Source organism: Pseudorasbora parva, chromosome 2 (assembly GCF_024679245.1).
Source record: "Pseudorasbora parva isolate DD20220531a chromosome 2, ASM2467924v1, whole genome shotgun sequence".
In the NCBI taxonomy this organism is placed as follows: domain Eukaryota; kingdom Metazoa; phylum Chordata; class Actinopteri; order Cypriniformes; family Gobionidae; genus Pseudorasbora; species Pseudorasbora parva.
This window is the reverse complement of record NC_090173.1, coordinates 13885024-13944487: the sequence shown is the minus strand read 5'-3', so window position 1 is coordinate 13944487 and position 59464 is coordinate 13885024. Positions and strand designations below refer to the sequence as shown.

Genomic DNA, 59464 nt, shown 5'->3' with positions numbered 1-59464 from the left:
ATGATATAAGATTTTTGATACCTCACATCCCTAACTCACTCATTCCCTGTGTGACACTTATGGGCATCTAATAAAATATTTTATAAATAAATAAATAAATAAATAAATAAATAAATAAATAAATATATATATATATATATATATATATATATATATATATATATATATATATATATATATATATATATATATATATATATATCTCAAATAAAAGTATGAATACCTTTTTATTTGTTTATTTTTACATTTATTTGTGTGCGTGTACACACAAATAAATGTGTGTGTGTATATATATACACTGTAAAAAATTATTTAGAAAAAAAGTTACCTGGTTGCCTTAAAATTTTGAGTTCATTGAAATTAAAATTTTGAGTTAATACAATGAACATTTTTTTGAGATTTTTGAGACAGCCTTTATTAAAATATTATTAACAGATTTTGTAAGCATATTGGGTAATTATCTGTGTGTTATTTCTGATGACGCAGTAAAACATGCCAAATTGTGCTATTTTCATGATTTATCACATTTTTTATGTGGTTCAGATACAAAAATATTTGGAGTTTCTATTTATTAAACTAATTTCCTTCATTGTATCAACTCACATTTTTAATTTCAATAAACTCAAAATGTTAAGGCAACCAGGTTACTTACTTGTTTAAGTTAAACCAACAAAAACCACCACAATTTTTTTACAGTGTATATATATATATATATATATATATATATATATATATATATGTATATGTGTGTGTGTGTGTGTGTGTGTGTGTGTGTGTGTGTGTGTGTGTGTGTGTGTGTGTGTGTGTGTGTGTGTGTGTGTGTGTGTGCGTGTGTGTGTGTGTGTGTGTGTGTTTTGTTTGACTCTGATCTCAGATTCCTTTAATTTCGAGTAAAGGTTACCCTCTCTTATGGCCCCTCCTATACTTTACCTCCAGAGTACATAAGAGCAAGACTATAGCCAACATAACTTAAAGATCTCTCTGACTATGGCTTTAATAGATGCGTTACTCTCACAGAGCTCCAGCACAGGTGCCATACTTGTCCTGCTGTTGTTTTTGGTTATTTTTCTCTTCTTCATCAACTCCAGCTCCCAGGATGAGGGAAAATATCCTCCAGGACCCAAACCACTGCCTCTGCTGGGAAACCTGCACATGCTCGACCTCAAGAAATCCTACATGAGTTTGTGGGAGGTGAGCAAAAATGTTTAAATCAGATGATTGTACCTACTATTTAAACATGTTCCTATTTCTTTTTTTCTTTTTCTTTTTTTTAGATTAATTGTTTTAATTCTGTTCCCATTTGCCTGTGTTCCCTGAAATTGTAGGTTGACCTAGTGTCCTAGTGAGTGCCAGTTTGTTTCATTATCATCACCTGTGTCTAATTGAGTTATTTTGTTACCTCCTGTGTATTCTGTTCAGTTCTCTGTCTAATCTTGTAAATATATTGTTTGGTTTGCATTCATTCATGCTTTTCTGAGTATGCAAAGTTAATAAAGTCTGTTGAATCTCATTTGTCTTCATGAGTGCTAACCAGCAATCATGGCAATGTTCTAACTTTAGGCTAATAAACAGTCGTGATTTAGATCGAGTTTATGAATGGGTCTCGGGGTTAATGTGTGACTAGGTGAACATGCAAACAAGACATTATCCTAAATCATGGGTCGCAGCCTGCGGGCCTATGATATTTTGTGGCCCCCTACTTTACATCAAAGTTTAGTGTTAGGCCCACGCGTTGTTCTGAAACACATCTTTTAAATGTAGTCTTAGTGCAAGTGCCGCGCTTAATGATTTTATTTTCAGAAATTAAAAAATTCCTCACTTTGTGCGCGTGTGTGTGTTTGTGACCTATCAGGACACAAATTTGTATAATAACATTGGTATGACATAGCTATTACAAGGAGAGGCTGACTAACGAGGACATTACCCATGTCCCCAATTTTTAAAAGGCTTATAAATCATATGGAATTAGTTTTTTTTTTTGAGAAAGTAAACTACAGAATGGTTCCTGTGATGGGTAGGTAGAGGGATAGAAAACATGGTTTGTATGGTATAAAAATCATTATGATAATGGATTGCCCCCTCTGTTCACAAAAACAAACGCCTGTGCGTGTGTGTGTTGGCTCGGACCTTCCTCGTGCAGTATAATTGGATGACACCGTGTAGTATAATTGGATGACCGTGCAGTATAATTGGATGACACCTGTAGCTCAACCGGTAGAGCATGGCGCTAGCAACGCCAAGGTCATGGGTTCGATTCCCAGGGAAAGCAAGAACTGACAATAATGTAAAAATGTGTACCTTGAATGCAATGTAAGTCGCTTTGGATTAAAGCGTCTGCCAAATGCATAAATGACACCGTGTGATTGACATACAGGATGTGAGGCTGATCAGACAGTCAAAATGAATGTAGTCTAACAGTGCTCGTCAATGTCAAAATGATTGAGATCAAATTAACGTAGGCGGGGTTAACGTTCTCTTTTGGCTCGTGCAGTCTTCACACACAGATGAGTGCGTCAATCAATCGCTTAATGCCGTTGCGTAGAGAAACTATTCTTTCCGGTGAAATCACAAAACAAAATGCACACAAACATGTCCATGCTCTTAATATACAATCATTGATGAAGATCTTTGATGTATCTCCAAGTATTGTATAATTGTATAATGTATTCAAAACCCATAACCAAAATCACATATTACTTAACAATTAATTAATAGTGATGTGCCTCAACAAATAAAGTCATAAAATAATTATAACTTTGTAAATCATTAGCTAATGATTCATTAAAGCAGACAACTGGAAGTTGAAGTACATAGCTTTTGCCATTGTGTTAATTAACACATTCATTTACATTATTAGTTATTATGCTATTAAGGAATTAATACATTTATTTAATAGCAATATTATATATTATCTTACCATATAATTAATAAAGTCTGTTGAATCTCCTTTGTCTTTAGTTAGAAAAAGAACATAATTGCCACTATTGCTGGTTAGGCAATTCATGCCATTGGGCAAAAGCACAAAAAGAGGGGGCATAGATAAGCTGATGCCAATACATAGATAGACTGATTATGCATTTAACAAACTAGGTCGCTGTTCACACTAGGTTAATAAGTAATATAGGTAATATGTGACCATTGAGGGAATACTATGGAGGTGTTGTGCTATGTGTCGATAGATAGATAGATAGATAGATAGATAGATAGATAGATAGATAGATAGATAGATAGATAGATAGATAGATAGATAGATAGATAGATAGATAGATAGATAGATAGATAGATAGACAGACAGACAGACAGACAGACAGACATTAATGGCTTTCCTGGATCTTTTCTCTCTTGCAGCTGTCAAAACAATATGGTTCAGTTTACACAGTGCACTTGGGCCCCAAAAAAGTGGTAATATTATCAGGATACAAGACCGTCAAACAGGCACTGGTGAACCTTTCAGAGGAGTTTGGAGACAGAGATATTACACCCATATTCCATGATTTCAACCAGGGATATGGTAAGGTTTTTACATTCACAGCATCACTCGAACACTAGAGAGTAAAAATAAGTCTTTAAAGTGGATTTAAAAGCATCCACTGATAGAGAGGCCCTGCTGTTCAAAGGTACACTGTTCAAGTGTTGAACTTGACCTTTGGTACACTGTTAAAAGCTTTGCAGGCGACTACAGAGAAAGCTCCATCACATCTTGATTTATTTTAACATAATAAAAGAGGCCACACAAGTAGAACTCAATTTAACAAATAACAATTTAATAGAAAATAAGTCAAAATAATAATACAACAACTCAAGAAAAAATAAAGACAAGAAAAACAATCTGGAACTGAAGAGGAAAAGGTGAACGGCCTAAGTCCAACTCCGCCATGTCTCTTGACTGGAGCGCAATCACTGGTAATGCACCACGCCTGTTCCTGATGCTCACTCTAGAACATAGAACAACGCAACCTTGTGGAAAAACATTGTAGGCCATAATGACAAACTTAAAAACATGAAACAACACCAAAACACATTGTGACAAGATATAAACAGACTTGTATACAGTTATAAATCATCTGTTTGTATTTTAGTTTCTGAAATGTGAGGTCCACTTTGGAATAATGGATAAAAAAAATTCTTTTGTAGGGATTGTGTTTTCCAATGGTGAAAACTGGAGAGAAATGAGACGCTTTGCTCTCTCGAACCTGCGAGATTTTGGAATGGGCAAGAAAAGAAGTGAAGAGATTATAATTGAAGAAACACAACATTTAAAAGAGGAATTTGAGAAGTTTGAAGGTAAGATTGTGAACCACAAGGACAAGGTAATAATGTGACTGAAACTGATTTAAGTATTAACATCTTGTTCGCCCATGTGCAGGAAAACCATTTGATACAACTCTATCAGTTGCCATGGCTGTTTCAAACGTCATCTCAGCCATTGTCTTCGGCACCAGATATGAGTACACCAACATTAAGTTACATCACATGATCAAACGAACTTACGAAAATATGAAGATGACTGGATCAGCTTCAGTTCAGGTACCCAGACATTGCTGTACAATCCACCAATAATTCATACAAGGATTTATATATTTTTATTATTCAAGAAATACAATAAATATTTGTTATGTTTTATGTATGATTTTGAGTGATAGTCATGCTGTTTGTACAGTGTTCAATTATTACATTATAATTATTTGCAATTCTCCTTGTTTGCAGCTCTACAACATGTTTCCCTGGCTTCGTCCTTTTGTGGCTAATCAGAAACGTATCGTGAATAACGTCAGAGACACAATCAAACAAAGCGAGGAAATAATAAATGGTCTGAAGAAGACTCTGAACCTTCAGGAGCCCAGAGGAATCGCTGACTGTTTCCTGATACGACAGCAGAAGGACGAGGTACTGTTTATAGCTTTAAATCAAATGGCAATAATCTTTTTAATGTTCTGACATCTTAAATATTTTGAAATCATTGTCATGATTTCTGCAGGAATCTGGCAAAACAGACTCTTTGTACCATTCATTGAATTTACATTGTACAATCAACAACCTGTTTGCTGCTGGCACTGACACTACAGCCACAACACTTCGCTGGAGTCTTCTGCTCATGGCCAAATACCCTGAAATACAAGGTATGGCTGCAAATGCCCATGCATATATTTGAATACTGGGGGAAAAAAGGTATTGAAACAATTGTAACTTAGAAATTGCTTGTGAATTTTTGCAAATAATTACAAAGAAATGACAATTAATACTTATAATTAGTATGAATTTATTAGTATTAATAATTAAGCAACAGCCATATCACCCTGTAGCCCAAGACTGGTTTCCCACTAAAGCTAAGCAGGGCTGAGCCTGGTCAGTACCTGGATGGGAGACCAACTGGGAAAACCAGGTTGCAGCAGCAATATTTTATCATGGGTAGTAGCAAGATCCCCCACAAACGCAGCAAATTCATTAAGAATGTTAGAGTTTTGCTTAGGTGGACGATACAACAAAGCAACAGGGTTTCCCAGCAGTAGTTGAGATAGTTCTCAAAACTGTGATACAAAACAGTGGAAAGAGTTCGGCAAGGAAAGGCGTTTTTAAAATAATCACTAGACCCCCTCCGCGACCTGACACACGTGGGGTGTTAAAAAAATTACATCCTTGTGATACCAGTTCAGCAAGCCCGCATAATTCTCCAGGCTAAATCCATGATTCTGTAATACAGAGGCAGTCCAAGGCTTGCGTGTTGAAAAAGTCGTTTAAAATGAAGGTTTTATTTGCCAGGGAGCATGCATTGATAAGTGCCCTTTTCAGAACAAAAGATGACTCGCTTACCAGCGGTGTTTCCAGCTGTGTTGCTCGACACAGCGGTCGGAGATTGTGAAGATTTGCTCCGCCACAGTGGATATGATTTTTCAAAATTGGTGTATTTAATGTTGTCACTGTCCTCTGTCAGAATGTCAAATTGTTACAACTTTCCTACAAACTATGGGCTGCCATAGACTTCAATGGTGGAAGAATAATAATACAGGAACAGATACAATAGGCGCCTAATAAGCACCTTCGGTGTTTGCCCCTTAATTATTGTTTACAGTCAACATAGAGTCCTCAATTATAGTCAAGTTAAAACCAGGACTATTGCATTATGTTATAATAATTTTAATAAGTCTGAAAATGTAATTATTAACCATGCAAAGTGCCAGCTATTCAGTAATGCTGTTATATACGTTCATACTGTGGTCTTTTTAACTAAGACGAAGTCCAAGATGAGATTGGTCGAGTGATTGGTGGACGTCAGCCAGTGGTGGAAGACAGAAAGAACTTACCATACACAGACGCTGTGATCCATGAAACGCAGAGATTTGCAAACATAGTACCCCTTGGTACCCCCCATCAGACCACCTGTGACGTTCACCTGAACGGATACCTCATCAAGAAGGTCTGGCTCCAATAAGAGCATGCTGTGTTCTTGATTATGCGTTTGCACCATTTATCATTGATCAATTGTGTTGTTTTGTGCAGGGAACCAGTGTGTTCGCACTACTGGTATCTGTATTAAGGGATGAAAATGAGTGGGAAACTCCTGACAGCTTCAACCCAAGACACTTCCTAAATAAGCAGGGACAGTTTGTCAAGAAGGACGCCTTCATGCCCTTCTCTGCAGGTTCAATGGACTTCTAAATCACCAATTATATTATGCCATCAGAGGTGATTTTTGTTAATACTTTGCTTATTGTTTTCTCAGGCCGCAGGGTTTGTCCTGGAGAGAGTTTGGCCAGGATGGAGCTCTTCCTGTTCTTCACTTCCCTCCTTCAGCATTTCCGCTTCACTCCTCCTCCTGGAGTGTCTGAAGATGATCTGGATCTCACTCCAGTCGTGGGCTTCACCCTGAACCCGAACCCATACAAACTGTGTGCAGTAAAGCGGTCATAAAGTTATATATACTGCAAAATATTAACTTGTATTGGACTAACATGGTCATTTAATGTGTGTTTGTGTTGCATTTAGGTTTCATTTGGAAACACGTTCAATGTTTATAAGATTCTTCCTTTAGATGGCATAGTGGCTTTGCTCTTCTTATGTAAGAAGAATATATAAGAATTTTAATATGTAAAAATATTTTTTCACATTAAAGTCATTAGAAACAACTGTTGGTATTAATGCTTAAACCCCCCAAAAAAAGTTAGCATGTAAATTGCACTTATGGAAGCACTTTGGAAATAGCTGCCTACTGATGGGTAAATACGAGAAAGTAGCCTTCAGGAAAATACAGTGAATTAACAGTGCTCAAGGTTCACTCAAAATACAATATTCATTATCTTACATCAAATCACAGCCTATAACTTCATGTAGTTTACAAATATAGTCCATTTGACAGGGTGAATGAAAAGAAGAGAGTGAATTCAGACATTAATTTAATTCACTTAAAAGTGCTATAAGCAATGTCACACGTTTTTTTAGGCCAAAACATTTTTTTTCACATACAGCAAACATCTCCTCACTATCTGGTAGTTGCCTGTCCCCTGAACACGCTATAAAAAATGCAGTCTCCTCTAGTCAGCACAAGTTCCACAAACGGCAACAAAACAAACTTGGGCAGTCTAGACAACAAAACATAATAAAGCCAATAAACGACAAGAATGACTTGGGGTGGAGGTTTGGGATTAGTGAGTGTGCACACGAGGGGGGTGGGGTGGGGGGTATGTAGAAGAAAGAAGCATAAAGAGGGAAGTTCGCTTTATATGATATGGCAGACTGTTTGCTGTGATCCACACACGGCCAAGTTCTGCCTGCAGGATACATGCCATTGTTGACAGTTTCAAGTTAACATTCCACATTCAGGCCAAGATCAAAATTATGAAACTATATTGTGGGCACGAAGTTATAAACTATGGTGCTCTTTAGACACTCACAGACATCCAAAAATCAAATGATACTTAACAATGATGACATACTTCATGCCAGCACACAACTCCTTCATTGCTCCCAGCAAGCATTGTGGCATAAATATATTATGCAGCTAAATTATTTTACTATATATATATATATATATATATATATATATATATATATATATATATATATATATATATATATATATATTATTGTCACTATTGTTGAGGTTTGTACTATATGTGTCACAACCTTTACACAAGAAGTTGTAGTGTTTTTGGAAGATCTCACACAGATCTTTTCATTGTTACAACCCATACACCAAGTTTCATCGGCCAAGATCCGGGCCACATCTGGCACATGTGGATTACACTTGTACCAGATGTGGGATGGATTTGGGCCGACACTATGTTGCTGTCTAAGAAGTGATATTTTGTTTCTTAATGCTTCAACTTCATAACTATTGAAACTAGTCATAAAATTACAGAAGAAGCAGTCATGAAATCAAACATGTCAATCTGTTTTTTCATCAAAATATGGCTTGAGCAATACACAAATAATCATTGAAAACACTTGCAATTGCTGAAAGATAAATTAGTTTATAAAATTCAAGCCCAACTCATGAGCCCAACTAAAGCAAACACTGATCACCATCATGGTGACTTTTCAACCACACATCAACAATTAAACCCCTGTTTATCTTAATAAGAAATGTTGTACAATTGTAAAATAAATAAAGTCAACTAGATATCAATAGGTGAAGCTTTTAATTCAGTTTGTGGAGTTGTTTAATCCTTCTCTGCTAAGATCTTGAGCGATTTAACAACCCATTCTCCCAAGATGTCAAATTTTGAAGCATGGTCAAGTTCCTTCTGCGTCACAATGAAGACGCTAAAGGTACCCTAGTTATCACTATATCGGCACTCAGGGTACTCCATTGATTTCATTTGTTTGCCTAATGCATCAGGTCAAGAGGCATTACATTTTTTGCATTTGTAAAAGCAGACATGATTTTATAGGCTAGTTTAAAATTTTGGAGAAACTAACCCACCTTCTTAAACCTACCCACTTCTCAAAAACATGTAACAGGCAAATAAAAGTACAATAACAGGTAAAACTACACATTGCACAACCTAACAAAAACAGTATTCTGAAGCCATTTGATACCTTCATGTAAAGAACAGAGTTGATCCTAACCTCTTACACTCCAGGGCCATTTTTGGGATTTCTGCCTGGATTTGGCCTACCCAAATTGAAAAGCTTCCCACACACATACATTGGTCTAGGTAAAACATTTTGGTGTCACTTTACAGGAAACCATTTGAAGTTACATAAAACACTGCTAAAAGTGATAAACATGTAAGTATATGTTGTCTAAGCTGTAATAACCCCCCAAAAAAGTAGGCGCTTTTTGATATTTTTTTGAATGCTTTAGGAACCTGTTTCCACTAAATTACAGAAAATAGTGGGGAAAAAAAAGTTTGTCTGTGTCATGTTGTATGCAAGATTTACTCAAATGGGTCTGAAGGGATGACCCCCCTTTTTCCCCTCTTTTCCCCCCTCCCACGACCCTGCTAAAATATTTACACTAAATTACTCTGGTGCCAAATCCAGTCGGAAATGGCACCAGAGTAATTTAGTGTAAATGCATTACTTTGTGTAAAACAAATGCCAAAGTGATGCATATCTCCAGAAAGTAGAGACTCTAAGCTTTCAAATGGTACCACATATGACATCATAGCTCCTCCACAGACATTTAAAATGGAAAGTATATACATGACGATGTCATTCCCATCCCTGTACAGGGTCCTTGGAGTTTAAGTGGTTAATGTTTTAATCGCTGAAATAATGATCCCGCCACTCCGTGAACACACACTATACTCAGTCATATCTCATTCAAATGATACGCACAAATGATACACACAACACACAACTGAGCATGACGGGATCGGTCGCAAGACACACGAGAGCCAATGACATTGTAATTGTTCACCAGACATAAGAGAGCCAATGCAATATCACAATGAAAAATAATTTAACGTTTCATAGGGTAGACATTTTTTTACATTTGTGTGCATGATCTTTGGCAGATATATATGCTGATCGCTTTTGGGTATTTTCTTCACAAACAATCAATTGTTTGGCTTTGGAACACTTGGAATATTTGTACTTTTTGAATAAACTTTACCTCCAATCTGTTACAAACTGGCTGTATTAAGCGCATGACAAAGAAGATGAGGGTAACAAAGAGTCTTGGCCAGCCATGGCGAGAAGAGGACCCGGTAGAATAGACCGGGCGATGGACCAAGGTGACATCGCAGGCCTGGAAGCCTGGCGTTGAGCTGCTGCCTCACGGGACTGAGGTGGCAAAGGGGGACTCAGATGGCCAGAATGACGATGTGGCGAATAAGGCAGACGGGGAGGCTGGAGGAAGGGAGGAGCATGCTGGCTCTCTAGGGGTGCAGGGTGAGGGCACACGCTGTGCGTTGAACGCCGAAAGCCTACCTGGAGTGACGAGGGAGCCCAGTGTTTCCGGGCAGACCGGGAGGTTTTGGAAACATCACACTAACCTTTAAATGGGATTCTACTATTAAGGAAACTGGACATTTGAATTTTTCCATAATCAAAACGGAATGTTTGGAAAATATTTTTTTTAGAACAAATACGTGTTAGCTTTATTTGATATAACAGTTTGAAGTGAGACAGGACATATTTTCAGAATGGAACATGGACATCATGACTCAAGAGACTGAAGGGAACTAAGGGCTGGTTTATTTAAAAAAATATGCAGAAGTGCAGTTTCACATCCTGATGCAAATATTCTCAGAAAACCTTGATATACAGTATCTGATATAATTATGCAATAATAGATGGTTTGAAAGGTCCTGTCAGTGGAAAGAATATATTTAATCACAGAAAATGTATGAAGTTAATTAATAAAAAAAGAAAAGTTTGTCCCCATTATGTCCTAGCGATTATGTACCATAACAAACACATCATTTTTGTTTGTTATGGTACATATGGTCACCTTGGTCCATCGCCCGGTCTATTCTACCGGGTCCTCTTCTCGCCATGGCTGGCCAAGACTCTTTGTTACCCTCATCTTCTTTGTCATGCACTAAACGGTGTGAATCAATCAATGATTCGGGGCGTCAATGTCACGTGATTTCAGCAGTTTGGATCGCGTCAAACCGCCAAACTGCGGAAATCACGTGACATTGGCGACCGGAATCATTGATCGATTCACACCGTTTGAATCTTTTTGGTGGAACACGGAAGAGAAGACAATGCTGAATAAAATAGTTTTTTATATTTTTGGACCAAAATGTATTTTCGATTCTTCAAAATATTCTAATCAACCAACTGATGTCACATATGGACTACTGTCCATATATAGTTCTTATAGTTCATACATAGATCTATTCAAACCTCATCAATAAAAATACTGGAAACTCTAAGCAGCTTTTTTCCTCAGCTAACTCTCTCCTGAAGCCGAAGTCATCTTCATCCATTGAAACCACAGTGGAGTGATGCAACAGCTTTATTGACTTTTTTTTAGATCTAAAGTCAATAACATTCGCTCTTCAATTTCTAGCTCTTCCTCCCTGTCTTCACCATCCTCCAACCACTCACCCAGGAGATTGCCATCCCTTCCTCACTTTACTGAGGTTCAGCAGAGCCACGTTGAAGAAACCATCAAAAAAATGAAGTCGTCCACCTGTACCTTGGATCCCATCCCGACTGTTGTGCTCAAGTCATTCATTTCCATTGTCAGCCCAATCATCACTCAGTTTGTTAATCTCTCTCTTATAACTGGTCATGCCATTAAAACTGCTGTCATCCGTCCTATACTTAAGAAACCAACTCTAGACCCGGAGGTCCTTGCTAATTATAGGCCGATCTGCAACCTCACCTTCCTGTCAAAGGTTCTAGAGAAGGAAGCCGTCTCTCAGCTCCACAACCATCTAAAAAACAACAAATTATTTGAGATATTTCAATCAGGCTTTCGCTCGGCCCACAGCACTGAAACAGTTCTGCTTAGGGTGACAAATGACCTTCTAATGACAGCTGATTCAGGATCACCATCACTGCTTATTCTCCTCGACCTATTAGCGGCATTCGATATCGTGGACCATACCATCCTCCTGGACCGCCTCCATAATACAGTTGGACTATCGGGAGCAGCACTGCAGTGGTTTCAGTCCTACCTTTCTGACAGAACTAAGCGTGTTATATTAGGTGGATGTGAGTCCAGGCTGCACCCTGTTACATGTTGTGTTCCGCAGAGGCCAGTTCTCGGCCAAATCTTATTCATCCTCTACATGCTTCCCCTAGGTCCTGGACTAGCAGACCTGGACTATCTTTTCATTGTTATGCTGATGGCACGCAACTTTATATCAAAACTGCCCCGAGCCCCTCCACAGCTCTGTCACGACTCACCACATGTCTTGAGGAAATTAAGGCATGGATGGGAACTAACTTCCTCCAGCTGAACTCCAGTAAAAGGCATTACTGAGGCACTACTGGTTGGCACCCCTCATCAGATCCACTCCTCTCCTTTATCCCAGCTCATCTTTGATGGCCAGGTCATCACTTTCTCCTCCTCAGTCACAAATCTAGGGGTTTGTTTTTACCCACAGCTGACCTTCAATGACCACATTAAGCACATTTGTAAAACTTCCTTTCACCACCTTCGAAACATCTCCAAACAACGTCCCCTTTTAACCTTTTCAGATGCAGAGAAACTTGTCCATGCCTTTGTCTCCACCAGGCTGTACTACTCCAACGGACTCTTCAGTGGGATTTCTGGCAGAAATATCCAGATGCTTCAATAATGTTACGTGTGGTGTCGTCAGGCAATGAGAGATCCAAGACATCCAAACGAAAATGGGTTTCTTTAATAAATGATAACTCAAATAGATACAATGAACACGCTGGGGCTAAACAGAAACAACACACATCAAACAAACGTTTAGAACCGGCAAGGAGAGAGGGAAGTGAGTCCAAACATAAATGAGTGCTATGGGCGAAGACCAGGTGCAGGGAATCCGGGGAGAGCAGGAGAGATGATGAGGGAGTGAGTTCAGGTGTGAAACAGGGAGGATCCTGGGAAATGGAGTCCGGGAACGGGCGTGAATGTGACATTACCTCCCTCTTCCGGTAGGCGCGTCCTCGCGCCTAAGATGTAACATCGGGGAGGGGGGGTGGGCGCCCTGGAGACCACCACTCAGGTGCGGGGGAGGTGCAGATGGGTATGGCGGTCTCCAGGGCGGGACTAGGACCTCCGGAGCCTGGGATGGTCATGGCGGGTCCGGCGCCTGGGGCGGCCATGGTGGGACAGGAGCCTGGGGCGGCCATGGTGGGACTGGAGCCTGGGGCAGCCATGTGGCTGCGAGGAGTGCCAGGATGGCCAGTATTAGTACTCGGGCTGGGATCCCGGACGAGGCTGGGGTCTTGGCCGGGGCTGGCGCCCTGGGCTGCGCTCGAGGCCCACCCACCCGTTCCCCACCCACGGATATATAGCCCCCCAAAAAAATTTTTTTCTCAAATTTAAGGGCTTGGCTGGGGGGCTTGTCAGCTCTGGGTAGCCGGGAGGCGGCTCTGGGTAGCCGGGTGAAGGCTCTGGGTATCCGGGTGAAGGCTCTGGGAGGCCTGGAAGTGGCTCTTGGAAGCCGGGCGAAGGCTCAGGGAAGCCGAGCGAAGGCTCAGGGAAGCCTGGAAGCGGCTCTTGGAAGCCGGGCGAAGGCTCAGGGAAGCCTGGAAGCGGCTCGTGGAAGCCGGGCGAAGGCTCAGGGAAGTCTGGAAGCGGCTCGTGGAAGCCGGGCGAAGGCTCAGGGAAGCCTGGAAGCGGCTCTGGAAAGCCTGGAAGCGGCTCTTGGAAGCCGGGCGAAGGCTCAGGGAAGCCTGGAAGCGGCTCTTGGAAGCCGAGCGAAGGCTCAGGGAAGCCTGGAAGCGGCTCTGGGAAGCCGGACGAAGGCTCGGGGAAGCCTGGAAGCGGCTCTTGGAAGCCGGGCGAAGGCTCAGGGAATCCTGGAAGCGGCTCTGGGAAGCTGGACGAAGGCTCGGGGAAGCCTGGAAGCGGCTCTGGGAAGCCGGGCGAGGGCTCGTGAAGGGCTTCGGCCCAAAAGTCTATTAGCCAGCCCTCCTCTGCTGGCTCCGGTCCGGCTCTGGCCATAGGGCTGGGAGGCGTGGGCGTGCTGCTGTTCTTTCTTGGCCTCCCTCGCTTCCTTGCCTGCGGGACCTCGTTGGACGGTCCACTGGAGGGGTGAGTGGAGGCACCCGGCTGCTGGCGAACTGGCCCGGCCGCGGATGTCATTGATGGGTCTGGATGAGGCACACACTCTTCAATTTCGTATGGGGAACCATTGAGAAACAAAATGAGATTAATAGTTTCCACTAGGGAATACGAGCAGGGAGCATCCATAAATCAGATGGTGTCCTCATCCAACCCCATCAAAAACACAGCGTTAAGCGGGGCATCGGGCCAGTTCACCAGATAAGCTAGCTCGGAAAATTCCTCCACGTACCTCTCCAGCGGCCGTCCATCCTGCCGGAGGCCCCTCAACCGGTCCTCCGCTGATGAGTCCATGGCTGGGAACGCAGGTGATATGGGCACAACGAAGATACCCATCTTGCCTCAGATGCCTTGTCGGTTAGGCCGGTTCTTCTGTTACGTGTGGTGTCGTCAGGCAATGAGAGATCCAAGACATCCAAACAAAAATGGTTTCCTTTAATAAATGATAACTCAAATAGATACAATGAACACGCTGGGGCTAAACAGGAACAACACACATCAAACAAACGTTTAGAACCGGCAAGGAGTGAGGGAAGTGAGTCCAAACATAAAGGAGTGCTAATAACGAAGACCAGGTGCAGGGAATCCGGGGAGAGCGGGAGAGATGATGAGGGAGTGAGTTCAGGTGTGAGACAGGGAGGATCCTGGGAAATGGAGTCCGGGAACAGGCGTGACTGTGACAAATACATCCAGAACAGTGCTGCCAGAGTCCTTATGAGAGTCAGTAAATGTGATCACATAAATTAAGTTAGCGCAAGTTCTGCCAGGAAGACTCAATCGTTACGTCACTAATTACCTTCTCATCTATCCAATCACATCCTTTACCGGAGCATATAAAGGTTGTACTTACTCATGTTTGAGTTCGCAGATACTACCGCTTCAGCACCACCATCCTCCCAACCACCACCAAGATGGGACCTTTCCTCCATCCCCCCCTACACAACCAGCCAGGCTTTCATATCAACTTCAACACCACCAGACAGGATCTCCCCTCTACCCTGAAGACTTCAGGATATCTCTCCCTCCATCCACCCCACCACCACCAGATGGCCCCCTTTCGTTCTTCGCGGGGGGTGAGCTGCGCCCCTGCCTCTGTATTCAGGCAGGATACGCAGATTCCGTACCCTCGGAATGCGAATTACAAATGGGGCCTACGCCAAAGAACTTGATTGCTTGCTGAGCTCCTAAATAAGTGTTATTGTTACAGCATTAATTCTTCCGAGTCTTTCTGGCAGAACTCCCATCCTACACTTATTGCACTGGCTTCCCGTTTCATCCAGGATCGACCACAAAATACTCCTGCTCACACATACATGCATCACCGGACATGCACCTCCATATCTACAGGAACTCATCACTCTGAAATTCTCCAACTGCACCCTCAGATCTTCAGGCCACCTGCTTCTTCAAGTCCCCATCACCAGGCTTCGTACAATGGGAGATCAAGCTTTCTGCTCAGCTGCACCACAGCTTTGGAGCCACCTTCCCAGTGAGCTGAGAGCAGTACAGAGCCTGGACCAGTTTAAAGCTGAACTGAAGACTTTTTTTTGTTCAAAATGGCTTTTATGTGTTGATTGTTTGTATTTTTATTTATTTTTCTTTTTTATTCATTTTTGTTATTATTATTATTATTATTATTATTATTATTATTATTATTATTATTATTATTATTTCCCTTTTCCATTGTTGCACTGTGAGAGTCATTGGAATGAAAAGTGTGTTATAAATTAAATCTATTATTATTATTATTATTATTATTATTATTATTATTATCACTTTGATTATGTTTGTATTAGCTTTCTGGACATGGACAGTAAAGTAAGCATAGACTGCATTATGCTCTGGGACTAAAATATAAAATATCTTAAACTGTGTCCCGATGATGAACAAAGGTCGTGGAACGACATTAGAATGAGCCATTTATGACATCAATTTTATTTTTGGGTGAACTAACCCTTTAAACTATACTATACTATACTTCTTCTTTTCTTTTCTTTTTTGCTACAAAAAAAGCAAACTTCCTCATCTTTTGGTTTAAATACTGCTGTTGTCGTCTGACTGCATGGATTTTCTGATCTTCGCTCATCAATGTTCTTGAGCTCCTGAAGAACCTCACAAAAAGAACCATATTCTGAGGTAATTTTTAAAAGATTAAAAGGGGTCTTATTCTTTATTGTTATTTAAATTGTTTGCATCAAATGGTTTTCTATCTAGCAGAACATATCAATTACAATAGTGTAAAACTGTATTGTGTAACCATGTATTGGAGTGGTTGGATATTTGGTGAAATACTTTTCTTGTTGTCTTTCATCATCTGTTCTTCACTAGATCTATAGATCATCTGAGGGATTTGACTGAATCAAGATGCTGCTGATCATTGAAGCTCTTCTTCTCATTTTAGCTGCTCTGGGACAGGTAAGCTTGTGTTCTAGTATGAATATTACAGACATGAATACTGATGATGTGATCATTATGATTTCTGTTGCTGCAGGATCAAAGAGCTGCTGCTGCTGCTGCTGTTAAAGGACAGATATTTCCATTGGATATGGCAGTGAAATCTGTTGATAACCAATACATGGGTTGTAAAAAGAGAATGGCGAATCTGGTGAAGAGGCAATATCTAGAGAATGAAATGAATAACTCAGCTGAATTTAAAAAAGCTTGGCAAGAAGCTGAAATGAATGCCACTGCACCAGAAGATAAATTGACAAGGAATAATTCTATCGCCATTTATATGTACACTAACCTTAATTCTAGCATATATAGCAATTTTAATGTGGCTGTTCATAATGGTAAACAACACTACACAAACCAGAAATTCAAGTGGTATTCACTTCACTTTTTGTTAACAGATGCTATACAGATATTGACTAAAACACAAAACAAATGCAAGTCAACATATCGTGGTACAAAAACTGAATTTAATTATAATGTCACGGACAAAGAGGTTCGTTTCGGCTCATTTGTTTCATCCTCTCTTAATCGTAAAGTAGCACAGAGATTTGGAACTAAATCTTGTTTTGAAATCAAAACCTGCAAAGGTGCTGATGTGATCAAATATTCTAAGTATCCTGAACAGAAAGAGGTGCTGATTCCTCCATATGAGAAGTTTAAAGTCACTGCAGTCACGACAAGAAAACACCAGAAAAATCTCTGGTGTGAAACTGTGTACAAGTTGGAAAGCTCTGGAACAAGAAGTGACCTGAAATGTGAAGTGGATTTTAAAAAAATAGCAAGGGTCTCTGAAAAAAAAAGACCATTTAGAACTAAATGCATATGCTCAAACGGTATTTGCACAATGTATGTAAATTAAAGCTACTATAAATCTGTATTGTATAGCGCTATATAAATAAAGGTGACGATATTCCCACTGACATCAAGATGTATCTATAGTGGCTGAATGTATTTGAGCTGCTGGTTGAGAAAATAGCACTGCGATCGGTTCCTGTATTCTGTGGGATTTGCCCCCCTTATCTTGCCATTACTAAAGCCTTGCTGTATCGCTTGAACTAAAATGACATTTTAAAATGCATGCTGAGTGTTCTTAATCTACACGCTTCCTTCACTTCCACACTTAATTAAACAAATAGTTTTAGTTCTATGACAGAAATAATATTTGCTCATGCAATTGTGACATAAATGAAGGATTTAAAGATGTATCGATTTACCTGTTTTTCTATCACTGTAATATTGTGTTGTTTGTTGTATTGTCTTCACAAGTTGGTTAGAAATAAGTGAATTTCAATGTTGTGAAGCAGTAGTTTCCATTGTTTTTGCATTGCTTTATGTTGAATTTGTGCTGGTCAGATGAAGATTATTCAATGATCTCAATAAATGCTCATTTTTATTATAACTTGAATCCTGTCTGCTTCATGGCCAGTTGGTTGGAAAGAGTTAAGCCGGGTTCACGCTGCGTAATTGTCCATGATTTGGCCATCTGAGGCACCTTTTATGAAAACATTCATCTGATTAATGACCAAACAAATTTTCTTTAAATGCAGTTTATTTTTATTTTGATGAAATTCTGGCTATGTCAGAAGATTTGACTCACAGTCCATTAGTGTGATGTGACAAACATCGAATCAAAAGCAAAACGCAATTAGTTAGACAAAAAGAAATCACCACTTGCTCCACACATCCCAGATAGCAAGCAACCATCGTAATAATGTTAATGTGTCAATGTTAACTGCATTGAATCAACATTGAAATTTCCTCTAAAAATCAATGGTAATGGAATTGAATCAATGTTACAGTGTGATGTTGGTTCAACAACTAAGATCTCACAAACTTCAAACATAAATCAAAATCCAAAACATAAAACAAACACTCACCTTGACTAAACACAAAGACTCTCCAAGAGTGGGTTACCACATTCGATATCAGACAAGGACACGTGGCAAACATGAAGGCTTAAATGCACATGGGCTAAAGACAAGACAAGGGACACCTGTGAACAAGGATTAACCTAAAAACGAATGACAACATGACTCAGGAACACATGTCAGGATCACATGAGGACAAGGAGTCGCCTGGCAAACCAAGAAATACATGACAAAACAAAGACTGCGAACATTGCAACTGAGAAACATAACAGTGAACTTGGCCAATTTAAAAACATGAACATAACCCAAACACCTTGTGACAACGTAAATGTTTCTTTGGTAATGTTTGGTCACCATTATGGTGATCACTGTTTTCTTTTAGTTGGGCAGTTTGATCCAGAAAGCCGCATTAATATGTGCTTTATAAGTACTAATAAACAGACAATATCCTAGTAATATGCATGTTAATATTAATAACTGAACCTTAAAATAAAGTGTTACCAAAAAGTTAGTTAAGTTATTAGTTAATGATGAACATCATTAACAAAACATGACTATATATTCAAAAATGATTAGCAAGTTAAATTAACATTTTTATAAATGCTTTTTTAATTCAGTTAAATCGTTCATTAATTATTAGTTTATGATGAACTAATCATTCACAAAACATGACTATAAATTATTAATAGGTTATATGTTAACAATTTACAAATTTGTTGTAAGTTGTCGTAAATTGTAAATCATATCAAACACATCAATAGTAGACAAGTTATTAGTTGATACATTATGTATCATGAATCACTGAAGTATTTATATCAAAAACATTTTTAGTATAATCTCAATAAACAATGGTTAATCATGAACACGTGTTAAACAAACTTCTAGTGGGTTGTGTTAAATAATTTTACTCATCAGCACTTGTGTTCTGTGTGAAGTGAGTAACTTACAGGACATTCTTTTATTACCATAACGTTTTATATATCAAAAGCTCAAGAGAAAGTTGATTTCTCAATTCACCACCCCTTTAATACATCATACACTGTTTTTTAATCGGCTAGAGAATAACTGGCACCCCGACTGAGTCTGGTTTCTCCAAAGGTTTATTTTTCTCCATCATGCCCTGATGGAGTTTTCGTTCCTTGTCACTGTCGCCTTTTACTTGGCTTGCTCAGTTGGGGACACTACATTTTTAACTAAATATCCAAATTAATTTACTTACTAAACTATATCAACTTAACTACTGATCTGCCCACATTGTCGCTATATGATAATTCAAATTAGCTGGGTGACATCACCGTTTTTTCCAGAGCGGCTGTACAGCTGAATCAAATTCTGTTGTATAATTTTTCCTGTTAACACTGTGAAGCTTTGAAAAAGCTCTATATAAAAGAAAAAAAAAAAAACGTTATAATAACTGCATGCTTTGAATACTCAGTAAAGCATTAGCAAATAGTTAATTAATAATTCATAAAGCATTAATATATTATCAGAAAACTATAAATGATTTATAACCATATCTATAATGTGTTTAATAATGTTTTTTCATACTTTTTAATGATCAATTTATCATTTAGAAATTATGCAGTTATTTAGGAGTTGTCAGTGGTTCTTATACGTTCATTTAGAAATGATTAAAAAAATATTGAAATGTACATTTATACATCTTATTATTTAGACATATAGTAATAATTACTCAGTGTTAATAAATACTTTATTAATATGTATCCCTACTGTAATTAAGTGACTCCTTCTTAAGGCTTGATTTTGTGAGAATGATTTATGCCTCATAACACAAATCATTAGCTAATTGTTATGGTAAAAAGGCTACAGAGACAAGATGAGTAGGTGAGTAACTTGACAGAAGTGCAGGTTTGCAACAATGATTCTCTGGGGTGATACTCTGGGTGTATTTGCAGATGGTGGTTGTGAAGCTCAGGCGATTGGCAATGGAGACACGGAACACACACAAGCTGGACACAGGAAGACGCTGAAGACTAGGAAGTAGACGCTGTAGATAGGTAAGAACATCAAAGGAGTTCTTGAAGACAGCAGAAGGGTTAGTACCTTTTACAAACGTTCTGTATTATTACATAAAGTTATTTATAAATTATTAGTTAATATTAGACCCCGAATTGACCCCGAATAGTAGAAGAGTCGATGCATTGATATGCGGAGCCCGATTCGACCACGATCTCACATGTTCACGGCTTTTATGAAATGAGGATCATACCATTTTGGCATTATGGGGGTGCTCAATATTTTATAGACATGGCACAACACTGAGCTTCGCGTCCGGTGTGCGACCCCTTTAAGGGCACCACGAAGCGAAGTGAAGCTTTTATGCCTTTAAAATTCGAACACATTTAATGAGTGCATGGCATAATCAGCTTTAGAACGTGCATGTAAACACACTCAAAGTGTTCTTTTCCTCTCTAGGCAGGTATTTTTTTAATCTTTATTGATCAAAATGTTCTTTTATATATTTGTGTGATGTGCTGTATTTCGATCGTGGCTTTAACATGTTATGAGAAAACGGTTTACGAATGTTTATTCACCACATTACCTTTTATTTAAACCTAAATAATAAAGCCATTGCCAGTTTTTCTGTCAGTTGGCAGGCAGTTTTGGACGCTTTATTAAAAGTTAAAATAAAATAAAAATGAAAATAGTTTTATCCTCCTGCTGACTAGTGTTGTGCTCCTCCCAACCCATTCACACACACATAGATGATTTCGACTATCGGTCTACCATAGAAAGATTGGTACATTTTATATATATATATATATATATATATATATATATATATATATATATATATATATATATGTGTGTGTGTGTGTGTGTGTCTGTGTGTGATGCATTATATACAAGTGTCTTATAACTGAACGTTATTATAAAGTGTTACCTTATTGTAATCTTTAATCAAAATATCTTCCCCTCCTTCTTGTGATGCGTTTACTGGCGTGAGGGCGGGGCAAACTGTCACTCACATGAGATCCACCAATAGCAAACCACAACCATCCAATCATCCAATCAATTCCTAGTGGACAAAATCACGCCGTGCCCCAGTAGCCTTTTCCCTTGGATATGCATCACAATAGGAAAGAATAGACATGCAACTTGCATTTCATGGTGACTTTAAAGTGCACGATCCAACACATTTTTAAAATCTTTTTAACTGCATTTAATCATATCATGTGCCAAGTTACTGCTGCTATGATGCTTCTCCGGAAAGGGAAGGTGGATCAATCACTGTCAGACTTGTCTTCTGATATCTGGAGAGAGTCTCGACTGGCCACATACTGTGTGACATCAGGTAACCCGGATATTATACAGCAGCTCACAGCACTGCGGGAAATGCTCATGTCACTTGCCTCATTCCTGTGCGGAAAGAAACTCACATATAGACTTACGTTTCACTATCCAATCAGTTCTACAGATACAATGAAGTCCCACCAATTCGTTCTCCTTTAACATCCTGTTTGACTCAGAAATACATTACAGAGTTAAGATGGGTTGCATGTGGCATTTCATTGTGACTTTAAATACTTCCTGCTTGAGATGTGTATATGAGGTGATTTATTGTGGCTAAGCAATGCAGCTGCTATAATCCAAAAAGCGTTTATCACATGAATGTGTTTATCAGGATTTTACATTCAACAAGTTGTTTTTATTTACCAAACAATGATTAAAAAATACTGAATAAATGTATTGATCATCGTTAGTTAATATTAGTTATTGCATGAACTAATTAGCCTGGCGTGGTCATACTCAATTCTAGTCAGAGTATGAGTCTGAAAATGCTCCATTGGGCTGTGATTATGGGGCGTGTTTCAACCGAACCAGGAAAGACATCAATTGGATAGACCTACAACCAATCAGAGCAAAGAAGCGACGCATTGTCAAATGTCAACAGAGCTCAACTGCACTGTGTTGCCAAGTCCGCGTTTTTTTCCCCGCGGGTTGTTTTCTATGTCTGCGGGTTGAAGCGACTAATATGTGATATATGGACCCATGAGTGCGAATTTTAAAATAACACACATTTTACCCCCAAACACCATTTTTCCCCCGGAGAACTCCCTGAGAAGCTATTGTTTTGGGCTAGTAGTTGGCGGGTTTTGTTGTAAAAACTTGGCAACCCTGTCTGCACGCACGCTGAAATCAGGCTGGAATACACGATCTTTGCCGGTGTTGTAAAAAAAATTGAATAATTTAATGATACACAGAGTACTTACCCAACATGATCATCATTTCTGAGAGAAACTGTGAAGGTGAATGCATATACAAACAAGCTCTCCGTTTAGGATTCGAAAAAATATAACCCAAGCCCCTTTGATGACGTGCATGATTACGTTACTGTTGATCATCTGTCCATCATCGTCTAAAGCCCGCCCTGATGATTTCATTGGTCCGAACAGTTTCTGTTCGGGGATAATTACTCCTCTATGGAGCAAGGCCAGACCGAACTGCCCGACCTAAAAATGTTGTGGGCGGGGCTAAGTTCGGCTGGCATCCAGGCTATGAACTAATGGGACCTTAGTTTTTTTTTTTTAAATTCCTTTCTATGTAAAGCACTTTGAATTGCCATTGTGTATGAAATGTGCTAAATAAATAAATTTGCCTTGCCTTGCCTTGCCTAAAGTGTTTCTATTTTTTCAGTTTTTGCAAAATTAGGTCACAGTTCCTTTGTAGTCATTACATCATGCAGTTTGAAATGATCAGTGATCTGTATTGTTTGTAAATGTTACCATTCATTTGTCCTCTGGTCGTAATACTCCACATTAGAGCAGGTGCTGAGGCCATTAAATCCACCAACAACAAACAGCCGATCGTCCATAACCTGGAGTTCGGATAATCAAATAACTGTTACTTAAATGAAACATGTTCAGTATGCGACCAGAGAGAATCTTTAAAAACGTTTTGTTTCTGCAGAATCCATATCTCACCTCAATACCGAAGTTGCTGCGTGGGCTGATCATAGATTCAACATCATGCCAGCTGTCAGTGAGAGGGTTGTAGGCCTCTGCGCTTTGCAAACGATTGGCACCATCATAACCACCAACCTTGAAACATAAATGTGCATTGATCTGTTAATATGGCAGCAGCCCCAAAAGGATTTGCACTCATGAATGCACTTCGAGGAGGCCTATCTATTTTTGTACAGTTGATAATACGTCTCATTTAAAAAACGTATTTTATATTGTCATATGTTGCCCTGTACGTGTGTATAATACTCACAGCGTAAACTAGATTCCCATAATTGATCACACCGACACCACTGCGGCGGCTGCTCATGGGAGCGATGAGCGTCCACTGGTTTGTTTCTGGGTTAAATCTCTCAGCTGTGAAGAGATACTCGATCCCAGTAAAACCACCACAGATATAAACCTGCCAGAATCACACAAATGCAAAAGAATTAACACACTGCTAGTGTCCGACATGCTCTTAAAGGTGCAGTGTGTGGTATTTATGAGGATCTATTGACAGAAACGCAATATGATATACCTAACTATGTTTTCAGTGGTGTATAAAGACCTTACACAATGTACCGTTATGTTTTTATTACCTTAGAATGAGCCATTTCTACCTCCGTACACCGTGGGTCCCCTTACATTGAAGACGCCATTTTGCACCGTCATGTTTCTACAGTAGCCCTTAGCGGACAAACTTCTCTACAGAGCGCTAGTCACGATCTGCTCTCTAATGTGCAGATAGTGACTAAATGTTTTTGAAAGCAAAAAAGTTTTTGTCCTGTGTCAGCCACCGTAGCTTCGAAAGGGAGGGGTGACATTTGGGTGATTGCAATTTACAACTTCACCACTAGATGCCACTAAAATCCACACACTGCATCTTTAAACCATCAAGTGTTTGACTTGGGTGAGTGTTCTTACCCTGCCCTGCAGTGAGGTGGCGCTAGCGACACTCCTCAGTTCATTCATGGGCGCCAACATTGTCCACTGGTTGGTGTTTGGATCGTAGCATTCTGTTGTTCTTAGCCGTACGTGTCTATTAATACCACCCATAGCATAAATTAATCCATCCAAAACAGCGACACTAACGTAACATCGCTGTTCATACATGGGGGCCACCTGGTGTGTAATGCACAGACAACACAAAACAAAGCAAGCTTGGTATATGAACAACATTATTGAAATACTGTTGTTGTTTTTTTTGTTGGAAATGTACCATGGTATCACCATACATACCTAAAAGTAAGTACTGTACAGTGTCTTTAAATACTATATAAATATTATAACCAAGTGATACCATAGTATATTTCAAAGTGCCATCTGATAACTTGGGACCATCACAGTAATATTTTGGGCAATATTATGGATGTTTCAAATACAAGTTACATACCCTAACAACATTTCTGATGTTCAAATGTGCATATGATACCCAGAAAAGCGGACTAGGTAGGCCCATACACAGTCAAAAGGCACAATATTTGTTATTAGTAAAAGTAAACAAGTTGATACTCGGATAAGTAACAATGCTCACCTCATGCCAAGTATGCGAGATGGGATCGAACTTCCTCACACTGCTGAAACAGTTCTCGCCATCAAAGCCACCGATACAGTAGACAAACCCATCGAGGAACACTGTACCACTGTAGGCTCTGGGATGCTCATCCTTTTGAGTCACATCGACCCAACAGCCTGCTCTTGCGTCATATGCCTCAATTGCATTGGTGGGATTTCCTATGCTCCACCCTCCAATGGCCAATAGGATCTCAGAGGGCAGGCGTGGGCGTGTCAGTTGGTCTGAAACGGTGGGTCCCTCCATGTGGAGGTCAAAAATGACCCTCATTGCACTAATGAGAATGGCCAAACACGCCTCATTCTCCAACAACAGTGCCTTGTTCCTTACATTACTCATGAAGTACTCTGGTGACATCAACCCCATTCGAACCTGAAGCACAGTGAGAGAAGGGAACCAAATGTGGTCTTTATTATCAATGTCTATGGGGAAATACTTTATGCATAAATTAAAACCCAACTTAGTTTAAGGGGATAGTTTACCCAAAAATGAAAATTCTGGCATTAATTACTTACCCTCATGTCGTCGACACCCGTAAGACCTCCATTCATCTTCGGAACACAAATGAAGATATTTGTGTTTAAATCTGATGGCTCAGACAGGCCTCCATTGACACAAATGTCAGTTCCTCTCTCAAGAGCCATAAAAGGCACTAAAGACGTCATTAAAAGCCCATTTCACTACAGTGGCTCTACAATCATTTTATGAAGCGATGAGAATAGTTTTTGTGTGGAAAAAATAAATAAAAAAATAACGACTTACATAGTGATGGGTCGATTTCAAAACAAAGCTTCGAACCATTATGAATCAGTGTCTCAAATCAGCAGTTCGGGTTGCCAAAGTCACGTGATTTCAGCATTATGGCGGTTTGATACGCGATCCGAATCATAAATCAATAGGTTGATTCATAACCGTTCCAAGGTTTGTTTTGAAATTGGCCCATCACTATATAAGTTGTTATTTATTTATTTTTGCGCACATAAACTATTCTTGTTGTTTCATAAAATGAAGGTATTGTAGAACCACTGTAGTAAGATGGACTTTGTAGCGATGTTTTTAGTGCCTTTATGGGTCTTGAGAGAGGAAATGACTTAATAACGCGTTATCTTTAACGCGTAATTAATTAACGCGTTAAAGTCACGTAATTAATTAATCTTAATTAACGCGTTAAAGTCCCGGCCCTAGTTTATTTATATAGCACATTTCATACACAATGGCAATTCAAAGTGCTTTACATAGAAAGGAATTTAAAAAAAAACCCTAAGGTCCCATTAGTTCATAGCCTGGATGCCAGCCGAACTTAGCCCCGCCCACAACATTTTTAGCTCGGGCGGTTCGGTCTGGCCTCGATCCATAGAGGAGTAATTATCCCCGAACAGAAACTGTTCGGACCAAGGAAATCATCAGGGCGGGCTTTAGACGATGATGGACAGATGATCAACAGTAACGTAATCATGCACGTCATCAAAGGGGCTTGGGTTATATTTGTTCGAATCCTAAACGGAGAACTTGTTTGTATATGCATTCACCATCACAATTTCTCTCAGAAATGATGATCATGTTGGGTAAGTACTCTGTGTATCATTAAATTATTTTATTTTTTTACAACACCGGCAAAGATAGTTCATTCTAGCGTGCGTGCAGACAGGGTTGCCAAGTTTTTACAAAAAAACCCACCAACTACTAGCCCAAAACAATAGCTTCTCGGGGGGGTTGTCCAGAAAAAAAATGGTGTTTGTCGGGTAAAATGTGTTATTTTGGCAAGGTTGCCTGCTAAAATTCGCACTCATAGATCTATATGTCACATAATAGTCGCTTCAACCCGCGGACATAGAAAACAGCCTGCAGAGAAAAACACGGACTTGGCAACACAGTGCAGTTGAGCTCTGTTGACATTTGACAATGCGTCACTTCTTTGCTCTGATTGGTTGTAGGTCTATCCAATTGAGGTCTTTCCTGGTTCGGATGAAACACGCCCCATAATTACAGCCCAATGGATCACTTTCAGACTCATATTCTGACTAGAATTGAGTATAATTACATCAGGCTACCTTTCTTAGCCATCGGATTTTAACTAAAATATCTTCATTTGTGTTCTGAAGATGAATAGAGGTCTTACGGGTGCCAAATGACATGAGGGTAAGTAATCAATGACAGAATTTACACTTTTGGGTGAATTTACCCTTTAAGTTGGAAATTAAACATTATATTGAGTTACTTTTTGGTCTGATAAACAGTAAAGCAAAACTATGATCAATTTGTCTCTATTTTACCTTCGGCAGAAGCTCAGCAATGTGCCCTCTCCTGCTTTCAGGTGAGTGATCAATCCAGCGGAGGACGGCCTCAAAAACCACCTCCTCATTTTTAGCATTCAGCTCATCCTGATCAATCATCTCAACTAGGTGTTCCAGCGAGAGTTTCAGGAACTCCTCAGACTCTTGCTGCACCTCCTCAAAGTGCTGTAGAGCATATCGCTTTGCTTTGCGGTGGAGATTTGAGCAGGAGTAAAACTGCCCTGTGAACATGCAGATGCCAATGCAGTTCTGCAGGCTCAAGTTTGCCTCCAGGAACTTGCAGCAAGCATCCACAAGATCTGAAACTAAAAACTGATCAGCCGCCACCAAGAGCTCTGCCACATTCTCTTCAGAGATGTGGACATTTCCTGCATATGCGTATTTAATGATTAGAGACATGGTGTCTGAGGAGATTCCTTCAATATCATAGGAATGTTTCTCCGCGGAACATTGTGTGGAAAAGAGATCCCTGTGGAACAAATACTATCAATTTCTAAAGATGACACTTCTAAATTAGACATTGTACAATGGTAAAGCATGTTCCCGCATGTCCTTACCTAAAGTAAGGGCTGCAGCCACAAAGGATGATCTTGTGAGCTTTAAACTCTTCGCCATTAACTTTGATAATGACATCTGTGTGCTCGCCCTCTGAACGAACTTCGTCAAAAACATTAAAAGATGTCGCAATGAACTTGTTCTCCATGTTTTCTAGCTTAAAATAAACTTGAACACAAACTAATCAAACACTGATTAAAGTAATGTATTGTTTTAGTGAAATCTCCAAATGCTCAAAAGATTTCTGGAATGGTTGTGACATCATAGTTGAAGTTCAACGTTCTATCTGGTTCAAATCATCACAGCCTTTTAACAGAAAGTTATTATAAATCCAATTAAAATTTAATTAAAACTCATTGGCAATATTGTAAATAAAAATGATGAGCCTTTTATGTTTGAATTTGCTATTAAGGATTTAATCGAATAAAAGCACAAAATGCGTTTTTGACAGAAGAACAGGTGATTCCTACTGTTATTGAGAAAAACTATGCCACTTTCTTTTATTCTCAACATACAATAAACAAAAATAAAAAAATAAAATAGGCCTACCCTTTATGATTTTAAGTTGATATTTCAATAATTTATCAAAACATTTGCTTGTTTATGGTTCTCTGGTGTTGTTTAATAGTCATATGACGTGCCGGTAAGCAAATCAGATATTTCATATTTTTAAAGGGATAGTTCACCCAAAAATGAAAATGTGATGTTTATCTGTTTACCCCCAGGGCATCCAAGATGTAGGTGTGTTAGTTTCTTCACAATTTAATATTTTTAACTCCAACCATTGCACTGTGCCCATCATATGATGCATGTCAATGGGGTGTTATATTTTTATTTTTATGAGAGACAGTTTGAGAGTAAAAACACACCGATATACGAATCCATATTAAACCCGTGGCTCGTGGTGACACATTGATGTCTTAAAGGGTTAGTTCACTCAAAAATGTAATTGATGTCATTAACTCCTCACCCTCATGTTGTTCCACACCTGTAAGACCTCCGTTCATCTTCAGACACAGTTTAAGATATTTTATATTTAGTCCGAGAGCGTATACAAGTGTATGCACACTATACTGATTGTGTTCAATCCTCAAATGAAGATTCAAACGGTCATGAATCAGCGGATTGATTCATGTTTCCTGATCGCATGTCAAACTGCTGAAATCACGTACATTGGCAATCCGAATCATGAATCAATACGTTAATTCATGACCGTTTGAATAAATGGGAGCATTTTGTGCTCAAGCTATGTCTTTCAAACCCTCTGGCGCTAGCAACAGTTCATATTTTTCTTTGCTTTTAGCTAATAATTCTTTTTGAATTAATAGTCTAGAAACCACTTTTAAATAGTGTTGCCCATACTTGTTCAAACTCGTCCATGACCTTTCAAAAGACCAAACCAAATTTGGGTGAGATGTTATTCAGACATTATCAGTCAAAAAGATCTTTGTGAGATAGTCAACCGTTCCCATGGGACACAATGAATGAAAGAATGATGGTGTAGAGTTAATAAAGCAAGTGACGACACATGTTTGAACTGACATGACAAAGTCTATGGTGATTTCATACAGAAAAATGGCATACAGATGGAATTCACCTCAGTTTTTGTCATACAAATTCAAAAGAAAACATAAAATGAATGCTATCACACAATTTATTATAGGTTTGCTATCTTGCTAACTATCTAATTTCAAGGCAAGTTTTCTGGATATCTAAGGTAATAGTAAGATATAATAATAATAATAATAATAATAATAATAATAATAATAATAATAATAATAATAGATTTTATTTATAATGCACTTTTCATTCCGAAGAATCTCAAAGTGCAACAAAGGGGGAAAAAAATAACATGTTCACTGATGGTGAACAGAAACAGAGCTGATGGTGAACAGAAACATAGCTGATGGTGAACAGAAACAGAGCTGATGGTGAACAGAAACATAGCTGATGGTGAACAGAAACAGAGCTGATGGTGAACAGAAACAGAGCTGATGGTGAACAGAAACAGAGCTGATGGTGAACAGAAAACAGAGCTGATGGTGAACAGAAACATAGCTGATGGTGAACAGAAACAGAGCTGATGGTGAACAGAAACAGAGCTGATGGTGAACAGAAAACAGAGCTGATGGTGAACAGAAACAGAGCTGATGGTGAACAGAAACAGAGCTGATGGTGAACAGAAAACAGAGCTGATGGTGAACAGAAACAGAGCTGATGGTGAACAGAAAACAGCTGATGGTGAACAGAAAACAGCTGATGGTGAACAGAAAACAGAGCTGATGGTGAACAGAAAACAGAGCTGATGGTGAACAGAAACAGTGCTGATGGTGAACAGAAAACAGCTGATGGTGAACAGAAAACAGCTGATGGTGAACAGAAAACAGAGCTGATGGTGAACAGAAAACAGAGCTGATGGTGAACAGAAACAGTGCTGATGGTGAACAGAAAACAGCTGATGGTGAACAGAAAACAGCTGATGGTGAACAGAAAACAGAGCTGATGGTGAACAGAAAACAGAGCTGATGGTGAACAGAAACAGTGCTGATGGTGAACAGAAAACAGCTGATGGTGGAAGTCTCTGTTAGCTCCGCAGCACACTGTGGTCCACTCCATGTTTTAAATTTCTCCCAGCGGCAGTGTCCTGATGACATCGCAGAGGCACGACAGCTGAAGACCAGGTGATGGGTCTTCATGACGATTCAAACGTCATGAAGCTATAATATATATGATATAGTTGTTTTAGTGGGAAGAATTTATGTAAAACGAAAAGGAATAATCTAAACATAAGAAGACTATTTTGTTTACTTTAGTTAAATACTTAAACTTCTCCAAATGTTGTCCCAATTTTCCAAAATAAAACAAATTACATTAACAACCTTCATATGAACAAACAATTTTAGACTAAATATCCTAGTTTACACTGTAACAAGATTATGTGGTACTAACATATTTAACTAATATTAAAGTAATATATTCTCAGAGGAAAAACAAAACTTGAAAATCTTGTTTTTGACAGTTTAATGCATTATTTAACACACACACACAAACACACACACACACACGCATGCACGCACGCACACACACACACAGAGAGAACATGGACACGGATGATTTGCGATATACAAAAGCCCCCCTTCTTTACCTAGTTTGAAGAGACATTGTCACCTGGCTGTGAGCGACAGACTTTTCTGATCTCCTCTCGTTTTTGCTCCTAAAAAATAACGAAAAGGAATCGGACCAGAAAAAACAACAGTATTCGGAGGCAAGTTTTTGGTTAAACGTCAATATAACACTTCTAAAAGTGAACATTCCTGGTTCACATGTTCTTATTGCAGTGATAGATTATAGTGTTTATGACACCCTGTTGAGTTTATTAATGTCTTTTATCATTTGTTTCTAACTAGATCTTTAGATCATCTGAGGGATTTGACTGAATCAAGATGCTGCTGATCATTGAAGCTCTTCTCATTTTAGCTGCTCTGGGACAGGTAAGCTTGTGTTCTAGTATGAATATTACAGACATGAATACTGATGATGTGATCATTATGATTTCTGTTGCTGCAGGATCAAAGAGCTGCTGTTAAAGGACAGATATTTCCATTGGATATGGCAGTGAATTCTGTTGATAATCAATATGACGGCTGTAGAGATTACATGGCAGACCTGGTGAAGACAAAATATCTAGAGGAGGAAAAATCTACCTCGGATGAATTTAAAAAGACTTGGCAAGAAGCTGAAGAGAATGCAAAGGAACCAGAGGATAACTTACAGCAGATTCATTCAGTCGCCATTCATGTGTACACTAACAAAGACTCTAAAGTGTACAGTAATTTCACAAGTGCCACTCGTACTGGCAAAGAAAAGTACAAAGACAAGACTTTCAAATGGTATTCACTTCACTTTCTGTTAACAGAGGCATTACAGATTCTGAAGAAAACACAAAACAGATGCTATGTAACTTACCGTGGTACAAATGTTAAGTTTGATGTCCAGAACACAGAGGTCCGTCTGAGCTCATTTTCATCCTCATCGCTTGATCGTAAAGTAATACAGGGTTTTGGAAATGAATCTTGTTTTGAAATCTACACTTGTGAAGGTGCTAATTTGACAAAATATTCAAAGTATCCTGATGAGAAAGAGGTGCTGATTCCTCCATATGAGACGTTTAAAGTCACTGCTGTCAAAAACAGAACAGATCAGCCAGATCTCTGGTGTGAGACTGTGTTTGTGTTGAATAGCACTGGAAAAACAAGTGACCTGAACTGTGTTTTGCTTAACAGTGGAAACCATGCTGCTTACTTTAATGGTTTACTAATTTTGCCATTATTATTTTGCCAAGTGTTTACCTGCTAACCAGTTAAACATTTTTTTCATCATAGTTTGAAGTGCTTGCTGTGCTTAATTGAAGGGACAGTTTGATAAGATTTAGTAGTGATGGTAGAAAATATGTTTTTGAAACGTTTAATTTTAAACTTTTTTTCTCAATGTGTTGATTCAGTTCAAAACATTTTTATTCTCTTCTATTTTACATTCCAGATGTATATGTATGTATGATTACATTTTTTTAAGTTACATGTTACGCCTTACATTTTTACATTTTACAACTTGTCTTGTTTCATGACACACATAGTAATTTTTTTATGAAATGTTACAACCTGCCCTATAGGTGGGGGGACTCAAACAAGAGGCAAGTCAGAAAATGCTTATGTGACAGTTTAATAATAAAAAAAGATAAACTAAAATATTGTTTAAATAAAATGAATTTATTCACTTACTCATTTGGGTACACGAGAACGAACAAACAACAAAACAAAGTCAGCAAAAACCAGATAAATAGTTTAACAAACACACACACATACACACACACACACACACACACACACACACACACACACACATATATATATATATATATATATATATATATATATATATATATATATATATATATAGATATATATATCTGGTTCCCTTATCGAGGGAACTCGCACTGCGTCGGAACGCTGCGAGAGCACCTCTGCGTGACCGTGTCATGAAGCACTCGTGAAATCAGTCCAATGGCATGACGGGACGTCATAGGCGGGTGACGTCATTGACCAGGAAACTATAAAGCACCCCTGACCCAAACAATGTCAGCTTCTGATGTCTTCACAGGCGCTCTGTGTGAAACTGTCTTTGTCTATTTATTGTTGTTTGTCCAAAAAAAAAAAAAATGCATATAGACATATAATGGCGAGCAGACAGCATTTTTGATCGTGTGTTCCTCCCTGCCCTCGCTTCACTACAAGTAGGGATACACGCGATTAATGTGTTGTTTGTTTGGAGTGGTGAATGCTGCACGGTCAGCTCTAGAAAAAAAGGAGCTGACAGTGTTCATTCATAAAATTCCTGATGTGCAATATGCCCTACCGTGAGTATCTTCATCTCGAGGGGAGAAAGTCAACAAAGATTCTTGATTTGATCTCGGATCTCGCGTTTGCCGAGGCAGCGTGTAGTCACGGGGTTGAGTCTGGTGGCTCAGATCGCGCGTTTGCAGAGGTGGCGTGTAGATCACGGGTCTGCATCTATAATAAGAATCTGATTGCTACAGATCGCGGCTCAGATCTCGCATTTGCTGAGGCAATGTGTAGATTATGGGTGTAGATAATGGGCAGCATATGCTTGGGGAATTGAGCAGACGGGAATTTCCCTTTCTCCCTCTCTTATGATCGTGTGCAAACTAAGTAGCCTATGTGTTTGCAGACTATGTCTATGGTAGACCAAGTTTAGTAAATGTTTTCTGATTAAATACTCATCAGTTGATGTCAGTATTAACACTGTATTCAGCGTCTCTTCCAAACCGTTTTTACTTGCCTGTTTGATATGTGGCTGCATTTAATTTTGATGAGTTAATTATAAATACTTTTCGGAAGTTTATCAGTATTAAAACATAATATTCAGCCTCTCATTCAGACCGTTTTTTACTTGTCTGGTTGATATTTGGCTGCGTTTAATTCCTAGGATTTAAATGTTAAATACTTTTCGGAAGTTTATCTATATTAATAGCTATAATAGGCCTATATTCAGCCTTTCATCCAGACCATGTTAACTTGTCTGGTTGATATTTGGCTGCATTTGATTCTGAGGATTTAAATGATAAGTACTTTTCAGAAGATTATCTTTATTAAAACATTATATTCAGCCTTTTATCCATACCGTTTTTACTTGTCTGGTTGATATTTGGCAGCATATAATTCTGAGGAGTTAAATGATAAATACTTTTTAGAAGATTATCTGTCTTAATACTTTATATTCAGCCTTTCATCCAAACCGTTTTTACTTGTCTGGTTGATATTTGGCTGCATTTGATTCTGAGGAATTAAATGATAAATACTATCCACTATATTCAGCCTTTCATACAGACTGTTTTTACTTGTCTTGTTGATATTTGACTGCATTAAAAATCTGATGGCAGTCCCCTTCGGAGTGGGTCGGTGTTCACCGCATTACACGGTGCCCGTCCCCCTTCGGTGCCATCAGGGGGTCGGTCTGCCAAACCTGCCACCTCTGGTGCTTCAGGGCTCAGCGGTCTTCAGCGAGCACACATCGACATTGTCCGCCCGGAAACGTAGCAGCAAGGGGAAGCTCGCGCGGCTCAAAGAGGGTCAGTTCGGTTGCTCCCTGCCGGTGCGCCATTTCAGGATACTGAGCTGACCGCTCAACAAATACCAGAGGCTGGCCTTAACCCTTTAACTGTCACCCCCGTTTTTGAGAATAGTCATGAAAATGCACTATCCAAACTTAAAAGGCTGTAATTCAAGAATGGTTTGGAATATAGACTTAAGTTTGGTCTTGATTTAAAGAAGACAATCAGCAGATTATTGCTGAAGTGAAAGCATTTCAAAATATGAAAGAATGAAAAAGTTATGGAAGTTTAAATTTACTGAAAATGAAAAATACAGTACTAAATATTTTTTATTTTATATAAAATATATATTTTTCAAAAAATGTTTTACTCTAAAATTACTATAAAATCAAAGGCATATGTCTAACCAAGTTGTGTTCCAAATTTGATGTTGATATCACAAAAATTGAAGTCCCCATGAGATTTTGTTTAGGCGCTATACCAAAAATAGCCACCGGGTGTCATTCAATTTCCATTGATTGTTTTTTTGATGCATTTTCCTGTAAATTTCTGTCCAAATATCTCTTCCATCACAAAACAGTCACCACATATGGAACCTTGAGACTCAGACCTTTCCAATGATATGTGTTTTGTCAAGATTAGAAAAGATTTTGATTATAAAGTAGTTAAAATACATTTCGTAATATGAAACATGACACTGCCCACTAGGGGAGGAACCCGCTAGAAGAAATTAGAGTACCGTTTCCATGGTAACGCAACGTCTGATTTCAAAACGGTTTTCACAGGATGAATTTTGAGTTCGTAAGCTTTCGAATGATACCTAATTTATGATAATTACTAAAATATATGATACGAAAAAAAGGCAATCAAAAAAAGAGCGCCGTGAATATCCCCGTATATTCACGAAGTGCGTGGATGCAACTCTGGCTCCTCTGAGACTCCAGGGCATCCGTGTTCTGAACTATAGAGAGAATTGACGATTCAAACTAGCGGTTCAGCATCGAGGTGCTGTTCTCACTCACATGAAAGTGTCGGGTTGAGGCTAAACGACAAGAAAGTGTTTTATCTCCAATACAGAGTACCACATTTCTAGGCGTAGTTTGGGATTCGAAGACCCTGAAGGCTTATCTAATGCCCGCTCGGGTAGAAGCCATTCTCATAGCCATAAATAAGGTAAAGACTAGGCCAGTCACTTACTGTGAAACAGTTTTAGAGACTGTTAGGTCTGATGGCAGCAGCGTCCAATGTGATAACTTTTGGCCTGCTGTACATGAGTCCCTTGCAGTAGTGGCTCAAGACCAAGGGGTTCTCCCCGAGGAGAAATCCTTTTTTTGCATGATCATGGTCACGCTGCAATGCCTCCGTGCCCTGATTATGTGGAAGAAGCATTGGTCTCTGTCCCAAGGATCGGTGTCGCTGATGCTAACGACGGACGCATTCCTCACCGGCTGGGGGGCAATCATGAGTAAATCATGGAGCAGATTTCCTGTCAGGCAGGGATTGACACCTGGGAAGTGGAGACTTATCCAGCCCCTCTGGGGTTGCCATGGTGCAGACTTGGCCGAGGCTGTGTCTGTATACCTTTCCCCTGGTGGTGCTGCTCCCAGGAGTTCTGGATAGAGACACCGGGACGAGGTTTTGTCTCATTCTGGTCGGACATACATTAGAACATAGGTCTCTCCTAGACAGCCCTCCGGGGGATATTCCTGTCAGGAGGGATCTTCTTTTCCAAGGGATGGGGTCAATATTTCAACCCCACCCAGAGTTATGGAAACTGTGGGCTTGGCTTCTGAGGGGGCCCAGCTCATAGATTCAGGTCTTTCCACTGAGGTGTAGGGATTTGTATGCCATTGTAATTGCAGCACATGTATCTTATGTGCATTTAAGAAAACCACTTGCTCACAAATATTGCTCACAAATATTACATACCAGACTAAAAAGCTCCCATAGCTTCCATAGTCGCCTTTGGATTTTTGCTTACTCAGTTGGGGACAGTTAAATTTTAACTATATTGAAAAGAACGATTTTCTTTCTTAAATGCGTCATAAATGGCACTTCAGCCATTTTTTTAAATAATAAAAAAGAGACGCTGCTAGTTGAAATCGAATTTGGATATTGGCACGGAGAAAAACGTAACATTACTACTGGCGTGACGTAACTGAAGTGCATGACAAAATAAATCACATTTAAAATAATTATTGAAGAATTGTTAAATGCTAGAAAATAGTATTTTATATATATATATATATATATATATATATATATATATATATATATATATATATATATATATATATATATATATATATATATATATATCTGGCAGGATGGGTGTCACATGTCTGTCCAGTCTTGTTTTGCACATGGTTTTTTGGTATGTATCTGGGCCATGTGCTCTTATCTTCTGTCTGGGTACCTCCCTTCTTGTTATCACACACACACACACACACACACACACACACACACACACACACACACACACACACACGCACACACACACACACACACACACACACACACACACACACACACACACACACACACACACACACACACACACACACACACACACAGTGACTTTTCTGATCTCCTCTCGTTTTTGCTCCTAAAAAATAACGAAAAGGAATCTGACCAGAACAAACGACAGTATTCGGAGGCAAGTTTTTGGTTAAAGATCAATATAACACTTCTAAAAGTGAACATTCCTGGTTCACATGTTCTTATTGCAGTGATAGATTATAGTGTTTATGACACCCTGTTGAGTTTGTTAATGTCTTTTATCATTTGTTTCTAACTAGATCTTTAGATCATCTGAGGGATTTGACTGAATCAAGATGCTGCTGATCATTGAAGCTCTTCTCATTTTAGCTGCTCTGGGACAGGTAAGCTTGTGTTCTAGTATGAATATTACAGACATGAATACTGATGATGTGATCATTATGATTCCTGTTGCCATGCAGGATCACAGAGCTGCTGCTGCTGTTGGAGTAAGGATATTTCCATTGGATATGGCAGAGAAATCTGTTGATAATCAATATGACGGCTGTAGAGATTACATGGCAGACCTGGTGAAGACAAAATATCTAGAGGAGGAAAAATCTACCTCAGCTGAATTTAAAAAGACTTGGCAAGAAGCTGAAGATAATGCAAAGGAACCAGAGGATAACTTACAGCAGATTCATTCAGTCGCCATTCATGTGTACACTAACAAAGACTCTAAAGTGTACAGTAATTTCACAAGTGCCACTCGTACTGGCAAAGAAAAGTACAAAGACAAGACTTTCAAATGGTATTCACTTCACTTTCTGTTAACAGAGGCATTACAGATTCTGAAGAAAACACAAAACAGATGCTATGTAACTTACCGTGGTACAAATGTTAAGTTTGATGTCCAGAACACAGAGGTCCGTCTGAGCTCATTTTCATCCTCATCGTTTGATCGTAAAGTAATACAGGGTTTCGGAAATGAATCTTGTTTTGAAATCTACACTTGTGAAGGGGCTAATTTGACCAAATTTTCAAAGTATCCTGATGAGAAAGAGGTGCTGATTCCTCCATATGAGACATTTAATGTCACTGCTGTCAAAAACAGAACAGATCAGCCAGATCTCTGGTGTGAGACTGTGTTTGTGTTGAATAGCACTGGAAAAACAAGTGACCTGAACTGTGTTTTGCTTAACAGTGGAAACCATGCTGCTCACTTTAATGGTTTACTAATTTTGCCATTATTATTTTGCCAAGTGTTTACCTGCTAACCAGTTAAACATATATTGTTATCATAGTTTGAAGTGCTTGTTGTGCTTAACTGAAGGGACAGTTTTATAAAATTTAGTAGTGATGGTAGAAAATGTTTTTGAAACGTTTAATAAAAAAAAATCTCAATGTGTTGATTCAGTTCAAAACAATTTTTTTTTCTCCCATTTTACATTCCAGATGTATGATACGTCTGTATGATGTATTATTACATTTTTGATGTTACATGTTACACCTTACATTTTTACATTTTACAACTTGTCTTGTTTCATGACACACATTGTAATTTTTTTATGAAATGTTACAACCTGCCCTATAGGTGGGGGGACTCAAACAAGAGGCAAGTCAGAAAATGCTTATGTGACAGTTTAATAAATAAGAAAAGATAAACTAAAATATATATATATATATATATATATCTGGTTCACTATCTTTGTGGGGACTCTCCATAGACGTAATGGTTTTTATACCGTACAAACTGTACATTCTATCCCCCTACACTGCCCCTAAATCTACCTATCACAGGAAACATTCTGCATTTGTACTTTCAAAAAAATAAAATAAAATAATCATCCTGCATGATTTATAAGCCCTTTGAAAAGTGGGGACCGGTGGCTGGATCCCACAATATAGGTGATCTCAGGTTTTACTATTTTCCATAGGAGTAATGGATTTCATTCTGTACAAACCGTATTTTCTATCCCCCTACACTGCCCCTGCCTAAACTAAACCTACCCATCACAGGAAACATTCTGCATTTTTACTTTCTCAAAAAAACTCATTATGTGTGATTTATAATAAGATATATATTCCTCATGGGGACCTAAAAATGTCCCCACTAGGACAAGGATTTCGGATATTGCCATCTTTGTGGGGACATTTTGTCATTTTGACACTCACTCTTCCCTCCGCACACAAATTAGAAGACATAGATGGAGAAGTAATGTTTCTAATTCAGTTTGGTTAAAAGAACATTAATATTTTCTGTATGTTTGTGGAACTTTTTTGTTTTGTTTTATCAAAAGATTGTGTTCCTGAAACATTCTTTCAATTAATTGATGAAGTTTTTTACAGGAAGTTTCCATATGGGAATTTGATATGGACAATTCCAAAAACAGCATTACCAGCTTCACGTTTTATTGACCGGTTTGACTTTATTTCCAATATATATATATGCACAAGTCCTTTTTCTGTATATGAAATCACAGAGGTTTAGTTGTTGATGTTTTATGGAATGTTTTGTTTAAAGTCACCATTATGGGGATCAGTGTTTGCTTTAGTCGGACTCTTGACCCTTGACTATTTAATGTTAGTTTTTTATTATGTAACTGTGTGTTTATAAAACACAGTTGTTATGTTGAAAAAGCCAAGCAAAAAATACTGTCAGGAATCAGTCTGATCGCATCCAGCATCTGAACTTTGATTGTATGGGTGATTTGTAATTGATTTATGTTTATGATTACTATTTTGATTTGTGATTTTGCACCATACGGTTCAGCATTATTTTAATCAGATAATCTAAAGGATTTTGAAAAAAAGATTGTGATATTTTGAACACATGATTTTATTAAACTTACTTAGACATTAATATTCATTGTACAAAACATAAACAACGATGACATGTTTCATGCCACATTGTCTTATGAATCGAGTTGTGTAGTACCCACTTTTAAATTTTGTTCAAAAATTGTTTTCAGTTATGAGTTATGAGTACTTTTAACTTATTTCAGTTGAGTTCACAAAAAACGAAATACATTGCAGTTAAGTAGATAAGTGAATATTTAAGTGATAAGTGAAGATTAGTGATGAACACCTGCTGTTAACAAGCAGAATCACTGAAGGAAAGAAACACATAAACTACTACTGACTTCAGCCACAGCATTAGATGAAATCATCTGAAGATAAAAGACGACAATACATCTCTTAAGATCTTAGCAGAGAAGGATTAAACAACTTCACAAACAGCATTACCAGCTTCACTTATTACTCACCAGATATACTTTATTTCCGTCATGCGTCTACAAAAGTTCTTATTGAGAATCAGCTGAGGTTTAGATGTTGATGATTTACTAAGTTTTATAAAACACTTTGTTATGAAGCAAAAGTCCAAAGAAAATATGATCAGGCGTTGATGGTTTTGGTAATATTTGAATTCAATTATCTAATTTTCATTTAGTATATATAACTGTTAGGCTTTACTGTGTGTGAAGAAATGTCATATGTTTGCAATGCTTTGTTGTTCTATACATGAAGCCCTGAATGCACTTGTACAGAGGTTTCAACACCACCTACTGGTTTTTGACAGAAATTATCTTTTTATACCATAGCCTATAATGATTTATATCTCTTTACATATCATTAGGAACTGCATTAAAATTCATTCATATCATTGGTGTGTTTGGCCTCATAACTGCTCCCTGCAGCTATATTTACAAATTTGTAGTATCAGTAATACTGTCCATATACTGACTCATTTACTGTCACACTTAATGAGACTGAACTGATTGATGTGTTTGTGTCTCCTGCAGGAATCTGGAGTAAAAGATCCACATTTACATTATCAGAATCTGCTCATCACAATGTCTCTCTTGTTTTCTGCCAGTACTGACACGACAGGCACGACTCTGCACTGAGGTCTCCATGAATGGAATGAATATTATTCATGAATCTTTCTCATAAGACAAGCTGTAATGTTTATTTCCATGAATACTTTTTAAAGAAGCTTTGTCCTGCTTGATTTATATTTTGTTGTTTTCTGTTCTCCAATTACTCTGGTGTCCGTCTAGTTTGCAGTGTAGATGTCATATTTTAACTGCTAATATGCTAATGGATTTTTCTCTATTTAAAGGATTCAGCTAACAGAGAGCATTCTCATAATGTTGCCTATCTGGCAAAGACCTCTCAAAATGACGAACAAACATTCTCTCAGCTTGAGAGGTTCTGCAAAGAAGAATGGTAGAAATTGCCCAAAAATAGGTGTGCCAAGCTTTTAGCATTATAATCAAAATACTTGAGGCTGTAATTGGTGCCAAAGGGGCTTCAACAAAGTATTGAGCAAATAATGATGTACATGTGAATTTATTTATTTATTTATTTATTTTGCAACAAACTTTCACGTTGTCATTATGGGGTATTGTTTGTAGATTTTTTTTGGGAAATAATTAATTTAATCCATTTTGGAATAAGGCTGTAACATAAAATGTGGAAAAAGTGAAGCACTGTGAATACTTTCCAGATGCACTGCAAATAATGTATTATTATTTTAATCAAGTGATGATTGAGCATTAGTGAAAACGTCTCGGTTACGTATGTAACCCTCGTTCCCTGAAGGAGGGAACGGAGACGTACGTCAGAACTGAACCGACGAATGGGATCTTACTTTAGAGACCAATCCTACTTCGAGCATCTAACAACGAGCCAATGAAATTTGGCATGCGATCACGCATTCCACGCTCCGCCCCGCAGCGCGGGTATAAATAGGAAGTGGAATGGTAGATCAGCGCTTTTCCTACTGAGGAGCCGAAAGGTGACCGGACTCCCAGCGGAAGCACAGCATCTGGCGACGGGACGTACGTCTCCGTTCCCTCCTTCAGGGAACGAGGGTTACATACGTAACCGAGACGTTCCCTTTCAGTCGGTCACGTTCGACGTACGTCAGAACTGAACCGACGAATGGGATCCCTATGGAAAACGCCAGGATGCTGGCCCTTCCAGCGTCCTGCTTGAGCGCACTGCACCGTCTAGTATGGTACGGAAGTCAGGGCTCCAAGCAGGGAGTACAGTCACTGCTGTTTCTGCAAGACCCACTCAGAATGACTATTGGATAACGCTGGGAAAGCGTGCCTACCTCGACTTGAGAGAGAGGGTACGCTGCGGGGCCACGTCCTTCAGGGAAGGAGAGGTGGCAGAATACACATAAGGACTAACCTGGCAGGGTAGTGCAACATATGGCAGTCTCTGGGGTGGTTCCAGCCTGATTGAAGGGGGGAAAGAACACGCCCAGAGACGACAGAGCGGGCTCTGTCGAGGGAAAGACACGGGGCTAGCCCGAAGGGTAGCTGATACCGTGGAAGAATACACATATGGGGTTGCCGTGAGGGAACCGCTACATATGGAACCCAGCCTACAGCCACGTTTCACAAGCATACGGGTGCAGGCCTGGCGTCAGACGGTCCGCAACGTCTGACACCGGAGGGGTGACGGAGGAGCTCGACAGGGTTAGCCGGTTTCCCGGGGAACACAACTGGAGACAATAGACGCACGTATCCGGCCCAGAGGGCGGGAGTGGCGTTTCGCAAGCCGACACTTAGAACGGGCACTTAGCGCTCCTGGCCACTGGGGGCGAGGATGCGGGAAGATACCGGCTCTACACGTAAGCTATAGAATCTAGCAAACGTGTTAGGTGTCGCCCAGCCCGCAGCTCTACATATGTCTGTCAGCGAGGCGCCTTGCGCCAGCGCCCAGGAAGAAGCAACACTCCGAGTGGAGTGAGCTCTTACACCGAACGGGCAAGGCACGTCTTGGGACTGGTAGGCCAAGACTATAGCATCCACTATCCAGTGGGCTAACCTCTGCTTGGAGACAGCCTTTCCCTTCTGCTGGCCTCCGTAACAGACGAAGAGTTGCTCTGAGGTCCGAAGGCCTTGGGTCCGGTCAACGTAAGCGCGAAGAGCGCGGACCGGACACAGCAAAGCCAGGGCTGGGTCTGCCTCCTCCGAAGGCAGCGCTTGCAGGTTCACCACCTGATCCCGGAAGGGAGTGGTAGGAACCTTGGGCACATATCCGGGCCGGGGTCTCAGGACGACGTGAGAGTTACCTGGCCCGAACTCTAGGCACGATTCGTTGACCGAAAGTGCATGCAGGTCCCCTACCCTCTTGATCGAGGCCAATGCCGTCAGGAGCACTGTCTTCATTGACAAGATCTTAAGCTCACAAGACGCCAAAGGCTCGAAGGGAGGGCTCTGAAGTGCTCTGAGCACTAGAGCTAAGTCCCAAGAGGGTATCGAGGATGGACGAGGAGGATTTAGTCTCCTCGCACCTCTGAGGAACCTGACGATTAGGTCGTGCTTCCCCACGGACTTACCTTCTACTACATCATGGTACGCTGCTATTGCTGCAGCATATACCTTGAGGGTGGAGGGAGACAGCCTTCTCTCCAACCCATCTTGCAGGAAGGAAAGCACGACACTGATCGAACACCTTCGGGGGTCTTCCCGGCGGGAAGCGCACCACTCAACGAACAGGTTCCACTTCAGAGCATAGAGGCGCCTCGTAGAGGGGGCTCTAGCTGAAGCGATGGTATCTACGACAGCTTGTGGTAGTCCATCTAGAACCTCCGCGTCCCGTCCAGGGACCAGACATGAAGATTCCAGAGGTCTGGACGCGGGTGCCATAGCGTGCCCCGTCCCTGAGAAAGAAGGTCCTTCCTCAGGGGAATCGGCCAAGGAGGGGCTGTCGCGAGGAGTGTGAGTTCTGGGAACCAGGTCCGGTTGGGCCAATACGGCGCAACTAACAAGACCTGCTCCTCGTCCTCCCTGACCTTGCACAGAGTCTGTGCAAGAAGGCTCACTGGGGGAAACGCATACTTGCGTAGGTCCCGGGGCCAGCTGTGCGCCAGTGCATCTGTGCCGAGGGTACCCCCGGTCAGGGAATAGTACCACTGGCAATGGGTCGAGTCCGGAGAGGCAAACAGGTCGACCTGTGCGGCTCCGAACTGGTCCCATATCAGCTGGACCGCCTGGGGGTGGAGTCGCCACTCTCCCGGAGGTGTTGGCTGACGAGAGAGCTCGTCGGCTGTCTGGTTCAGCACACCAGGGACATGAATGGCCCGAAGCGACCTCAGCTGCTTCTGACTCCACAGGAGGAGGTGGCGGGCGAGTTGGAGCAGACGACGGGAGCGTAGACCACCCTGACGGTTGATGTACGCAACGGCCGTGGTGCTGTCCGTACGGACCAGTACATGCTTGCCACGCAGCGGCCCCTTGAGGCGGCGGAGTGCCAGATGTACTGCCAGTAACTCGAGGCAATTGATATGCCAATGCAATTGCGGCCCCGTCCACAGACCAGCAACTGCATGCCCGTTGTACGTGGCCCCCCAGCCCGTGGTGGAGGCATCCGTGAATAGCACAGCATGCCTGGACACTTGTTCTAGGGGCACCCCGGCCCGGAGAAACGAAGTGCTGGACCACGGGCTGAAGGTTTGGCGGCAGTAAGGAGTCACTGGGACCCGGTACTGACCGCTCTGCCACGCCCACCTCGGGACTCGGCCATTGAGCCAGCGTTGAAGCGGTCTCATATGAAGCAATCCGAGCGGCGTGACCGCGGCTGCAGATGCCATATGCCCCAGGAGCCTCTGAAAGAATTTCAGTGGGACCGCTGTCCTGCTCTTGAACATATTCAAGCAGTTCAACACCGACTGGACTCGCTCCTCGGTGAGGCGCGCAGTCCGGTTGACCGAGTCCAGCTCCATACCGAGATAAGAGATCCTCTGTGTGGGACAGAGTTTGCTCTTCTCTCGGTTGACCCGAAGGCCCAACTGGCTGAGGTGACTGAGCACCAGGTCCCTGTGTTCGCACAACTGGTCCTTCGACTGGGCTAGGATCAGCCAATCGTCGAGGTAGTTGAGAATCCGAACGCCGCGTTCTCTGAGTGGAACAATGGCTGCCTCCGCGACCTTCGTAAAGACGCGGGGCGACAGGGACAGCCCGAAGGGCAGGACCTTGTACTGATATGCTTTCCCCTCGAACGCAAAGCGTAGGAACGGTCTGTGTCGAGGGAGAATAGACACATGGAAGTACGCGTCCTTCAGGTCGATCGCTGCAAACCAATCCTGGGGACGGATGCATTGGAAAATGCGTTTCTGCGTCAACATCCTGAACGGGAGCTTGTGCAGGGCCCGATTCAGAACTCGCAGGTCCAGGATTGGCCGTAACCCACCCCCTTTCTTGGGCACAATGAAGTAGGGGCTGTAAAACCCCGTCTTCATATCGGCTGGAGGAACCGGCTCGATCGCGTCCTTCGCCAGTAGGACCTCGATCTCTGACCGCAAGACTTGAGCATCGCTGCTTCGCACGGAGGTGAAGAGGATGCCCTTGTACTTGGGTGGCCGGCGTGCGAACTGAATCGCGTAGCCGAGTCTGATGGTACGGATGAGCCAGCGAGACGGCCTGGGGAGACCTAGCCAGGCCCCCAGAGACCGTACAAGCGGGACCAACGGCACCACAGACGTGCCCGGGGTGGGGCAGCGAAGCGGAGTACTCTGGCCCGACTCGGGAGGCCCGGAGGCGGCCCGTAGTGTTGCCTGAGCACTCCTGGTTTGGACAGAGAGTGGGTGAGAAGGCCCGGGGGCGTCCTCGGAGCCCACTCTGCTGTCCACTGCCCGGAGGCAGGGAAGTGAAGCACTCAGCCCCGACCCGGAAGGCCCGTGGGCGGCCCGGAGTGTTGACTGAGTGCTCACAAGAGAGGCAGTGTGTGGGTGAGAAGGCCCGGGGGCGTCCTCGAGGCCCACACAGCTGCCCCCTGGCGACGGGAGGGTAGGAAAGGAGTGACAAGGCCCGTGGGCGTCGCACACTGCCAACCTGACCCTCTTGGGGCCCAGAGAGAGAGGAAACTGCTCTTTTTGTGAAAATGTGGGTACCGCTGGACTCCGGAGAGCCAGCGGCAGAGATGTTGTGACCAGTGAAGTCCCCCCGGTCCTCCTCCGGGGGGGTGGGAGGGATGCGGACATCATCTCCCTCAGAGCAGCTCCTCTTCTCCCTGGGCTGCCCGTCTCAGGGCCGCTTCCCCTTGCGCTTGCCGGCAGGCTTGGCGGGCCCTTGGACGGGTTGGGCGGCCCCCTTGCGTCCGGCGCCCTGCTTCGCGGGTGGAGGCTGCTGCTTGGGCTTAGCAGGGGCGGAGGCGGACGCTGGAGGACGCCCTCGGCGACGAGCAGACTGGGGGGCTGCCCCGGGCGGCTGGGTGGAGGCAGCAGCGGGCCGCCGGGGCAGGATGTTTTTGATGGCCTCCGTCTGCTTCTTGGCCACCGAGAACTGCTGGGCAAAGTCCTCGATGGCGTCGCCGAAGAGGCCGGCCTGACAGACAGGGGCGTTTAGAAACCGAACCTTGTCCGAGTCCCGCATGTCTGTCAGGTTCAGCCACAGGTGGCGTTCCTGGACCACCAAGGTGGACATCGCCCGACCCAGGGAGCGGGCCGTGACTTTCGTCGCCCGGAGGGCGAGGTCCGTCGCGGCTCGCAGTTCCTGCATAACTGCCTGGTCGGAACCACCCTCGTGCAGTTCCATGAGCGCTTTGGCCTGGTGGACCTGCAGGAGCGCCATGGCATGCAAAGCTGATGCAGCTTCTCCGCAGGCTGTGTAAGCCTTGCCCGTCAAGCCGGACGAGAACTTACACGCCCGGGAGGGGAGACGCGGGGCCTGCCTCCAGTCCGCAGCGGTCTTAGGACACAGGTGCATCGCAACCGACCGCTCGACTGGAGGGATCCCCTCGTAACCCTTAGCTGCACCACCATCGAGAGTGGTGAGGATGGAGGAGTCAGTCGATCGCTGGCGTACGCTATACGGCGCTACCCAGGACTTCGTGAGCTCCTGATGCACTTCCGGGAAGAAAGGCACCGGGGCGGGACGCTGAGAACCAGCGCGACCCGTCCCGAGAAACCAATCATCCAGCCGCGAAGGTTCGGGACGTGGTGGAGGGTTCCACTCAAGCCCGACACTTGCGGCGGCCCGGGCAAGCATAGCCGTAAGTTCCGGGTCAGACTCGGGCAACGCTGTCACACCCGAAGGGGGCAACGCAGCCGAGTCTTCATCCTCGGAACCCATTAGCTCATCCCCCGATGCAGCAACCGACATCTGGTCCTCCGCCGGAGCCCCAAAAGAGACGACTGGCGCTCCGCGTGGGAGGTCAGCGCGCCCTTCCGGAAGCTCCACCGGTACAGTGGAGGGGGGAGGGGCCCGAGGAGCCGTGAGACCCGTCGGGTTTACCCTGACCGACACCCTCAGGTCCCCACCAAGGTCATCAGCCAAAGTAGTAGCCCTCTGCTTTGCAGCTGGAGGACCACTAGATCGGGGGATGGACGATGGTGTTCCACCTCTTCTGAGGTACTGGAGACGGGACCGCAACACTGCAATGGACATATTCCCGCAATGGGAACATGTCTCATCCACGAACGCAGCCTCAGCGTGCTGTGCGCCCAGACACGAGAGACAACGAACGTGTCCGTCAAGCGGAGACAGAAATCGACCGCATCCAGAAACACACGGCTTGAATGACATCTTGAAAAAGACGCAGGGTCAAACCGTGTTGCTCTTTTGTGAAAAGGAAGTTGCTCTTTTAGTGCTGAAGCACTCAGGGAGATGACCGCGGCTCCACGCAGTTCGATAGTGCAAGCCTGCGTGAGCTCTCAGTGATGTGTATGTGTGAGCGCCCAGCGAACCAACTGTAATGTGTGTGTGTAAGGAAACGCTCAGCGAACCAACAGCTCTTTGCACACTCTATCACTGAAGTGACGGTCTCTCGCTGACGCGCCGTATCACCCGCACTGGCAAACTCTTTCACAGGAAGGTTTTGACTCGTAGTCAGAAAGCTCTTCGTAGAAACAGCAATGAAGACTGTTCGGCTCCGAAGTAGAAAGCGCTGATCTACCATTCCACTTCCTATTTATACCCGCGCTGCGGGGCGGAGCGTGGAATGCGTGATCGCATGCCAAATTTCATTGGCTCGTTGTTAGATGCTCGAAGTAGGATTGGTCTCTAAAGTAAGATCCCATTCGTCGGTTCAGTTCTGACGTACGTCGAACGTGACCGACTGAAAGGGAACACTGAAGGAAAGAGGAACAAACTTTTGAAGTCAGCATAGTGCTGATGAGTATTCCTCATATGTTGGACCTTTTATTGTCTCTTTTCATTTAAAATAGTAATATGTCTACTTCTACATGTTGATGCCGTCTCAAGTTCCCGTTTGAGCTGTGTTCTTGGTGTTTAAGTGCGGCGCGCGGAATGACCGTTTGTTTTTTTGAAAATCCGCCATGCTACCAATGTCGCAGAAACAAAATACTGTAAGCACTAAGCTCCGTGCAATAAAGTGTGAGCGGCTGCAACAACCCGGGTCCTAATAACTACACTGTAAAAAATTTACAGTAAAAATTACAGCAACTTACTGGCAATTTTGGTTGCCAGTAAGACTGTAAATTTACAAGAGTACTGTAAATCATTAATTACAATTGTACTGTAAAAATACAGCACACTACTGAATATGCACTGTAAAATTATCCCCCCTTTTTTACAGCTTTACTGTAAAATTACAGAACCTTACTGGCAATTTTGGTTGCCAGTAAGACTGTAAATTTACAAGAGTACTGTAAATCTTTACCTACAATTTCACTGTAATAATACAATGCATTGCAGTGTATAAGCAACTGTGAACTGAGGTCCTGCTATACATCTTACAATAAATTTGAGAATTTGCTGTTAAAATCTTCTCTCAATTCTACTACAGTTGAGATTTCACTGCTGTGATTGTGTAAACCTATGTTTACCTGTACATTTTAGTATTCTTTCCCTTTTTGTCAATGAAAAATAAAACTTTCAAAATAACAGGTTTTCATAAATGTATACACATTTATTGTACAATGATGGCCATTTAACATGAGCACAAATTTCCAAATATATTTGGAGAAACAAAAAAAATGGAAATGACACAATAAATGAAAGGCATTAGCCTTGGAAATACAAAAAAAGACAAAGAAACTACTTCCTTCTTTATCAAGAACCACTGAGAACAGCATTTCATCATCAACAATAAAGGGAACACATCCCAATAGTGTTACAATGTTCTGAACAGAGCCTACCTTTAAATCACCAAATCCATGAAAACGCAAGACGTTGCATGTATATTAACTTCACCATGAACTTGAAAATCAGGTCAGAGTCTCTTACTTCAATTCCATTGGAATTTTTTTTTTTTTTAAATAGCAAGCCATTCAAAGTCCATTAGCTTTCGTAGCAGTGTGCATACATGTGGGTTCATTCCATGCATTTTCTTGTCTCGCTTTCCAGCAGCAACTTTTGATCCGGTTTCTGGGTTAATGCCCACAATTCCTCTGTGAAAAACACCCACAACATCGAATTATCAAAAAAAACAGTACATACTCAAACAATTTGTCAGACAAAACTCAGACATTTTAAAATCACATTTAATTTAATTTTGAGTTGGTGTCATATTTAACTATTATTTAAATATGAATTCCATGCCTTCCATGTTAACAATAAATAAAATTTACCGATTGTCATTATTCTACAGATTACGTGCAGAACTTAGCATTGCCTATTGAGTACAGACGGAACTATCCTGGGTTTCCTTGTGTTTAGCATTTTTAAACGACCGTTTAACCCCTGCACATAATGGCCGTTTCTTAAAGGACAACTCCAGTGAGAAATGAATCTTGGGGTAATTAACAGATGGTTACCGAGTAGATCGTTCTCTGGGATGCGTTTTCATGAAAATCAAATGTAAAGAGTTTTATCTCTAAAAACAGATTAGCTTATAGCGCTTGTCTATGGGGCACAGGGTAGTAAAATTAAATCGCTAGTTAATACCACTAACAAGGCTCAAAATAGCCTCACACTAACACGGCAGCATAATGAGGGTCCCTACATGCAAACCGAAGCATTGAGAACTTTGTAAGAGTACTAACAGTTTAATAAGAAGATGCTTTATAAAGACAGGACATTACACGTTTACAGACAGCAGCTCGTATTTTATGACATATTTGTTTTATTGTAGCATAGAATATACGTTTCTCAATATAGGCTATGCGAACTTCTGACTTGCGTCCATGTAATTCAGACTTGCCAAGTTCGACTGGAGAACGTACTCCTGAGGCTGGCAGGACACAAGTAGGCTGATCTGCTAACAGCAGCGTTCTTAATATCGTCACTAAAAGAGTAGGCCTATATATGTAAATTTTAGGCTACAATAAAACAAAATATATGAAAACACCACAAAAAAATTTAAACATATTATAGCCACACAAATGTAGTGCAGGCAATGTATTATCTTCACTGAATGCATCTAGTCATAGTTGGGGGCGTGGTCGGCGTGGGGGAAAACACCGCAAGAATCGTGTGTATTTGAATGACAAATTTTGTATTGCGAGTCATTGACGCCTGCATTGCAAAATTAACTGCAATAGATTATGATTGCCCCTATTTAATTCAAAATTGTTTCCAGACATATTTTGTTATCTGGTTGAATCAGTAAGACATCGCAGTAGCTGTAGCGGTGACATTATATTATAACTCAATCAACTTTCGTATATGTTGCATACTATAACTCAATAAAACCTTGTCACTTACCAATTGTACGTATGCTTTACTCCAAATTATTAACCCTTTTCTAAAACGGTGATCAGTAGTACAAAGTTGCCGAGGGACTGTGGTCCACGGCTCACGTCCGTAGCGAGCGAGCCTTCAGCTGATAACGCCAATGTGAATGGGCTTGCTGTTCGGTGCGAGATGCATTCTGGGATAGAAGTGTGTCTTGTGTCTGAAGTCCACAAGTCTCCTCTCGATGCATCCTCGATAAAAGGGGATGATCAAGGACACATCCGGGGATTTGAACTGTACTTTGCTAGATGTGAACTTGATCAGCGACTGACGACGATTCACAATTGAGATTGATGACGATTCCTCCCGTCCTCTGGAGTTCGTTCTCCTGAGTCGAACTTGGCAAGTCTGAACTACCAAGGACGCAAGTCACAAGTTCGCGTACTTGGTATTGAGAAACGGCCTTTGTGTGTCTCCCTCATCTAAAACACCTGATTCAACTCATGAGCTCATTAGCTTTTTAGATTTTTTTAGATTGCAAGACCTGAAATGGGTATGTCAGATATAGGGAGACATACAAACTGTGCAGGACTGGTGGTCCTCCAGGACAGGTTTGAGAACCACTGCTGTAGAGTTTAGCTTCAACCCCAATTAAACAAACCTGAATTAGCTAATCAAGTTCTTATTAGTCATACTAGAAACTTCCAGGCAGATGTATTGAGGCAAGCTGGAGCTAAACTCTGCAGGACAGTGGGCCTCCAGTACCGACTTTGAACACCCCTGGTCTAAAGGGAGCCCGCCGTGATTATGGAGCAGTTAAATGCACACACACTAATTGTGTGAATCACATATTAATGTTTATTTTATTTTTTTTTTAAATGTAAATGAAAAGAGGCAGGGTTGTGTTTTATATTTAGTTTTGCTAAATATATATGCAGAGATAATCAATGTACGCATTGCCTGAACCACATTTGTGTGGCTATTAATATGTTTAATTTTTTTTTTTTTTTAAACAAAAAGAGGTAGAGTGGTGTTTAACATTTTTAATTTTTCAAAAATTATTTTCAAACAGAAATAACCGGAGTAGCCAGAGAGAGCTCAGTGACGCTATCAAGAACATTGCTGTTCCGTTTGCAGAATTACCAGACTTGCGTCCTCGGGACTTCGTTCTCCTGAGTTGAACTTGTCAAGTCTGAGCTTCCAAGGACGCAAGTAAGAATTTTGCATAGTTGGTTTAGAGAAACGGCCAGGGTTTGCAACTTGCTGAAATGTCTGGTTGTGCCCGTCTATGTTTAATCCGCATGCGCCTTGCACTTTTTTTGTACCAAGCAGTGAATAAAATATTTTGGCTACTTAGTCTGTACTCTATTCAGTGCTTACCAATTGTTTCTTTTTTTGTTTGAAAACGTTCAATAAAAAAATCTAATCCTGATAAACCGTCCTAACCTAAAAAAAAAAAAAGGAATGTCTATGATCAAATATTGAGTAAGAATTTATGCTCTGACATACCTCTGAATAAATTGCAGCGTGCATGCAGCTTCCCCCTGATAGGCAAGGTTCAAGTTATAATAGATTGCGAACAATGCTGCCAGTCCCTCAACAAACGCCTCTGAACATGGGCCCAGGACAACTTCCCTCTCGACTGACATCATCCACCTGCTTGGGGTCATGGATTCACCTATATAAATAAAAAGAAGGGCATAGATTAATAAGTGTTAAGAGAATGATTCAGAGACAATAACAAAAAAACAGCGCACTAAGAGAGCTAACTATGGAAGGAATATAAGAGTGATAATAGAACTGTAAAATAGAATACAGAAACAGAGGTGGCAAAGATTTTTTTTAAATGGATCATAAAAGTGAGAGAAAAAACAGTACAGGACAAAGAGGTACCCATATAAATAGCTAGAAAGCAAAGAATAGTGTGTATTATGGAGACGCTGACATACAAAGTAAAGCGAATTACCTTGGATGGTCAGCGCAGGTGAATCTGGTAATCCATCTTTTTCGATGTCAGCTGCAGTTGCTGCTACCTAAAAAACAAACAAACATGTAAATAAATTATTTTGCATTACAGTTCAAACCTTAAGACATAAAACATATCAAAATGTTACTTACATCAGCTTCAATTAGAAGGGATTCTGTTCTCTCTTTCAAGTGGGCCATTAAGAGTTGCAGGATGCACAGGACCAGAGAATTTCCCTCTTGATACTTTGAAAGAACAGCACGCACCTCGTTGTTTGTTGGCTTTTCTTGAAAAAATCGTAGAATCCTCTTTCCTTTCCCCTCAATACTCTCCATGATTTTTTGGAGCAGTGAGATGTCAGTAAGCAAATTGAAATGTAAAAAGATGCCTTTGAGAGAAAACAGGTATGGCCATGAGTTCTTCAGTTCTGACAGGGGCGGAGCTGGACTGGCATTTATATCGCGGCGCTGGCGGTAATATGTGACCTCCATCAACTTGTGAAGTTCTCCTCTAGTAGCTCCAGACATTCCTTCAGTAGAATGCAGAAGTACCATTTGCTTGCGTTTCTCTTCTAGAGTTTCGTCATTTTCCCCTGCAGGAAGCTCCTCTGGCTGCCAACTAACACAACCATATCGATCAGCTGGCCTTCTTGAGCTCTGACTTATGGTTCTACATGATGATTGTAGTCTTTCTTTTCTCCGACGAGCTAATGTGTTGTTTCTGTTTACGTGTTCAACACGTGTTTTAACTTGCAAGAGCAAAGAAGCATACCCACAACCTATTTTAGTTCCATCAGCCAGAACGTCAGCAAAGCTCTCAGGGTATTGTTTAACAATATTCTGCACTATAATCTGACACTGTGCCTTTGATGGATTCACTTCATGTTTTTGCATATTACCCACTAAAATCCTTACTAGCTGCCTTCGATCAGCTGGTGATGGCCTTTTTTTATTTGCGATGGCCAATCTAATTCCAGAAGGCATGACTTCCCAAGGCACTTTAAATGTTTCAGCCCAGACACAAGATGCTGAAGAGCAAGCAGAAGAACGAGATGGTGTAGAATTTGAAGAACTCTCTGATCCTGGGCTTGATATATCAGAAAGATCTTGATGTGATGACTGTTGGGGAGTCGAGCATCCAGCTTGTTCTAATACAAATAACCAACAAACAAAAAAATTGAAGTTTGAACACGGAACATTTTACTTTTCTTTTTTTAAATGTACATTAGTAAACAGTGGTATTTTTTTTCTGTCTACTTGAAGAGCAAATAAATTACCTTTATTTTTCCATGCGTTCAGAAGTTTACGACATTGGATAGGCCTGAGGTATTCCACAAGGTCTTCTTCATTCACAAAGTGGAGGTCAGCTTTAGTTTCAACACCAATAGCAGTAAGCCCATGGAGCAATTTTTGAAGCATTTCATCAGGGAGACCAGGTAACGAAGAGCAGATGGCAAGCTGTATCTCCTCTAAATTGGACATCCCTTAAAAAGATGGAAAAGAGTGGTGTAACACAATTACAGACAAGCCAAATGTTTTGTACTCCTGGAGAGGGTAATAATCTAATAGCTCCTCTTGAAGTACACAGACATTTCTTGGGTCTTCATCTGTTATGCAGTATGCACCCAAATCCACTAACTGCACAGCATGCCGTTTCTCAGACACAAAGTAGACCACTGAATTCTGGTGAACAAGAATTAGTTTAATTCTGCCAACCTCCAAACCCTCATCACTACTGGCCAAAAGAACAACCATGCCTTTCCTGTACTTTGTTCCTTTCACAGTGATTTCAGTAGCTACTAATGTATTGTCTGGCTGAAAATCAAAATAATCAACTGATTCCTTGATCGCTTCGTTATAATCATCAGAATAAAATTCTGAGCCTTTCTCGACTTGCACAGACAGCTGAAAGAGGTTTCCAGCACTTAAATAGGCTTGGAGAAGCTGGTGCCTTTCTGCAAGTGTTGAACATAAATTTTTGAAGTTGTGCAATTTTCTAGCACATTGCTTGAAATAGGTATGTTTGCTCTCAAATCGCATAGTCCATAAGCGAATGAGCGGTCCAAATTGTTTTAAAAGCTCTGGGTAATGGCACAAGTAGTGATGTTTAGGCTTGAGAGGCTTAGAAGGGAAAGTCTCACACCTAAAATGAATGTACTCATCAATGAGCACTTTCAGATAGGCGACCTGATCTGCCAGTATTGCTGGTGCACAAATTAGGTCTACAACTTGTCTGAGGAGTAGAACAAGCTGCCACACTTCTGATTCTGGATCCTTAATCCTGTGTCCAACAATCACTGGTAAAAGTCTAAGAAGACACCAGTTCTGAACAGCGTGACCACAAAGCTTCTCACTCCCTGAGTAAATCTCAGCTGGTTTATTGGCAGCATCATTTCCTGTGTATTCAAACTGTTTAATATAGCGATTTAGCTCTGTGAAAGTAAATACTTTCTCTTGATTTACCAAGTAATCAATGTACAGCTTAAGATCAGATGCCACAACACCCTCAAAGAGGTCATGCCCAAGGCAGGGGGGCAAGCCAGGCTGACAAACATGAAAAGAATTCAGCTGATTGAAAGGAGAGTTAAATTTGACTCCATCAACTATATTATCACCACTGTCAGCAAGTTCCTGAATGTTTCTCTCATAAGACTCGACGGTTCGCTTCATAGCAGGCTCTAAAGGTGTGGTATGAAATGTGTTTCTATCAATGGTGCAATACCTGCAGAAATGTTGGCTTCGGCTAAAGTTCTCGACAAAACCACCAATTGTGTGGGATCCCAGGTTGTCACCTACGATGGAACACAAAGAAGCTTTCAAAGTTGTGTCATCATTGACAGCAACACCATTCTCCTCAAGATCTTTGAGATCTTCAATTAGTGATCTAAAAACATGAGCTGTTCCAAATTGCTTAAAATCTTGCTCATTACACAAAAGAACAAGTTGCATGTGGTCTATGTTTGATCTGTTGTGAGGTAAAATATCAGATAAAGTAAGATAAACTGCCAGCAACTTGTGTTTCTTTCTAGCTGAGCCTAAAGGATTCACCACCTCAAATGAATCCTGGTAAATGATCAAACCCAGAGATGATGGATCAGTTTGAAAAAGAGAATTTTCTGAAAAATTCTTACCATCCTTTAGATCCCGAAACAGATAATTTTCAGCTGTTTGTGAGTGCATCTGTTCATATTGATCCCTCACAGACTGGCACTGAAACAGAGCACTGATGGTCTGCTTAACTGGGACATACTGAGCAAAGCACTCTTTCCCATTTCTTTCACTAACTCCTAGAAAAACAGGGACTGGCTCAACATAGTGAAAATCTTGTTTGAAAGCAGTCTTTCTCCTCTGTGCTGTACTTAGAACACCACTATTACAAGCTGTCAGCAAATCTTCCCTAGACAACTGATCAATCACATTATTAATCCTCTCCTCTGGTAATTCAAGCAAAGCAAGCTTTTCTCTCAATTTGCTAAGAAAATAAGACTGTCCAATGTCATGGATATTTTGAAATTCTTCAACAATGCCTTGAATAGTAGACTCAGGTAATAGCAATTTAGCTTGAAGCTTCAGATAGAAGAGGGTTAAATTTCTTAGAAAGAGAGATTCATCCACAACTTCAGGAAAATTGTGCTCTACAGCCTCAGCCTGTGATCTCTCACTCTCAGACACTACATCAGAAACTGTAGTTTCCATGGTCATAGTAGGCTCGATCAGATGGTTTACAGAGCACATTTTATGTGTCCGTGATACATGTGATGCGAATGTAGATCTCACCTTAAATGTCCTGTTGCAACCAAATGGGCACCGGATCTCCAGACCTGACTGAATGTGGCTCTTCAAATGAGACAAAAACTGTGTTAGGGTCCCACATTGAACTTCACAAAAGTCTACATGACATTTAAATGTTTTATCACACATCTGTGCCTGATACTCTTTAGCAGGCTTGTGACGTCCCCTGTGATGTCTGTATATGTAGGACTTCAATGATGGAAACTTACCAAAAACATGTGGGCAATCAGGCACACCACATCTAAACCGTGAATTAGGCACATTTCTATGCAATTTCACATGCCGCACAAAATTTAGGATTGTACTGCTCTCATTATTACAGAAATGACAGACATAAATTTTTAACTGCAATAAAATTAAAACTTGCAAAACACAAGCTAATACATTCACAGCAATAAAAACGTGCACAACTATTTCGAATCTAACTGTTACTTCCTCAGAACTTTATGAATATGAATAAACCTACGCAATTCAATTGCAATGCTTAAAAGTTTACATGACTACTAAGTTATATCATCTAAAATAATTGTATATCGAACAGATGAAAATGTAGAAGTATTATTGCAGTCCGGTCACACTTTTATGATAGATGAAACACCTATTGCTGTGACTGGACTCCCCACGCAAATTCAGTATCATAAAATTTGACAAATACTATCCCCTTTGCAACGTCTCGAAATAAAACTAATATATACAATGAAAGATCTTGATGACTGTTTAAACAATTATAGGATGTCACTGGATTTAATGTTTAAACTGGAGCATACACACCTTGTCTCTCTCTCGCTCTCCTCCGGTGACGGGTAAACGCTCGCGTGGCCGCGTGCAGGAGTTGAGCGCGAAATGCAGCGCGTGGTGTCCGCTGCTGATGATGAAATCACATCACATGCATGCACTCCACTATGCTGATGTTTAATCGTGTGTGTTTTCAAAAAGCCAACCATTTTAAACTTCGGGATGTGTAGATTATATAATAATGTCACAGTCTACATTGAGTAACTAATTCGTTAAAAATGCCGTATTTATTACAGGTGACTACTTCAGTGTTATTGACTTGTGAAAAAAACTTTTTGCAACAGTTAATTGGCTTTTTCTTTTTTAATAAATAGCCTAATAATTGTATACATGATATAAACAATTTACAGCTTAATCATCTTCCCAGAATTCATAAGAAAAAGCATTACAATCTTAAAAACTTACAGGCTAGTATAGTATTAGGTACTGTAAATTTACAGCAAAGCATGCTCCCATGTAGCAAAATACAGTAATGCTGTATAATTCAAATTACAGTGGTCTTACTGTAAAAATTTACTGTAAAATTACAGCAATTTGTTACAGTGTAGTCATATACAGTAGCAATCAACATCACTGAACTTCCAATTTAACATTATTTGTGAGATAAACATGTTAAAAAAATAATGTAATTTTGTAACATTATTTGTGAGATAAACATATGTTACAAAAATAATGTAATTTTGCTGGGGCACATTTTTACCTTCTCTCAGGGGAAGGGTTGTGGTTTTAACAGATTAAAGGCAAATAACCCACTTAATCTCGATACCAGAGGTCGCGCAAAACAATTAACTGAAAAAAAAACTGTAATTTTGATGAAAGTAATAATATTTACGGGAACATTTTTAACCCTGTTATAGATGCAAAGTGTTAGCCAGAGTCAAATATTCAGTAATGCTGTTATACTTTAATGCTTGTGAATTTAAGCCGAGGTCCAAGACGAGATTGACCGAGTTATCGGTGGACGTCAGCCAGTGGTGGAAGACAGAAAGAACTTACCATATACCGATGCTGTGATCCATGAAACACAGCGATTTACAACTGTATTACCCCTTGGCGTCCCCCATCAGACCACATGTGACGTTCACCTGAACGGATACCTCATCAAGAAGGTCTGGCTCCAATAAGAGCATGCTGTGTTTGATTATGTGTTTGCACCATTTATCATTGATCAATTGTGTTGTTTTGTGCAGGGAACCAGTGTGATAACACTACTGGTATCTGTACTGAGGGATGAAAATGAGTGGGAAACTCCTGACAGCTTCAACCCAAGACACTTTCTAAATAAGCAGGGACAGTTTGTTAAAAATGACGCCTTCATGCCCTTCTCTGCAGGTGCAGTGGACTTCAATATCACCAATTATATTATGCCATCAGAGGTGATTTTTATTAATACTTTGCTTATTGTTTTCTCAGGCCGTAGGGTTTGTCCTGGAGAAGGTTTGGCCAGAATGGAGCTCTTCCTGTTCTTCACTTCCCTCCTTCAGCATTTTCGCTTCACTCCTCCTCCTGGAGTGTCTGAAGATGATCTGGATCTTACTCCACTTGTGGGCTTCACCCTGAACCCGACCCCACACAAACTCTGTGCAATAAAGCGGTCTTAAAGTTATATATGCTGTTAAATATTAGGCATTATTGGACTGACAATGTCTCTTATTTAAAAAATAATAAATAAAAAAAAATAAAAATTAACCCGCTGAACCCTGAGGTGGTTCTGGGACCTGAAGGTGTTTTGACATGCCCTAAAATTTGTTCTTATTTCTGTTTCTTGTAACATTTTAATGGCTAAATTATGATTACTCTGTATTCAGCATAAACTCTGCTACAATAAAATGTGAGCAGCATGTATGTAAAAGTTTATAGTTTTGAGAAAATTATGTTTATGTGTGGTGTGTTAAGAAAAATATTTTAAGTCACTGATACAGTTTTACAGGTCCATTTACAACCCTATAAATTGTCCCCAGGATGTAATGCTCTGTTTTTTTCCTTATTTGGAAGAGTCATTAATATTAATGTTGAGCTCTGCTCTGATTGGCTTATTTACCCACTCACAGCACACAGCAGTTCAGTTGTTCAGTGAAGCAGCTCGTGAGTCCTGACAGAACACAGAACGACTGAAAGACACTTTAAGCATAACATCTGAATTGGAGATTGCTAAAATGGAACTTACTTGTTTATTGGTGCTTTCAGATCATCCACGCCACGCGAGAGAGCTTGCGTGTATATGATTGCCAGATTGTACATGTTTAGGTAAAACACCGGATAGTATATGTGACCCGTCACGGAAACCAGGGACACAAGTCGGCAGCTCTACTAATGAGCAAAATTAGAAAGAAGCT

At 40.8% G+C, this 59464-nt stretch overlaps 7 protein-coding genes and 1 long non-coding RNA gene across 9 annotated transcripts; 5 read left to right on the top strand and 3 right to left on the bottom strand.

The window, feature by feature from the left end:
* Positions 1–958: 958 nt before the first annotated feature.
* LOC137092224 (cytochrome P450 2K6-like) lies at positions 959–7124 on the top strand. The gene is made up of 9 exons (XM_067456487.1): positions 959–1191; positions 3349–3511; positions 4135–4284; positions 4367–4527; positions 4708–4887; positions 4979–5120; positions 6231–6415; positions 6499–6640; positions 6722–7124. Exons 1-9 carry the CDS (start codon positions 988–990, stop codon positions 6907–6909), a joined length of 1515 nt encoding a protein of 504 aa, XP_067312588.1. The 5' UTR covers positions 959–987; the 3' UTR covers positions 6910–7124.
* Positions 7125–16528: 9404 nt separating this feature from the next.
* On the top strand, positions 16529–17728 carry LOC137092302 (NAD(P)(+)--arginine ADP-ribosyltransferase 2-like). The gene is made up of 2 exons (XM_067456575.1): positions 16529–16579; positions 16656–17728. Exons 1-2 carry the CDS (start codon positions 16529–16531, stop codon positions 17475–17477), a joined length of 873 nt encoding a protein of 290 aa, XP_067312676.1. The 3' UTR covers positions 17478–17728.
* Positions 17729–21606: 3878 nt separating this feature from the next.
* LOC137092366 (kelch-like protein 10) lies at positions 21607–29602 on the bottom strand. The gene is made up of 8 exons (XM_067456635.1): positions 27878–29602; positions 27300–27789; positions 24988–25398; positions 24378–24575; positions 23725–23874; positions 23433–23549; positions 23235–23326; positions 21607–21867 (listed from the first exon to the last, which is right to left on the bottom strand). Exons 1-8 carry the CDS (start codon positions 28021–28023, stop codon positions 21732–21734), a joined length of 1740 nt encoding a protein of 579 aa, XP_067312736.1. The 5' UTR covers positions 28024–29602; the 3' UTR covers positions 21607–21731.
* A 46-nt stretch (positions 29603–29648) lies between these two features.
* Positions 29649–31978, bottom strand: LOC137092406 (uncharacterized). The gene is made up of 3 exons (XR_010908273.1): positions 31842–31978; positions 31021–31089; positions 29649–30592 (listed from the first exon to the last, which is right to left on the bottom strand). It is a non-coding gene; the product is annotated as an uncharacterized lncRNA (long non-coding RNA).
* LOC137092339 (NAD(P)(+)--arginine ADP-ribosyltransferase 2-like) lies at positions 31104–32232 on the top strand. Its single transcript, XM_067456622.1, has 2 exons — positions 31104–31366; positions 31443–32232. The coding sequence occupies exons 1-2, from the start codon at positions 31319–31321 to the stop codon at positions 32229–32231; spliced, it is 837 nt and encodes a 278-aa protein (XP_067312723.1). The 5' UTR covers positions 31104–31318; the 3' UTR covers position 32232.
* A 4593-nt stretch (positions 32233–36825) lies between these two features.
* LOC137092323 (NAD(P)(+)--arginine ADP-ribosyltransferase 2-like) lies at positions 36826–38393 on the top strand. Of its 2 annotated transcripts, XM_067456606.1 has the most exons (3): positions 36826–37159; positions 37302–37385; positions 37464–38393. In XM_067456606.1, the coding sequence occupies exons 2-3, from the start codon at positions 37338–37340 to the stop codon at positions 38256–38258; spliced, it is 843 nt and encodes a 280-aa protein (XP_067312707.1). In that variant the 5' UTR covers positions 36826–37159; positions 37302–37337; the 3' UTR covers positions 38259–38393. The 2 variants fall into 2 exon arrangements, with proteins under 2 accessions (XP_067312707.1, XP_067312715.1); XM_067456614.1 differs by having other exon boundaries at positions 36826–37385.
* Positions 38394–48816: 10423 nt separating this feature from the next.
* LOC137092374 (uncharacterized) lies at positions 48817–57392 on the bottom strand. The gene is made up of 7 exons (XM_067456642.1): positions 57105–57392; positions 56319–56378; positions 53819–54025; positions 52695–53689; positions 52543–52609; positions 52086–52254; positions 48817–49351 (listed from the first exon to the last, which is right to left on the bottom strand). Exons 3-7 carry the CDS (start codon positions 54021–54023, stop codon positions 49216–49218), a joined length of 1572 nt encoding a protein of 523 aa, XP_067312743.1. The 5' UTR covers positions 54024–54025; positions 56319–56378; positions 57105–57392; the 3' UTR covers positions 48817–49215.
* Positions 55059–58998, top strand: LOC137089461 (cytochrome P450 2K6-like). The gene is made up of 4 exons (XM_067453039.1): positions 55059–55200; positions 58053–58237; positions 58319–58460; positions 58542–58998. Exons 1-4 carry the CDS (start codon positions 55059–55061, stop codon positions 58727–58729), a joined length of 657 nt encoding a protein of 218 aa, XP_067309140.1. The 3' UTR covers positions 58730–58998.
* Positions 58999–59464: the final 466 nt, after the last annotated feature.

Coding starts and splice junctions, on each gene's coding strand:
- LOC137092224 (XM_067456487.1), top strand. CDS start 988: ATGGCTTTAATAGATGCGTTACTCTCACAGAGCTCCAGCACAGGTGCC. Junction 1,192..3,348: donor CCTACATGAGTTTGTGGGAG/GTGAGCAAAAAT, acceptor TCTCTCTTGCAG/CTGTCAAAACAATATGGTTC. Junction 6,416..6,498: donor ACGGATACCTCATCAAGAAG/GTCTGGCTCCAA, acceptor TGTTTTGTGCAG/GGAACCAGTGTGTTCGCACT.
- LOC137092302 (XM_067456575.1), top strand. CDS start 16,529: ATGCTGCTGATCATTGAAGCTCTTCTTCTCATTTTAGCTGCTCTGGGA. Junction 16,580..16,655: donor TTTTAGCTGCTCTGGGACAG/GTAAGCTTGTGT, acceptor CTGTTGCTGCAG/GATCAAAGAGCTGCTGCTGC.
- LOC137092366 (XM_067456635.1), bottom strand. CDS start 28,023: ATGGAGAACAAGTTCATTGCGACATCTTTTAATGTTTTTGACGAAGTT. Junction 25,399..27,299: donor TTGCTGAGCTTCTGCCGAAG/GTAAAATAGAGA, acceptor ACTGTGCTTCAG/GTTCGAATGGGGTTGATGTC. Junction 23,327..23,432: donor GCAGCAACTTCGGTATTGAG/GTGAGATATGGA, acceptor TCCGAACTCCAG/GTTATGGACGATCGGCTGTT.
- LOC137092339 (XM_067456622.1), top strand. CDS start 31,319: ATGCTGCTGATCATTGAAGCTCTTCTCATTTTAGCTGCTCTGGGACAG. Junction 31,367..31,442: donor TTTTAGCTGCTCTGGGACAG/GTAAGCTTGTGT, acceptor CTGTTGCTGCAG/GATCAAAGAGCTGCTGTTAA.
- LOC137092323 (XM_067456606.1), top strand. CDS start 37,338: ATGCTGCTGATCATTGAAGCTCTTCTCATTTTAGCTGCTCTGGGACAG. Junction 37,386..37,463: donor TTTTAGCTGCTCTGGGACAG/GTAAGCTTGTGT, acceptor GTTGCCATGCAG/GATCACAGAGCTGCTGCTGC.
- LOC137092374 (XM_067456642.1), bottom strand. CDS start 54,023: ATGTCCAATTTAGAGGAGATACAGCTTGCCATCTGCTCTTCGTTACCT. Junction 52,610..52,694: donor CCCTTCTAATTGAAGCTGAT/GTAAGTAACATT, acceptor TTTGTTTTTTAG/GTAGCAGCAACTGCAGCTGA. Junction 49,352..52,085: donor ACGCTGCAATTTATTCAGAG/GTATGTCAGAGC, acceptor TGTTTTTCACAG/AGGAATTGTGGGCATTAACC.
- LOC137089461 (XM_067453039.1), top strand. CDS start 55,059: ATGCCCAAGGCAGGGGGGCAAGCCAGGCTGACAAACATGAAAAGAATT. Junction 55,201..58,052: donor TTCTCTCATAAGACTCGACG/GTTCGCTTCATA, acceptor TGTGAATTTAAG/CCGAGGTCCAAGACGAGATT. Junction 58,238..58,318: donor ACGGATACCTCATCAAGAAG/GTCTGGCTCCAA, acceptor TGTTTTGTGCAG/GGAACCAGTGTGATAACACT.